Source organism: Colletes latitarsis, unplaced genomic scaffold (assembly GCF_051014445.1).
Source record: "Colletes latitarsis isolate SP2378_abdomen unplaced genomic scaffold, iyColLati1 scaffold0028, whole genome shotgun sequence".
In the NCBI taxonomy this organism is placed as follows: domain Eukaryota; kingdom Metazoa; phylum Arthropoda; class Insecta; order Hymenoptera; family Colletidae; genus Colletes; species Colletes latitarsis.
Window position 1 is genome coordinate 1,397,508 of NW_027488378.1, and position 72,089 is coordinate 1,469,596.

Here is a 72,089-nt window from a genome sequence, read left to right on the forward strand (position 1 = left end):
GACAGTCGCGACTCGCAACTCCGCGATCGCGTCCGACCACCAGTACACCGCCCGGCGAGGAGAAGCCCGCCCGACCCGAGGCATCGCCGCGTCGCAAATACCCGCGACCAATGCTCCGAGCCGGGCGACCTCCTCCTCTATGCTCGGCAACTTGGCCGCAGGGAGCGGCCAAGTTGCAGCGAGGGCAGCTGCCATCAGGGCGTCCTTGTCCAGGCGCCGAAGCGCCCAGCGGCGTGGTGGGGTGCCACGCAGGCGGCCGTGTCGGGATGCACTCGCGGCGGCAGAGACCTCCATCCGGATGTACCGGTGATCGGAGAGTGTCTCTGCCCCCGCGACCACGTGCCAACCCGACACCATGCGCACGGCGTTGGGGGTCGCGAATCCAACATCCACGATGGACCCCCCATATCGCCGCACGCATGTGTGCCCCGACCCCCGGTTCAATACCCGGAGGTCGAGCCCCGCCGCCCAATCGCCCAGGATCCCGCCGCGAACGGAGGTCCTGGGGGATCCCCAAGCCACCGACTTGGCATTAAAATCCCCCAGGACCAGCACCGGCCGGGCCGCGTAGCGCTGCACGCATGCCGCGACCTCGGCCAAGTACAGCTCGAACGCAGCGTGACCGCTACTGGGCGAAATGTAGCACCCCACCACAGCGACTCCCCCCCAGTCCACGGCGACGAATCCCCGACCGCGCTCCAACAAGGAGAACGGTGGGGACCCGTCGCCCCCTCCCCATACCGTCGCCACCAAGCCGTCCGCGTCGCCCACCCAATGAGGGTGATCAGGGACGCGGTACGGCTCGGCGGCGACCGCCAGGCCAACCCCCCACTCCGCGAGGACTTGGGACATCAAGTCCTGTGCCGCGCGGCAGTGGTTGAGGTTGGCCTGGAGGAGGAGGCGGGGCGGCATTAATTAATGGCCGCGCCAGCCTCCTCCCGGCCGTCCGTCCCCGTAGCACCGTTCACCTCCATGGAGGACGATGCCACCGCCCTCGGCACCGGAGCCGGTGCAGCCCGCCTCTTCCTCTCCTTCCGGGAGGGGGGGGAGCACTTCTTGCTCCCCACCCTGTGATCGGCTGGCCTCCCCATGTCCGCACACAGCGGGCAGTGGAGGGCCGCCGAGCACTGGCTCGCACGGTGCTCTTTGGCACCGCAGCGGTCCACCGGCGAGGTGCACCACTGCCTCACGTGCCCCAATTCGAGGCAGCGGTGATACTGGAGCGGGCGCGGCGCGAGGATTTCCACTCGCGCCGAAACCCACTCCACCAACACCCTCCCGGATTCCGCCACCTTACGGGCGGCGGAGAGGGGGCACCGGGCCCACACCGACCCGAGGCCGGAGGGCGACCTGCGGATCTCTCCGATCCGCAGGTCCTCCACAGGACAGTCCCCCGCCCTCGCAAGGGCACGGGACACATCCTGTGCGCTGACCGAGTCGTCCAGCCCACAAACGCGCATCTCCGTGCGCTTCGTGGGGCGGGCGACCCGGACACCTCGCTCGCCCAGCTGCTCCCGGAGCCTCTGGGCGAGACGATCCGCCTTCGCGCCGCCTTCTGCACCGGGGATCTCCAGCAAGAGACCCCCGGTCACGGCCCTCTTCGCCCTCACGGAGGCGATGCCCAGCTCTTCCAGGGAGATATTCTCCCTGGCGAGCCGCATCGCCTCCGCGAGGGTCAGGTCGCCCCCCTGCGCAACGGTCAGCGTCACCGCTGCCGTTTTTGGGGGATGACCTGGTCGTGCCTTCCCGACCTTCGCGGCCTTTACCTTGGCCGCCGGCGGCGGAGGCGGAGGCTGCGGTTGCGAGGCCTTCCTCGCCGCCCGCTTCGCCTTCCGCCCCACCACCTCACTCCACGCCACCCCCCCTTGGGAGGGTGCTGTGGAGGACGCGACCACCGCGACCACGGGTACACCACCCCCCTTGGGGGTCGCGACCCGGGGCCCTGGTGCCGCAACGCTGGGCGGAGCCTTCACTCCGCCCTTCTTTGCCTTCCCCGACTGTACCGGAACAGGTCGGGGAGGCACCGCCTTCCTGCTGACCGCTCTTCCGGCGAGGAGCTCCTCCCGGAAGGCGGCCAGCTTGCCATCAATCATGTCCCCAATCCTCCTCAGAAGATCGTCTTCTGAGGAGGACGGGGACTTCTTCACGGGCGGAGTGCGGGTGGAGGGGCCCGCGGTGCCCCGCACCACTGCCGCCGCACTCCGCTTATTTACCTCCGCCGAGGGACGCGGCGGTGGAGGAGGAGGGAGGATGGGAGGGAGGGCCGCGCTGTTCCACAGCGCCTCTGCCCTCCTCCTCCCCTGTCGCTCCTCCTCCAACAGGAGCTGCAGACGGGCGTTCCGCCCTCTGAGCTCCCGCGCCGCCTCCCTCATTTCCTCCGCCGCGGCCTTCAGGGCCTCCGCGCCACCGCTTTTCTGCCCCTTAAAGGCGCAGGCAGCGGCGACTTTCTCCACCTGCCTCAGGCACGAGGAGATCCTCTCCGATATCTCCTCGGTCACCTCGTCCCTGAGGCAACTCAGCCTCACCGACGGGCTCATCGCCCCGCCCACCTCGACGACGGCCTGCCCCGTCCTCAGCCTCTTAGAGCCTATGAGGCTCCTGGTGGAGGAGAAGGACGAGACTGACGCAGTCTCGTCGTCCTCCTCCACCTTCCACGAAGCCGGGCCAGGCGCTGGAGGCGGCGCGAGCGCCGTCACTCCAGTCCCAACACCGCCTTCGTCCTCCCCCTCTGACTTACCCCGTCCCATCCCCGTTTTAATATTGAACTCCATAATATTCCCACGAGCAGGTCGGAAAAAAGGTCCGCCCGGGCAGAGCCGCCTTACCCGGGTAAGCCTATATACTCCGGGGGTTCGGCAGGTTCCCCGGAGGTGGTCGCTTGGGATTGGGCCTTCTCCCCCAACCATGCATCCCATCGCCGCGCACCATAGCTTAGGATTGGAGGGCGATTTTATAGAGTCGCCATACTCGTGGCCCAGGCGGTTAAGCCAAGGCCCCCATTCCTCCTGCCGTTACGTACCATTCACAAAACCAATAGGGAATTGTGAATGGGTCGTTGTGACGACCAACAGGAGGCTTACGGTGTGTGTATGACTCGGGTACCCCGGGTTCGTTAAGCCCGTACTGCAGCTGAAAGGCTGGCAGCCCCTGAGGGGGCTAGCTTGTTACTTGCTTACATGCTAATTGCTTTCATTCCAGCTTACTGCTTGCTTTCTAGCTAACTGTTTCCTTCTTAACTTTCTGGTTTCTTACTAGCTAACAGTTATCTTACTAGCGTGCTGCTTGCATACTACCTTACTGCCTGCTCAATAGCTAACTGCTTTCTTTGTAGCCTGCTTGTTGCTTTCTAGCTTACTGCTTGCTTACTTGCTTACTGCTTGCTTACTAGCTTCCTGCTCGTTTACTAGCTCACTGCTTGCTTACTAACTTACTGCTTGCTTACTAGCTTACTATTTCCTTACTAGCTACGTGCTTTCTTACCAGCTTTCTGCATTGTTACTAGCTAATTGCTTTTTTACTAGCCTGCTCCTTGCTTACTAGCTTGCTTGTATCTTACTAGCATACTGCTCCTTTACTAGCCTTTTTTTTCGTAGTGAAAATGTTCGTAAGGCTCCCTCCCATCTCTTTGGGGGGGGCGGCAGGTGTGTGTGTGGGATTCCCCCCGTCCGTGGAATGACGGGCGCGTGACCTACCCACTAAAAACCCCACGGTGAGCCTTCCGCACGATTTGGGAGGATACCGGGAATCGCCTGATGCATACTTCCGGTATCCTCCCCGTACCTGTGCTGTGCACCCATCCACGGTGAGACAAATGGTTCCCCCCGGCAGTCACACTATCGCATGGCGGCAGGACGAGACCACTCCGTCCCGCCGCCATCCATCTCGGGGCCGCGGTCAGTGGCGGCAGCGAGCCCCAACTCGGAACCGCACGCAACTCCATTTGTACCCCTCGGCGGCTTGAGGCTCGTGGCCGCACCATGCCACCGAGGGTGCCTCCTGATGAGGTGGTCCGGAATTGGGGTGACAATTCCACCCCCATTCGGTCCGGCTCTGCGCCTCGTGCCTGGAGGAGGCTCCCTTCTGGAACCGCCTCCCAGCCAGGTTTATCCGCCACGCGGCGGGGGCCGCCCACGATTCCCGGCGCTTGGACGACGCCCTCCCGGCACCACACGTGCGCGAGCCTCAGCACGCCGCTGAAGCTCGCGTTCCCTGCTGGCAGCCTCCTTCTGCAACATTACGCTCTCGCAGAAGGAGGCCACGGCCCTCCACTTCCCCTCGCTGCCGAGCATGGCGCGCACCATGCCCGGCAGCGAGACATCCCGCCCGATGACGCTGACCAGGACACGGCGCTCCCCCTCCCACGCAGGGCACACCTCGAGGTTATGTTCAGCCGTGTCCTGCTCAGCGTCACAATGGCAGCAGCGCGCCGTCGGCTCCTGTCACGCGCGCAGCACGAACTACCGGGCCTGGCGCTTCAAATCGCCCCAAGCAGATTCATGCACTCCCGGGACTGCCCCCACCCCCGCGCGACGGTCGACGCGGTGACGATACAGCACCGCGTGCGACCGCGCGAGCAGGTCCATGGGCGCATCCCCGCAAGAACCGTCGCCGCCTCATGCGACACGGTGCGGTACCCACGGACGTCCTCCAGCGCCATCCATCTCTGCACCCGACGCAGCATCGTCATGCTGCGCCATGAGGCCGCCAGGTCGTCCGCCCAGACGGGGGCCCCGTAAAGGTCTACCGACTGCACCATTGCGACATACAGCCGGCGAACTCGGCCCGCCGGGCCCCCCAGATTGGGTAGGATTTGGCCTAAAGCCGCGACCATCCTCTCCAACCGGGGGGCCAGGCAGCGAAAATGCTCCTCGAAGCGCTAGTGGCTATCGAGGATTAACCACAGATACCTCATGTGGGGCTTCACCTCGATATCAGCCTCACCCACCTGCATAAGGGAGGGGGGAGGTGGCAGATCCTGCCGAGGTAAACGGAACGCTATCAGCTCGGTCTTATCAGCTCCGCGAGGCGCTTCGCCCTCCCCCAGTGCGCCCCGACGGCCAGCACCAGTGTGTCATCTGCATAACACACGGCGCTGAGGCCTTCTGGGAGTTCGGCCCGCAACACCTTATCGTACGCGACGTGCCACAGGAGTGGTCCGAGGACCGACCCCTGGGGAACACCGCAGTACACCTCCCTCCGCATATCTCCATCCCGGCCCGGATACTCGATTCACCTCCAGTGGTGATAATCCCCGGCGACTGCCTGAGATAAGGTGGGACCCGATGATCTTCGAGACCCATCCTTATCTCTTCCCAGGGAAGGGTGTTAAAGGCGTTGGCAATATCCAAGGATACTGCCAAAGCCACCCCTCCCCGGGAGACGGCCGACTCCGAGAGGGCCCTGACGCGACCTATCGCGTCGATCGTCGATCGACCCTCCCGGAAACCGTACTTGTAGTCGGCCAGGCCGGGAGCACCCCGCGTCAGGTGCTCGACGAGGCGGGCAGCAATCACGCGCTCGAAGAGCTTGCCCTTCTTGTCGAAGAGATAGATGGGCCGGTATGCGGAGGGAGACTCTGCGGGCCAACCCGCCTTCCGGAGGAGGAACATCCTCGCCACTTACCAACTAGGGGGGAATCGCCCGTCCCTTAGGCATCGGTCAAACAACCGCCAGAGGTCGGCCCCAAGGACGCACAGGGTCAAAAGCCAAACCCGGCCGGGCACACCATCCGGCCCCGGGGCCGTCTTACGCGCCCCGTGCCGTTTGATGGCCGTGGCCAGCTCCCACTGCGTGACCCCCAGCTCGGCTACCCACTCAATTTGGACGCCGACGCCGCGGGAGGACGTGATCCTCCCTCCCCAATTGGAAAGAGAATATTGACCACGTCCTCCAGCAGCCGGGGATCAAGACCCTCGGTGACGGGCGGCACCCACGGGCGGAGCTTATTTAGCACCACCTTATACGGGCGCCCCCAAGGATCGTCATCGAGGATCTGGAGGGGCTCCTTCCATGCCCGACGTGCAGAGCAACACGACCCGTACGGTATGACTCATACAGGTCATCTGCCCTCGCTCGCGCCACGCCATCGTCTCTTCGTAGACGACGGCGTGCGCGTGTGTACTGGCGTCGGGCGCGCACACACGCGAAGCGCAATTCTGCGATCGCGGCCGACCACCAGTACACCGCCCGGCGAGGAGAAGCCCGCACGGTGGCCTCCTTCTGCGAGAACGTAATGTTGCAGAAGGAGGCCGCGGGGAGGGAGCGCGAGCTTCAGCGGCGCGCTGAAGCTCGCGCTCGTGCGGTGGCCCAAGGTCGTCGCCCGGTCGCGGGGCGTCGCGGGCGGCCGCCTCGGCGTGGCGGATGACCTAGGCTGGGAGGGGGGTCCTGAGGGGACCCTCCTCCCGCCAGGCGGCGCCGGGTCGGACCGGTTGGGGGTAGGAGTGCCTCCCCCTACCGGTCCGACGCAAGGGGAGGCACCCTCGGCTGTCTGGTGCGGCCATGAACGCCCGGCCGCCGAGGGGTGGAAACGGGGTCGCGGGCGGTTGCGAGTTGGGGCTCGCAGCCGCCACTAAACGCGGCCCCGGGACGGATAGCGGCGGGATGGAGTGGCCCCGTCCCGCCGCTATGAGGCAGTGTGTCTACTGGGGGGACCGACTGTCCCCCCGGGGGATGGGCGCGAAAGCGCGGGCACGGGGAGGATACCGGAAGAATGCTTCGAGCGATTCCCGGTATCCTCCCAAAGCGTGCCGAAGGGTCACCGTGGGGTTTTTAGTGGGTAGGTCCCGCGCCTGTCGTTGTACGGGCGCGGGGAATCCCTCACACCCCTCCCACCTCTCCCCAAGGAGGTGGGAGGGAGTCTTTCGAAGATTTTCCCCACGACAAAAAAAAAAAAAAAAAAAAAAAGAAAGCCCGCACGGCTCGGAGCATCGTTGCGTCGCAAATATTTGCGACTAATCCCCCTGCGGCCAAGTTGCAGCAAGAGCAGCTGCCATCATAGCGTCCTTGCTCAGACGCCGAAGCGCCCAGCGGCGCGGTGGGGCGCCAACCAGCCGGTGGTGTCGGGATGTACATCCGGGGGCAGAGACATCCATCCGAATATACCGGTGGTCCGAGAGTGTCTCTACCCCCCCCCCCCCCCAACCATCTGTCATCCCGACACCATGAGCATGGCGTTGGGGGTCCCGAATCCAACAACCACGATGGACCCCACATATCGCCGCACGGACGTGTGCTCCGACTCCCGGTTCAGTAACCGAAGGTCGAGCCCGGCCGCCCAGTCGCCCAGGATCCCGCCGCGATCAGAGGCTCTGGGGAATCCCCACGCCACCGACTTGGCGTTAAAATCCCCCAGGACCATCACCGGCCGGGCCGCGCAGCGCTGTGCGTATGCCGCGACCTCGGCCAGGTACTACTCGAACGCGGCGTGACCGCTGCGGGGCGAGATGTAGCACCCCACCACGGCGACTCCCCCTCAGTCCACGGCGACGAATCCCCGACCGTGCTCCAGGATGGAGTGTGGCGGGGTCCCGTCGCCTCCTACCCATACCGCGGCCACCAAGCCATCCGCGTCCCCCACCCAATGAGGGTGCTCAAAGACGCGGTGCAGCTCGGCGGCGACCGCCAGGCCAACTCCCCACTTCGCGTGGACTTGGGACATCATGTCCTATGCCGCGCGGCAGTGGTTGAGGTTGGCCTGGAGGAGGAGGCGGGGCAACATTACTTAGCGGCCGCCACAGCCTCCTCCGGGCTGTCCGTCCTCGTGGCAACGTCCACCTCCATTGAGGGCGATGCCACCGACCGCGGTGCCTGAACCGGAGAGGGCCGATTCCCCCTCTTCTTCCGGGAGGGGGGAGAGCACTTTTTTCTCCCCACCCTGTGATCGTCCGGCCTCCCCAAGTCCGCACATAGCGGGCATTGGGGGGCCGCCGAGCACTGGCTGGTCCGGTGGTCTTTCGCCCCGCAGCGGGTAACATTGACAGCTGCGGCCCACTGGCGAGATGCACCACTACCTCATGTGCCCCAGCTCGAGGCAGCGGTGACACTGGAGTGGGCGCGGCCAGAGTATCTCCACTCGCGCCGAAACCCAGCCCACCAACACCCTCCCGGATTCCGCCACCTAGCGGGCAGCGAAGAGAGGGCGCCGGGCCCACATAGACCCCAGGTTGGAAGGAGACCTGTGGATCTGCACGACCCGCATGTCTCCTTCGGGGCAGTCCCCCGCCCTCGCTAGGGCACGAGACACATCCTGCGCTGTGACCGAATCGTCCAGCCCACAAACGTGCATCTCCGTGCGCTTTGTGGGCCTGGCGACCCGGACAACCCGCTCGCACAGCTGCTTTCGGAGGCTGAGGGCGAGTCGGTCCGCCTTCTCCCCGCCCTCCGGCCCGGACATCTCCAGCAGGAGGAACCCGGTCGCGGCCCTCTTCTTCCTTACTGGCCTGCTGCTTGCTTTCTAGCCCACTGCTAGCTAACTCGTTTCCTGCTTTCTTACTAGCTCACTACTTGCCTACTAGCTTACTGCTTGCTTACTAGCTCCCTGCTCGCATACTAGCTCACTGCTTGCTTACCAGCTTACTGCTTGCTTACTAGCTTCCTCCTCACTTACTAGCTCACTGCTAGCATCCTAGATTACTGCTTGCTTGCAAGCTAATTGCTTTCTTGCCAGCTTACTGCTTGCTTGCTAGCATACTGCTCTCTTACAAGCCCACTGCTTGATTACTAGCTTACTGCTTGCCTACTAGCAGTATGCTTTCTTACTAGCACACTGCTTGCTTACTATGTTACTACATGGTTACTGGCATACTGCTTGCTTACTAGCATGCTGCTTGCATTCCAGCTTACTGCATGCTTACTAGCATACTGCTTTCTTGCTAGATCACTGCTTGCCTACAAGCTTACTGCTAGCTTACTAGCTTAGTACTTGCTTGCTTGCCTGCTCCATGCTTTCTAGCCTACTGCGTGCTTTCTAGCATATTGCTTCCATACTAGCTTCCTGCTTGCTTACTAGCTTACTGATTCCTTAGTTGCTTACTGCTAGCTTACTAGCATTCTGCTCTCTTACTATGACCATGCACGCTTACTAGCCTGCGGCTTGCTTACTGGCATAATGCTTCCTTTCATCCTCGCTGCTCGCCCACCAGCTCACTGCTTGATCACCAGCTTACTGCTTGCATGCATGCTTATTGCCCGCTTACCAGCTTTCAACTTGCTTACAAGCTTACTGGTTGTTTGCTAGCTTACTGCTTGCATACTAGCACACTGCTTCCTTACGAGCTTCCTCCACGTTTACTAGCACACTGCTTTCATACTAGTTAATTGCTTTCTTGTTAGCTGGCAGCTTGCTTACTGGCTTACTGGTTAGCTAATAGCTTACTACTTGCTTACTTGCTGCCTGCTTTCTTACTGGCTAATCGCTTTCTTACTAGCCAGCTGCTGGCTCACTTCCCGACTGGTAGCTTACTATCTTCCTGCTTGCTTACCAGCCTGCAGCTTGCTTTCTACTTTAGTGCTTCCTTACTAGCATCCTGTTTCCATACTAGCTCACAGCTTGGTTACTATCATACTGCATGCTTACTAGCTTAGTGCCAGCTCACTCTCTTACTGCTTGCCCTAGCCTGCTGCTTGCTTCCTAGCTTAGTGCTTCTTTACTACCTTACTGCTTGCTTACAAGCTTACTGCTTGCTTACTATCTTGCTGATTGCTTACTAGCATACTGCTGCCCTACTATCTCCCTGCTCACTTACCAGCTCATTGCTTGCTAATCAGCTTGCTGCTTGCATACAAGCTTACTGTTTGCCTAATAGCATCCTGTTTGCTTACTAGCACACTGCTTGCTCACTAGCTTGCTGCTTGCTTACTAGCTTACTGGTTCAAAACTAGCTCCTTGCTCGCTTACTAGCATACTGCTTGCTTACTAGCTCATTGCTTCCTTACTAGCCTGCTGCTCGCTTAGCAGCTTACTTGTTTCTTGCTAGCTTGCTGCTTTCATACAAGTTAACTGCTTTCTGGCTAATCCGCTGCTTGGTTACCAGCACACTGCATGCTTACTAGCTTACCACATGCTTACTAGCTAACAACTTTCTTAACACCATACTGCTTGCTTACTATCTCACTGCTCGCTTACAAGCTTACTGCTTGCTTACCAGCTTACTGCTTGCTTACTAGCTTACTGCTTGCTTACTGGTACACTGCAATCCTCCTAGCTTTCTGCCGGCTTACCAGCTCACTGGTTGCTTACTAGCTCACTGGTTGCTTACTAGCTCACTGGTTGCTTACTAGTTCACAGCTCGCATACTAGCTTACTGCTTGCTTACAAGCTTACTACTTCCTTACTAGCTTCCACCTCACTTACTAGCTCACTGCCCGCATACTAGCTTACTGCTTGCTTATGGGCTTACCACTTCCTTACTAGCTTCCTCCTAGCCTACCAGCTCACTGCTTGCTTACTAGCTTACTAATTGCATACTAGCTATCAGCCTTGTTACCAGCTTACTGCCTGCTTACTCGCTTACTTGTTGCATACCTAGCTTGCCGCTTGCTTACTACCATACTGCTTCTTTACTAGCTCCCACCTCGCTTTCTCGCTGACTGCTTGCTTACAAGATTACTGCACGCTTATTCGCTTACTGCATGCTTACTAGCCTGCTGCTTGCTTTCTAGCTTACTGCTTGCTTACTAGCTTCCTGCTTGCTTTCTAGCTTACTGCTTGCATACTAGCATACTACTCTCTTACTAGTTAACTGCTTTCTTACTAGCCTGCTGCTTGCTTACTAGCTCTCTGCTCGCTTTCTAGCACTCTGCTTTCTACTACCTAATTGCTTTCTTTCTAGCCTGCTGCTAGCCTACTGGCTTTCTTTATGCTTACTAGCTTACTGCATGCTTACTAGCATACTTCTCCTTGCTAGCGCCCTGCTCGATTACTAGCCCACTGCGTGCTTAATAGCTAACTGCTTTCTTACCGGCTTACAGCTTTCATACAAGTTTACTGCTTTTTCAATAGTACACTGCTCTCTGACTAGCTGATTGCTTTCATACCAGTCTGCTGCTTGCTTACTAGCTTACTTGTTGCCTACTAGCTCTCAGCGTGCTTACTAGCTTACTGCTTGCTTACTAGCATACTACTTTCTTACTAGTTAACTGCTTTCTGACTAGGCCGCTGCTTGCTTACAAGCTTGCTGCTTGCTTACTTGCTTACTGCATGTTTACTAGCTCACTGCTTCCTTACCAGTTTACAGCTTGCTTTCCAGCTTACTGCCTGCTAACTAGCGTACTGCTTCCTTACTAGCTTCGCCCTCGCTTACTAGCTCACTGCTTGCTTACTAGCTTACTGGTAGCTTACTGGCTTACTGCTTGCTTACTAGCATACAGCTTTTTTACTAGTTAACTGTTTCTGGATAGCCAGCTGCTTTCTCACAAGCCGACTGCTTGCTTACTAGCTTACTGCTTACTTACTTGCTTACTGATTACTTAGTGCCTAACAGTTTCCTTACTACATTCTTGCTTTCTTCGTAAGTTACTGCTTTCCTACTGCCTTACTGCTCTTTTACTATCCGAATTCTACCCTACTCGTTTCCTGCTTGCTTACTATGTAACTGCTTTGTTAGTAACTTACTGCTTTGTTACTAGCTTACTGCTTGCTTTCTAGCTCACCGCTTGCTTACTAACTTACTACTTCCTTACTTGCTTCTTCCGCGCTTACTGACTCACTGCTTTCTTACTAGCTTACTGCATGCTTACTAGCATACAGCTTCCATACTAGCTTCCCCCTCGCTTACTAGCTCACTGCTTGTTTACCTGCTTACTGCATGTTTTCTAGCTCACTGCTTGCTTAATTGCTAACTGCTTTCTTACTAGCCTGCTGCTTGCTTTCTAGCTTATTGCTCGCTTACTAGCTTGCTGCTTGCTTTCTATCTTACTGGTTGCTTTCTAGCTGTTGAGAATAGATATATTTTGTATTTCCGAATCTTCGCGATTTTGCTCTGTTCCACGTCGGCCCAAGTCATGTCATAAAACCAATAGGTCTGCCGATCATTTGGCGACGCATATATAGCCGGGATTTTTCTTTGTTTGAAGTTAGTTGTGCGATAACCCTGACCGTGGGGAAAAGTCTTCCATGTATTTTGTTGCCTCCGCGTCTTACACCTTGTACCGTTTCAACAAAATATTTTTTCTTCTTTCTGCTATGTGCGATTGGGGAAATCTATTTCAAAGATAGATCCTTACTAATTTATGGGCCCAGCACGCTTCCACTGCGCCTGCTAGAAAGAATTTGTTTGTTGATAAGCCACGCTGGCTGGGTGAATAAAGGTTTTTTTTACTGGGTACCAATTGTGTAAGTGATTTCGTCGCAATGTCTGACATAGAATTTGGAATGGATATCGTGAAACTGGATGGCACTAACTACTCCATGTGGAAATCTGGAGTAGTGATTGCGCTAGAAGCTAAAGGTTTGCTTGGTTTCGTAGATGGTACAATAGTAAAACCTGCTGAACACAAGGCAACGGTGCTCAAAGTGCACGGTCAAAAATCAGCGCAGGTAAAAATGATTATACTGAGAACAATCGCTCCAAATCTTCGCCGCAATTTGTACAACTGCTCTACTGCAAAAGAAATTTGGAACCAGCTGAGGGACCTGTACGGAGATGCAAGTGAAGACGCTGCGCAAACTGCCTGGGAGCAGTTTTATAATTTTCGCGTTAATGAAGAGGAGCCCATTGCAGATCATTTGGAGATCCTGGAGAGCATCTGCAGACGCCTGCAGGATGCGGGTGAGGAACCGTCGGACAAAGCTTTCATGGCAAACCTGCTGCGCAGTTTACCTGCAAAGTTCTCCATTTTTCGTCACACGTGGGAATGCACTCCTGCTACGGAAAAAACGAAAACGATCTTGATCAGCAGACTGATCATGAAAGACAGGCGTTTTGCAGAGGATGAAGTGTCGACGCTCGCACTTCGTGTTCAGAAGACGTCCCTGAACTACGCAAAGAAAAAGAAACACTCCAAGAAGGATATCGAGGAGCTGAAAAAACGAACGCGGTGTGGAGTCTGCAAAGAAAAAGGCCCCTGGGCGCGTAAATGTCCAAAAAATCAAGCTGGAAAATCATCGGACAGTTCAGCGAGAAATGCGCTAGCGTTGGTGTGTGACATTGTTGCAACATATAAATGCACCAGTGAAAGTGACAGTACCATGTGGATTGCGGATTCGGGTGGCGGAATGCATATGACTTTCCGCAAAGACTATTCTTCGGCATTGCAGCCGAATTCAAATTGGTCATGCGGTTAAAGTAGCGGATGATTGCATCATCTTAGCGGCTGGCATCGGAACAATTAAAATCCAAGAAGTGCTTGAGGGTGTGCTATACAAACGCGAATTACAAGATGTGCTCTATGTACCTGAACTAAAGTGTAGTTTGTTTTCTATAGGCTCAGTGAACAAAAAACGGTACTCTTTTCATTCGTTTGAAAACAAATGTGAAGTTCGCGATAGTAAAGGAAAAGTCGCCGCACGTGGAATACCGCACGGAAAACTGTTTAAAATGTGTTTCAAAGAGAAAGTGCCCATTGACTGTAAAGCGCTGAAATTAGCGGATGGCCAGGAAAAATTAAAACTTTTGCATGAGCGAATGGGACACGTAAATGAGCGCACAAAAAAACACACGTGTGAACAACTCGGCATCCATGGAATTGAAAAGGACAATTTGACAAAGTTTCTTTGTGAAGGATGCATTATGGGCAAGCAGTCCCGAAGGCCGCATCCAAGCATCGGGGTTGAAGACAATTACGGGCCAGGGGAGAAAATTCATATCGATGTCTGTGGCCCTGTAGGCATAAACTCACCGAGCAACACGCGGTTTTTTTTACTGTTTAAGGACGAGAGTACCAGCTATAGGAAGGTATACTTCATGTGCCATAAATCAAAAGTATTCAGCAAATTTAAGGAGTTCGCGGCATTCGCATCGACGCAGACAGGAACGAAAATCAAAGTCCTACGTTCGGACAATGGGACAGAGTATACCTGCAGCCATCTCCAGACCTTTTTGGAGGAAAAAGGTATAATCCACGAATGCTCGTCACCATACATTCATGAGCAGAATGGTCGCGCTGAACGCGAAATTCGTATGCTCATTGAAAGTGCACGTTCTATGATTCACGCAAAGAACATGGATCAAAAATTATGGACAGAAGCAGTAAACACCACGTGCTACCTGCTGAATCGGACCATCCTAGAGCCAGGGGAGACGATTACTCCGTTCGAGAAGTGGTTTAAACGCAAACTTGATATAAAACATTTAAAGGTGTTTGGATCCGTAGCTTACCTGAACGTGCCGAAGGAAAGACGGCAAAAATTCGACCCAAAAAGCAGACAGGTCATATTCGTCGGTTACGATGGGGAGTCTACTAATTATAGACTCTGGGATAATAAATTGAAGAAAATTTCAATAAGCAGAGACGTAACCTTCAACGAAAATGCCCTGCCGAGTGCCGAAACGCGTGCCGAAACCGATACAATAATCAAGTTCGGAATTGAAGACGAAAGAGAGACGATTCCTACTCCAGAAGGTGCAACCGAACACCAAGCTCCAGTTGTGGAAGATGTCGCCGAAACACGAGAACTGGAAAACAATGGAAATGAAGAAAACGCAGCTTTGCCAGAGATAGAGCAGGTAGCCGCCAATGAAAATGCTCGGGAAGGAAGACATCTGCGCAATAGAAGAACCTTACAAGCACCTGACCGATACGGCGTACCTATTGCTTTTTTGGCTGATACGGTGCCTATGACCTACACTGAGGCAATATCCAGTGACGACACCAGAAAATGGAAGAAAGCCATGGACGAAGAGATGCTGGCGCTTGAAAAAAATCGCACATGGACCATATGTGCACTGCCGCAAGGAAAACGTGCAATCGGTTGCAAATGAGTTTTCTCAATCAAAAATGATGCAGCTGGAAATCAGAAGAGATACAAGGCGAGACTCGAAAGGATTCCGACAACCAGAAGGAATCGATTATTTTGACACATTCGCACCTGTCGTTCGCTACGGGTCCATTAGAACTCTTCTTGCAATAGCTGCGAAAGGTGATTATGAAATAATGAAGTTCGACGTTAAAACCGCTTTTCTATATGGCGATCTTCAAGAAGCAATTTATTTGGAGCAGCCTCCAGAATACACAATTTAGAGCCAACCGGATGCAGTCTTTCCGCTACATCGCAGCCTGTATGGATTGAAGCAGTCACCCAAATGCTGGAACGAGAAGTGCACGAGGTTTCTGAACGGATTTAATCTCGTGAACATCGCAAGTGATAAGTGCGTGCTTGTCGGTGTAGTGGAAATTTCAAAAGTGTATTTAGCCCTGTATGTGGATGATGGTTTGATTATGAGCAAAAGCGAGAATGCAATTAAGAGTGTCTTAGATTATTTAGGAGGTAATTTTAAAATCTCGGTAGATCGGGCCGATAATTTCTCGGTTTCGAGATTAAACGCGATCGCGAACGACGACTCTTAATAATTTCTCAACCGGGCTATATTAAGAAAATATTAAAGACCTTCAATATGCTTGAAGCAAATCTATCAAGTGTATCTGCGGAGCCAGGTATGCCCATGCAAAAACAAACACCTGCGACTGACAGTAAAATGCCGTTTCGTGAGGGAATAGGCTCTTTATTATTCGCTGCACGAGTTTGTCGCCCGGATATCGAAGTTGCGGTCAATTACGCAAGTCAATTTTTGAGTTCTTACGACGACACTCATTGGCAATCGTTAAAGAAAATAATGCGTTATTTAAATGGAACACGTGATCACGGAATAGTTTACGGAAATAGTGGGAGTTCGCTTGATATTTCGGGATTCACGGATGCTCATTATGCCGGATGCTCAGAGACTCGAAGATCTAGGAGTGGATTTGTCAATATTTTGAATAGCGGACCAATTTCGTGGTCCAGTCAATTGCAAAAGGTCGTTGCCCTTTCGACCGCTGAGTCGGAATATATCGCGTTAGCCCACGGCGTGAAAGAAGCGGTTTGGTTACGTCGTATGTTGAATGAATTGGATGTTGTGTGCAATATCGTCCCTGCTTTTGTTGATAACCAAGCGGCCATAAAAATTGCTAATAGTTCCGAAAACCATAAGCGCTCGTAACACATCGGTATAAAGCACCATTTTACTCGTGATGTCGTTAATCGCGGAGAAGTAGAAATTAGATATGTTCAATCGAAAGAACAATTAGCTGATATCTCTGCTAAGCCTTTGCAAAAGCAGCCGTTTTGCTATCGGAGAGAAAAATTAAATATTAGCGGACATTCAAAATAAGTGGGAGTGTTGAGAATAGATATATTTTGTATTTCCGAATCTTCGCGATTTTTCTCTGTTCCACGTCGGCCCAGGTCATGTCATAAAACCAATAGGTCTACCGACCATTCGACGACGCATATATAGCCGGAATTTTAACCAATTTGAAGTAAGTCGTGCGACAACCCAGACCGCGGAGAAAAGTCTTCCACATATTTTGTCGCCTCCGTGTCTTACACATTATACCGCTTCAACAAATTACTCCTTCTTCTTTCTGCGGTAAGCGATTGGGGAAATCTATCACAAAGATCCTCAATACTAGCATACTGCTTTCTTAGTAGCTAAGAGCTTTCTTACTAACCTGTTGCTTCCTGACAAGCTTACTGGTTGCTTACTGTCTTACTGCTAGCGTACTCGCTTACAGCTTGCTTACTGACCAGCAGCTTGCTTTCTAGATTAGTGCTTCCTTACTAGCATGCAGCTTGGTTACTAGATAACTGCTTTCTTACAATCCTGCTCCTTGCTTTCTAGCTCACTGCATGCTTACTAGCTTACTGCATGCTTACTAGTTTGCTGCTTGCACAATTGCCTACTGCTTTCATACTAGCTAACTGCTTCCTTAATAGCCTACTGCTTGCTTACTTGCATACTGCTACCATACTAGCTTCCTGCTCGCTTACTAGCTTTCTGGTTGCTTACCACCTTATTGCTTCCTTACTAGCCAGCTGCTTGCTTACTTGCTTACTTGTTGCTTACGAGCTTACCGCATGCTTACTGGCTCACTGCATGCTTACTAGCTTACTGCTTGCTTACAAGCTGATTTCATGCTTACTAGCTTACTGGTAGCTTACAAGCTTACTGATTTCTTACTAGCTTACTGCTAGCTTGCTCGCTTACTGCATGCTCACAAGCCTGCTGCTTGCTTTCTAGCCTTCAACTTGCATACTAGCTTGCTGCTTGCTTCCTAGCTTACAGCTTGCTTACTAGCATACGGCTTTCTTACTAGATAGTAGCTTTCTTACTAGCCTGCTGCTTGCTTACTAGCTTACTGCTTGCTGACTAATTAACTGCAATATTAATACACTGCTGCATTCTCCATAACTTACTGCTTTTTTACTAGCTTACAGAGTGCTTACTACCATACTGCTTCCTTAGTAGCTTCCTGCTCGCTTACTAGCTTACTGCTTGCTTACTAGCCCGCTGCTTGCTTTCTAGCATACTGCTTCCTTATTAGCTTCTTGCTTGCTTGCTAGCTTACTGGTTGCTTGCTAGCCTACTGCTTGCTTGCTAGCATTCTGCCCCATTACTAGATCTCTGCTCGCTTACTAGCTTACTGCTGGCTTACTAGCTTGCTGATTGCATTCTAGCTTACTGCTTGCTTACTGGAATACTGCTTTCTTACTAGCTCACTGCTAGCATACCCACTTACTGCATGCTTACTAGCCTGCTGCATCCTTTCTAGCTTAGTGCTTTCTTACTAGCATTCAGCTTGCTTACTAGTTTACTGGTTACTTACTAGCTCACGGCAAGCTTACTATCTTACTGCTTGCTCACTATCATGCTGCTTTCTTGCTAGCATCCTCCTCGCTTACCAGCTCACTGCTTACTTACTAGCTTACTGCTAGCATGCTCGCTCACTGCATGCTTGCTATCCTGACGCTTGCCTTCTAGCTTACTGCTTGCTTACTATCTTGCTGCTTGCTTTCTAGCTTACTGCTTGCTTACTAGAATACTGCTTTCTTTCTAGCTCACTGCTAGCATACTCGCTTACTGCAAGCTTACTTGCCTGCTGCATCCTTTCTACCTTTGTGCTTCCTTACTAGCATACCGCTTGCTTACTAGTTTACAGGTTGCTTACTAGCTTACGGCATGTTTACTATCTTACTGCTTGCTCACAATCATGCTGCTTTCTTACTAGCTTCCTCCTCGCAAACTAGATCACTGCTTGCTTACTTGTTTACTGCTAGTATGCTGGCTCACTACATGCTAACTATCCTGCTGCTTGCTTTCTAACTTACTGCTTGCTCACTAGCTTGCTGCTTGCTTACTAGCTAACTACTTTCTTACCAGTATACCGCTTGCTTACTAGATTACTGCTTCGATACTAGCCTTTTTTTTTTTTTTTTTTTTTTGTCGTGGGGAAAATCTTCGAAAGACTCCCTCCCACCTCCTTGGGGAGAGGTGGGAGGGGTGTGTGGGATTCCCCGCGCCCGTACAACGACAGGCGCGGGACCTACCCACTAAAAACCCCACGGTGACCCTTCGGCACGCTTTGGGGGGATACCGGGAATCGCTCGAAGCATTCTTCCGGTATCCTCCCCGTGCCCGCGCTTTCGCGCCCATCCCCCGGGGGGACAATCGGTCCCCCCAGTAGACACACTGCCTCACAGCGGCGGGACGGGGCCACTCCATCCCGCCGCTATCCGTCCCGGGGCCGCGTTTAGTGGCGGCTGCGAGCCCCAACTCGCAACCGCCCGCGACCCCGTTTCCACCCCTCGGCGGCCGGGCGTTCATGGCCGCACCAGACCGCCGAGGGTGCCTCCCCTTGCGTCGGACCGGTAGGGGGAGGCACTTCTACCCCCAACCGGTCCGACCCGGCGCCGCCTGGCGGGAGGAGGGTCCCCTCAGGACCCCCCTCCCAGCCTAGGTCATCCGCCACGCCGAGGCGGCCGCCCGCGACGCCTCGCGACCGGGCCACGACCTCGGGCCACCGCACGAGCGCGAGCTTCAGCGCGCCGCTGAAGCTCGCGCTCCCTCCCCGCGGCCTCCTTCTGCAACATTACGTTCTCGCAGAAGGAGGCCACGGCCCTCCACTTCTCCTCGCTGCCGAGCATGGCGCGCACCACGCCCGTCAGCGAGACATCCCGCCCGACTACGCCGACCAGGACACGGCGCTCCCCCTCCCACGCGGGGCATACCTCCAGGGTATGATCCGCCGTGTCCTGCTCAGCGTCGCAGTGGCAGCAACGCGCCGTCGGCTCCTTCCCTATCAGGCACAGGTATCTTCCGAAGCTGCCATGCCCGGAAAATACCTGTGCCAGCCGGTAGGTGAGGCTGCCATGGCCTCTGTCCAGCCACTCCTTCAGGAGTGGCCGAACAGCCCCGCGGTTGGCAGAGCCAGCCGCTCCTGCCACGCGAGCAACACGGACTGCCGGGCCTGGCGCGTCAAATCGCCCCAAGCAGGTTCCTGCCCGCCCGGGACCGCCCCCACCCCCGCGCGACGGTCGACGCGGTGCCGGTACATCAGCGCGTGCGACCGCGCGAGCAGGTCCATGGGCGGCATCCCCGCTAGAACTGTCGCCGCCTCATGTGACATGGTCCGATACCCGCGGACGACCCTGAGCGCCATGCGCCTCTGCACCCGACGCAGCATAGTCATGCTGCGCCGGGAGGCAGCCAGGTCGTCCGCCCAGACGGGGGCCCCGTATAGGGCCACCGACTGGACCATTGCCACATAGAGGCGACGAACTCGGCCCGCCGGGCCCCCCAGGTTGGGCAGGATCCGGCCCAGAGCCGCAACCATCCTTTCCAACCGGGGGACCAGGCAGCGGAAATGCTCCTCGAAACGCCAGTGGCTATCGAGGATCAGCCCTAGATACCTGATCTGGAGCTTCACCTCGATGTCAGCCCCACCCACCCGGATCAGAGGGGGTGGCGGATCCTGCCGAGGTGAATGAAACGCAATCACCTCGGTCTTATGGACCGCCACCGTCATCCCCATCCCCCTGATCCGGTCGACGACGCGTTGCGACCCCTCCTCCGCGCGACGCATGGCCCTCCCCCAGTGCGCCCCGACGGCCAGCACCAGTGTGTCATCCGCATAACACACCGTGCTGACGCCGTCGGGGAGGCCGGCCCGCAACACCGAGTCGTACGCGATGTTCCACAGGAGTGGCCCGAGGACCGACCCCTGCGGAACACCGCAGTACACCTCCCTCCGCATATCACCATCCCGGCCCGGATACTCGATCCACCTGCCGCGGAGATAATCCCCGACGACCGCCCTGAGACAAGGGGGGACTCGATGATATTCGAGCCCCCTCCTTATCTCTTCCCAGGGGAGGGTGTTAAAGGCATTGGCAATATCCAAGGATATTGCCAATGCCACCCCTCTCCGGGAGACGGCCGCCTCCGAGAGGGCCCTCACACGACCTATCGCGTCGATAGTCGATCGGCCCCCCCGGAAACCGAACTGGCAGTCGGCCAGACCGGGATCACCCCGCGACAGGTGCTCGACGAGGCGGGCAGCAATCACACGCTCGAAGAGCTTGCCCACCTCGTCGAGGAGACAAATGGGCCGGTATGCGGAGGGAGACTCCGCGGGCCGACCCTCCTTCCGGAGGAGGACCATCCTCGCCACCTTCCAACTGGGGGGGAATCGCCCGTCCCTCAGGCAGCGGTCGAACAACCGCCTGAGGTCGGCCCCAAGGACGCCCTGGGTCAAGACCCAAACCCGGCCGGGCACACCATCCGGACCCGGAGCCGTGTTACGAACCCCGAGCCGTCTGATGGCCGCTGCCAGCTCCTCCTGCGTGACCCCCAGCTCGGCCGTCCACTCCACAGGGACAGCCGCCGCCGCCGGAGGACGCGGTCCCCTCTCCCCAATTGGGAAGAGTGTATTGACCACGTCCTCCAGCAGCCGGGGGTCAAGACCCTCGGTGACGGGGGGCGCCCACGGGCGGAGCTTATTCAGCACCACCTTATATGGGCGCCCCCATGGATCGTCATCAAGGGTCTGGAGGAGCTCCTTCCATGCCTGGGTCTTGGCCCGTTTGATGGCGACCTGCAGAGCAACCCGCGCCACGCGGTATGCTCCATACAGGTCATCAGCTGCCCTCGCTCGCGCCACGCCGTCGCCTGTACGTTGGCGACGGCGCGCGCGGGTGTACTGGCGTCGGGCGCGGACAGTCGCGACTCGCAACTCCGCGATCGCGTCCGACCACCAGTACACCGCCCGGCGAGGAGAAGCCCGCCCGACCCGAGGCATCCCCGCGTCGCAAATACCCGCGACCAATGCTCCGAGCCGGGCGACCTCCTCCTCTATGCTCGGCAACTCGGCCGCTCCCTGCGGCCAAGTTGCAGCGAGGGCAGCTGCCATCAGGGCGTCCTTATCCAGGCGCCGAAGCGCCCAGCGGCGTGGTGGGGTGCCACGCAGGCGGCCGTGTCGGGATGCACTCGCGGCGGCAGAGACCTCCATCCGGATGTACCGGTGATCGGAGAGTGTCTCTGCCCCCGCGACCACGTGCCAACCCGACACCATGCGCACGGCGTTGGGGGTCGCGAATCCAACATCCACGATGGACCCCCCATATCGCCGCACGCATGTGTGCTCCGACCCCCGGTTCAATACCCGGAGGTCGAGCCCCGCCGCCCAATCGCCCAGGATCCCGCCGCGAACGGAGGTCCTGGGGGATCCCCAAGCCACCGACTTGGCATTAAAATCCCCCAGGACCAGCACCGGCCGGGCCGCGTAGCGCTGCACGCATGCCGCGACCTCGGACAAGTACAGCTCGAACGCAGCGTGACCGCTACGGGGCGAAATGTAGCAACCCACCACAGCGACTCCCCCCCAGTCCACGGCGACGAATCCCCGACCGCGCTCCAACAAGGAGAACGGTGGGGACCCGTCGCCCCCTCCCCATACCGTCGCCACCAAGCCGTCCGCGTCGCCCACCCAATGAGGGTGATCAGGGACGCGGTACGGCTCGGCGGCGACCGCCAGGCCAACCCCCCACTCCGCGAGGACTTGGGACATCAAGTCCTGTGCCGCTTCGATACTAGCCTGCTGCTTGCTCAGCAGCGTACTTGTTTCTTACTAGATTACTGCTTGCTTAGTAGCTTACTGCTTCCTTACTAGCCCGTTGCTTGGTTACGAGCTTGCTTCTTGCTAACTAGATTTCTGCTTGCATACTAGCATACTGCTTGCTTACTAGCTTGCTGCTCGCTTACTCGCTTACTGCTTGTTACTAGCCACCTGCTTGCTTTCTAGCTTAGTGCTTCCTTACTAGCTTACTGCTTGCTCACTAGCTTCCTGCTTGCTTACTAGATCACTGCTTGCTTACTAGCATACCGCTTCCTTACTGGCTAACTCCCCGCTTGCTAGCTAACAGCTTGCACACTAAGTTCCTGCTTGCTAACTAGCTGATTGCTTTCTTACTAGCTCACTGCTCGTTTACTATATAATTGCTATCATACTAGCTCATTGCTTGTTTGCTTGCTTACTGCTCACTTACTAGGTTGCTGTTACATTACTCGCCTACAGCTTGCTTACTAGCCCGCTGCATGCTTTTTAGCATAGTGCTTCCTTACAAAGCTTACTGCTTGCATACTAGATAACTGCTTTCTTACAGGCCTGCTCCTTATATTCTAGCTTACTGCATGCTTACTAACTAACTGCATACTTTCCAGTGACCTTCTTGCTTTCTCGCTGACTGCTTGCTTTCTAGCTTAGTGCTCGCTTAATAACTTACTGGCTGTTTTCTAGCATACAGCTTGCCCACTATCACACAGATTTCTTACTAGCTATCTGCTATCTGACTAGCTAGCTGCTTGCTTACAATCTTGCTGCATGCATAGTAGCTTATTGCTTGCATTCTAGCTTAGTGCCTGCTTACTAGCTTACTGGTTCTTTACCTGCTTACTGCTAGCTTACTCGCTTACTCGCTGCTTACTAGCTCACTCTTTGCTTACTAGATTACTGGTTGCTTACTAGCTTACTGCTGGCTTACTTGCTTCCCGCATGCTTGCTAGCTTGCTGCTTGCTTTCGAGCTTACCGCTGGCTTACTATCATACTGCTTTCATACTAGCTAATAGCTTTGTTACTATCCAGCTGCTTCCTTAGTAGCTTACTGCTAGGTTACTCACTTCCTGCTAGCTCACTAGCCTGCTGCTTGCTTTCTAGCATAGTGCTTCCTTACTTGCTTTCCCCTTGCTTACTAGTAAACTGCTTTCTTACTAGCCTGCTCCTTGCTTTCTAGCTTACTGCATGCTTACACTCTTACTGGTTGCTTACTACCTTACTGAATGCTTGCTAGCATACTACTTCCTTACTAGCTTCCTCCTTGCGTACTAGCACGAAGCTTTCTTACCAGCTAACTGCTTTCTTACTAGCCAGCTGCTAGCGTACACTCTTACTGGTTGCTTTCTACCTTACTGCTACCTTACTCGCTTACTGCTACCTGACTAGCCTGCAGCTTGCTTTCTAGCTTACTTGTAGCTTACTAGCTCACTGCTTGCATCCTAGCTTAATGCTTGCGTACAAGCTAATTGCTTTCTTGCCAGCTTACTGCTTGCTCACTAGCTTACTTGTTGCTTACTTGATTATTGCTTGCTTACTGGCATACTGCTCTCATACTAGGACCATGCTTGCATACTAGCTTGCTGCATGCTTACTAGCAAAATGCTTCCTTACTAGCTCCCTGCTTGCTTACTAGCTTACTGGATCCTTAATAGCTTACTGCTAGCTTACTAGTATTCTGCCCACACACTATTACCATGCTCGCTTACTAGCTTGCTGCTTGCTTACTAGCATAATGATTCCTTACTAGCTCCCAGCTCGCTTACTTGCGCATTGCTTGCCTACTAGCTTACAGCTTGCTCTCTAGCTTACTGCATGCTTACTAGCATACTGCTCTCTTACTAGCTCCCTGCTTGCTTACTAGCTTACTGGATCCTTAATAGCTTACTGCTAGCTTACTAGCATTCTGCTCTCACACTATTAACATGCTCGCTTACTAGCTTGCTGCTTGCTTACCTTCATAATGCTTCCTTACTAGGTTCCTGCTCGCTTACGTTTTTTTTTTTTTTTTTTTTTTTGTCGTGGGGAAAATCTTCGAAAGACTCCCTCCCACCTCCTTGGGGAGAGGAGGTGGGAGGGACGCTTTGGGAGGATACCGGGAATCGCTCGAAGCATTCTTCCGGTATCCTCCCCGTGCCCGCGCTTTCGCGCCCATCCCCCGGGGGGACAATCGGTCCCTCCAGTAGACACACTGCCTCATAGCGGCGGGACGGGGCCACTCCATCCCGCCGCTATCCGTCCCGGGGCCGCGTTTAGTGGCGGCTGCGAGTCCGAACTCGCAACCGGTCCGACCCAGCGCCGCCTGGCGGGAGGAGGGTCCCCTCAGGACCCCCCTCCCAGCCTAGGTCATCCGCCACGCCGAGGCGGCCGCCCGCGACGCCTCGCGACCGGGCGACGACCTCGGGCCACCGCATGCTCCCTCCCCGCGGCCTCCTTCTGCAACATTACGTTCTCGCAGAAGGAGGCCACGGCCCTTCACTTCTCCTCGCTGCCGAGCATGGCGCGCATCACGCCCGGCAGCGAGACATCCCGCCCGACGACGCCGACCAGGACACGGCGCTCCCCCTCCCACGCGGGGCATACCTCCAGGGTATGATCCGCCGTGTCCTGCTCAGCGTCGCAGTGGCAGCAACGCGCCGTCGGCTCCTTCCCTATCCGGCACAGGTATCTTCCGAAGCTGCCATGCCCGGAAAATACCTGTGCCAGCCGGTAGGTGAGGCTGCCATGGCCTCTGTCCAGCCACACCTTCAGGAGTGGCCGAACAGCCCCGACAGTCCGGTGCCCCGCGGTTGGCAGAGCCAGCCGCTCCTGCCACGCGAGCAACACGGACTGCCGGGCCTGGCGCTTCAAATCGCCCCAAGCAGGTTCCTGCCCGCCCGGGACCGCCCCCACCCCCGCGCGACGGTCGACGCGGTGCCGGTACATCACCGCGTGCGACCGCGCGAGCAGGTCCATGGGCGGCATCCCCGCTAGAACTGTCGCCGCCTCATGTGACATGGTCCGATACCCGCGAACGACCCTGAGCGCCATGCGCCTCTGCACCCGACGCAGCATAGTCATGCTGCGCCGGGAGGCAGCCAGGTCGTCCGCCCAGACGGGGGCCCCGTATAGGGCCACCGACTGGACCATTGCCACATAGAGGCGACGAACTCGGCCCGCCGGGCCCCCCAGGTTGGGCAGGATCCGGCCCAGAGCCGCAACCATCCTTTCCAACCGGGGGACCAGGCAGCGGAAATGCTTCTCGAAACGCCAGTGGCTATCGAGGATCAGCCCCAGATACCTGATTTGGGGCTTCACCTCGATGTCAGCCCCACCCACCCGAATCAGAGGGGGTGGCGGATCCTGCCGAGGTGAATGAAACGCAATCACCTCGGTCTTATGGACCGCCACCGTCATCCCCATCCCCCTGATCCGGTCGACGACGCGTTGCGACCCCTCCTCCGCGCGACGCATGGCCCTCCCCCAGTGCGCCCCGACGGCCAGCACCAGTGTGTCATCCGCATAACACACCGTGCTGACGCCGTCGGGGAGGCCGGCCCGCAACACCGAGTCGTACGCGATGTTCCACAGGAGTGGCCCGAGGACCGACCCCTGCGGAACACCGCAGTACACCTCCCTCCGCATATCACCATCCCGGCCCGGATACTCGATCCACCTGCCGCGGAGATAATCCCCGACGACCGCCCTGAGACAAGGGGGGACTCGATGATATTCGAGCCCCCTCCTTATCTCTTCCCAGGGGAGGGTGTTAAAGGCATTGGCAATATCCAAGGATATTGCCAATGCCACCCCTCTCCGGGAGACGGCCGCCTCCGAGAGGGCCCTCACACGACCTATCGCGTCGATAGTCGATCGGCCCCCCCGGAAACCGAACTGGCAGTCGGCCAGACCGGGATCACCCCGCGACAGGTGCTCGACGAGGCGGGCAGCAATCACACGCTCGAAGAGCTTGCCCACCTCGTCGAGGAGACAAATGGGCCGGTATGCGGAGGGAGACTCCGCGGGCCGACCCTCCTTCCGGAGGAGGACCATCCTCGCCACCTTCCAACTGGGGGGGAATCGCCCGTCCCTCAGGCAGCGGTCGAACAACCGCCTGAGGTCGGCCCCAAGGACGCCCTGGGTCAAGACCCAAACCCGGCCGGGCACACCATCCGGACCCGGAGCCGTGTTACGAACCCCGAGCCGTCTGATGGCCGCTGCCAGCTCCTCCTGCGTGACCCCCAGCTCGGCCGTCCACTCCACAGGGACAGCCGCCGCCGCCGGAGGACGCGGTCCCCTCTCCCCAATTGGGAAGAGTGTATTGACCACGTCCTCCAGCAGCCGGGGGTCAAGACCCTCGGTGACGGGGGGCGCCCACGGGCGGAGCTTATTCAGCACCACCTTATATGGGCGCCCCCATGGATCGTCATCAAGGGTCTGGAGGAGCTCCTTCCATGCCTGGGTCTTGGCCCGTTTGATGGCGACCTGCAGAGCAACCCGCGCCACGCGGTATGCTCCATACAGGTCATCAGCTGCCCTCGCTCGCGCCACGCCGTCGCCTGTACGTTGGCGACGGCGCGCGCGGGTGTACTGGCGTCGGGCGCGGACAGTCGCGACTCGCAACTCCGCGATCGCGTCCGACCACCAGTACACCGCCCGGCGAGGAGAAGCCCGCCCGACCCGAGGCATCCCCGCGTCGCAAATACCCGCGACCAATGCTCCGAGCCGGGCGACCTCCTCCTCTATGCTCGGCAACTCGGCCGCTCCCTGCGGCCAAGTTGCAGCGAGGGCAGCTGCCATCAGGGCGTCCTTATCCAGGCGCCGAAGCGCCCAGCGGCGTGGTGGGGTGCCACGCAGGCGGCCGTGTCGGGATGCACTCGCGGCGGCAGAGACCTCCATCCGGATGTACCGGTGATCGGAGAGTGTCTCTGCCCCCGCGACCACGTGCCAACCCGACACCATGCGCACGGCGTTGGGGGTCGCGAATCCAACATCCACGATGGACCCCCCATATCGCCGCACGCATGTGTGCTCCGACCCCCGGTTCAATACCCGGAGGTCGAGCCCCGCCGCCCAATCGCCCAGGATCCCGCCGCGAACGGAGGTCCTGGGGGATCCCCAAGCCACCGACTTGGCATTAAAATCCCCCAGGACCAGCACCGGCCGGGCCGCGTAGCGCTGCACGCATGCCGCGACCTCGGACAAGTACAGCTCGAACGCAGCGTGACCGCTACGGGGCGAAATGTAGCAACCCACCACAGCGACTCCCCCCCAGTCCACGGCGACGAATCCCCGACCGCGCTCCAACAAGGAGAACGGTGGGGACCCGTCGCCCCCTCCCCATACCGTCGCCACCAAGCCGTCCGCGTCGCCCACCCAATGAGGGTGATCAGGGACGCGGTACGGCTCGGCGGCGACCGCCAGGCCAACCCCCCACTCCGCGAGGACTTGGGACATCAAGTCCTGTGCCGCTTCGATACTAGCCTGCTGCTTGCTCAGCAGCGTACTTGTTTCTTACTAGATTACTGCTTGCTTAGTAGCTTACTGCTTCCTTACTAGCCCGTTGCTTGGTTACGAGCTTGCTTCTTGCTAACTAGATTTCTGCTTGCATACTAGCATACTGCTTGCTTACTAGCTTGCTGCTCGCTTACTCGCTTACTGCTTGTTACTAGCCACCTGCTTGCTTTCTAGCTTAGTGCTTCCTTACTAGCTTACTGCTTGCTCACTAGCTTCCTGCTTGCTTACTAGATCACTGCTTGCTTACTAGCATACCGCTTCCTTACTGGCTAACTCCCCGCTTGCTAGCTAACAGCTTGCACACTAAGTTCCTGCTTGCTAACTAGCTGATTGCTTTCTTACTAGCTCACTGCTCGTTTACTATATAATTGCTATCATACTAGCTCATTGCTTGTTTGCTTGCTTACTGCTCACTTACTAGGTTGCTGTTACATTACTCGCCTACAGCTTGCTTACTAGCCCGCTGCATGCTTTTTAGCATAGTGCTTCCTTACAAAGCTTACTGCTTGCATACTAGATAACTGCTTTCTTACAGGCCTGCTCCTTATATTCTAGCTTACTGCATGCTTACTAACTAACTGCATACTTTCCAGTGACCTTCTTGCTTTCTCGCTGACTGCTTGCTTTCTAGCTTAGTGCTCGCTTAATAACTTACTGGCTGTTTTCTAGCATACAGCTTGCCCACTATCACACAGATTTCTTACTAGCTATCTGCTATCTGACTAGCTAGCTGCTTGCTTACAATCTTGCTGCATGCATAGTAGCTTATTGCTTGCATTCTAGCTTAGTGCCTGCTTACTAGCTTACTGGTTCTTTACCTGCTTACTGCTAGCTTACTCGCTTACTCGCTGCTTACTAGCTCACTCTTTGCTTACTAGATTACTGGTTGCTTACTAGCTTACTGCTGGCTTACTTGCTTCCCGCATGCTTGCTAGCTTGCTGCTTGCTTTCGAGCTTACCGCTGGCTTACTATCATACTGCTTTCATACTAGCTAATAGCTTTGTTACTATCCAGCTGCTTCCTTAGTAGCTTACTGCTAGGTTACTCACTTCCTGCTAGCTCACTAGCCTGCTGCTTGCTTTCTAGCATAGTGCTTCCTTACTTGCTTTCCCCTTGCTTACTAGTAAACTGCTTTCTTACTAGCCTGCTCCTTGCTTTCTAGCTTACTGCATGCTTACACTCTTACTGGTTGCTTACTACCTTACTGAATGCTTGCTAGCATACTACTTCCTTACTAGCTTCCTCCTTGCGTACTAGCACGAAGCTTTCTTACCAGCTAACTGCTTTCTTACTAGCCAGCTGCTAGCGTACACTCTTACTGGTTGCTTTCTACCTTACTGCTACCTTACTCGCTTACTGCTACCTGACTAGCCTGCAGCTTGCTTTCTAGCTTACTTGTAGCTTACTAGCTCACTGCTTGCATCCTAGCTTAATGCTTGCGTACAAGCTAATTGCTTTCTTGCCAGCTTACTGCTTGCTCACTAGCTTACTTGTTGCTTACTTGATTATTGCTTGCTTACTGGCATACTGCTCTCATACTAGGACCATGCTTGCATACTAGCTTGCTGCATGCTTACTAGCAAAATGCTTCCTTACTAGCTCCCTGCTTGCTTACTAGCTTACTGGATCCTTAATAGCTTACTGCTAGCTTACTAGTATTCTGCCCACACACTATTACCATGCTCGCTTACTAGCTTGCTGCTTGCTTACTAGCATAATGATTCCTTACTAGCTCCCAGCTCGCTTACTTGCGCATTGCTTGCCTACTAGCTTACAGCTTGCTCTCTAGCTTACTGCATGCTTACTAGCATACTGCTCTCTTACTAGCTCCCTGCTTGCTTACTAGCTTACTGGATCCTTAATAGCTTACTGCTAGCTTACTAGCATTCTGCTCTCACACTATTAACATGCTCGCTTACTAGCTTGCTGCTTGCTTACCTTCATAATGCTTCCTTACTAGGTTCCTGCTCGCTTACGTTTTTTTTTTTTTTTTTTTTTTTGTCGTGGGGAAAATCTTCGAAAGACTCCCTCCCACCTCCTTGGGGAGAGGAGGTGGGAGGGACGCTTTGGGAGGATACCGGGAATCGCTCGAAGCATTCTTCCGGTATCCTCCCCGTGCCCGCGCTTTCGCGCCCATCCCCCGGGGGGACAATCGGTCCCTCCAGTAGACACACTGCCTCATAGCGGCGGGACGGGGCCACTCCATCCCGCCGCTATCCGTCCCGGGGCCGCGTTTAGTGGCGGCTGCGAGTCCGAACTCGCAACCGGTCCGACCCAGCGCCGCCTGGCGGGAGGAGGGTCCCCTCAGGACCCCCCTCCCAGCCTAGGTCATCCGCCACGCCGAGGCGGCCGCCCGCGACGCCTCGCGACCGGGCGACGACCTCGGGCCACCGCATGCTCCCTCCCCGCGGCCTCCTTCTGCAACATTACGTTCTCGCAGAAGGAGGCCACGGCCCTTCACTTCTCCTCGCTGCCGAGCATGGCGCGCATCACGCCCGGCAGCGAGACATCCCGCCCGACGACGCCGACCAGGACACGGCGCTCCCCCTCCCACGCGGGGCATACCTCCAGGGTATGATCCGCCGTGTCCTGCTCAGCGTCGCAGTGGCAGCAACGCGCCGTCGGCTCCTTCCCTATCCGGCACAGGTATCTTCCGAAGCTGCCATGCCCGGAAAATACCTGTGCCAGCCGGTAGGTGAGGCTGCCATGGCCTCTGTCCAGCCACACCTTCAGGAGTGGCCGAACAGCCCCGACAGTCCGGTGCCCCGCGGTTGGCAGAGCCAGCCGCTCCTGCCACGCGAGCAACACGGACTGCCGGGCCTGGCGCTTCAAATCGCCCCAAGCAGGTTCCTGCCCGCCCGGGACCGCCCCCACCCCCGCGCGACGGTCGACGCGGTGCCGGTACATCACCGCGTGCGACCGCGCGAGCAGGTCCATGGGCGGCATCCCCGCTAGAACCGTCGCCGCCTCATGTGACATGGTCCGATACCCGCGAACGACCCTGAGCGCCATGCGCCTCTGCACCCGACGCAGCATAGTCATGCTGCGCCGGGAGGCAGCCAGGTCGTCCGCCCAGACGGGGGCCCCGTATAGGGCCACCGACTGGACCATTGCCACATAGAGGCGACGAACTCGGCCCGCCGGGCCCCCCAGGTTGGGCAGGATCCGGCCCAGAGCCGCAACCATCCTTTCCAACCGGGGGACCAGGCAGCGGAAATGCTCCTCGAAACGCCAGTGGCTATCGAGGATCAGCCCTAGATACCTGATCTGGAGCTTCACCTCGATGTCAGCCCCACCCACCCGGATCAGAGGGGGTGGCGGATCCTGCCGAGGTGAATGAAACGCAATCACCTCGGTCTTATGGACCGCCACCGTCATCCCCATCCCCCTGATCCGGTCGACGACGCGTTGCGACCCCTCCTCCGCGCGACGCATGGCCCTCCCCCAGTGCGCCCCGACGGCCAGCACCAGTGTGTCATCCGCATAACACACCGTGCTGACGCCGTTGGGGAGGCCGGCCCGCAACACCGAGTCGTACGCGATGTTCCACAGGAGTGGCCCGAAGACCGACCCCTGCGGAACACCGCAGTACACCTCCCTCCGCATATCACCATCCCGGCCCGGATACTCGATCCACCTGCCGCGGAGATAATCCCCGACGACCGCCCTGAGACAAGGGGGGACTCGATGATATTCGAGTCCCCTCCTTATCTCTTCCCAGGGGAGGGTGTTAAAGGAATTGGCACCACCCCTCCCCGGGAGACGGCCGCCTCCGAGAGGGCCCTCACACGACCTATCGCGTCGATAGTCGATCGGCCCCCCCGGAAACCGAACTGGCAGTCGGCCAGACCGGGATCACCCCGCGACAGGTGCCCGACGAGGCAGGCAGCAATCACACGCTCGAAGAGCTTGCCCACCTCGTCGAGGAGACAAATGGGCCGGTATGCGGAGGGAGACTCCGCGGGCCGACCCTCCTTCCGGAGGAGGACCATCCTCGCCACCTTCCAACTGGGGGGGAATCGCCCGCCCTCAGGCAGCGGCCGAACAACCGCCTGTCCCTGCTCGCTTACTTGCTCATTGCTTGCCTACTAGCTTACAGCTTGCTTACGAGCTTGCGGCTAGCTTTCTAGCTTACTGCTTGCTTACTAGCTCACTGCCTGCTTTGTAGCTTACTACTTGCTTACTAGCTATCTGCTTTCTTACCAGCGTACTGCTTCCCTAATTGCTTACTAGTTGCTTACCAGCTTCCTGCTTGCTCACTAGCTTCCTGCTAGCTTACTAGCTTGCTGCTTGCTTTCTAGCTTAGTGCTTGCTTGCTAACTTACTGGTTGCATGCAAGCCTACTGCTTGCTAACTAGCCTACAGGTTGCTTGTTAGCCTGTTGCTGGCTTACTAGCATTCTGCTCCCTTACTAGCTCCCTGCTCGCTTACTGGCTTACTGCTTGCATACTAACTTACTTCAAGCTTACTAGCTTACTACTCCCTTACTAGCTACCTGCTTTCTTACCATCCTACTGCTTGCGTACTAGATTTCTGGTTGCTTAGTAGCTTACTGCTTCCTTACTTGTTTACTGCATGCTCAAAAGCTAACAGCTTCCCTACTAGCTCCCTGCTTGCTTACTAGCTAACCTCTTGCTTACTAGCTTACTGCTAGCTTACTCGCTTACTGTTTGCTTACTAGCCTGCTGCTTGCTTTCTAGCTTAGTGCTTCCTTACTAACTTTCCCTTTGCTTACTAGATAACTGCTTCCTTACTAGCTCAATGCGTGCTTACTAGCATGCCGCTAGCTTATTCGCTTACAGCTTTCTTACTAGCCTGCTGCTCGCTTTCTAGCTTATTGCTCGCTTAATTGCTATCAGCTTTCTTGATAGCCTCCTCCTTGCTATCTCGCTTCCTGCTTGCTTACTTGCACACAGCATTCCTACTAGCTAACTGCTTTCTGACTAGCCTGCTGCTTTTTTACTAACCTGCTGCTTCCTTACTAGCTTACAGCTAGCTTACTCGCTTGCTGCTTGCATTCTAGCATACTGCTTGCCTACCAGCTTCCTCCTCGCTCACTAGCTCACTGCATGATTACTAGCTTACTGCTAGCTTACTCGTTTCCTGCTTGAATACTAGCTTGCTGGCTGCGTCCTATCTTACTGCTTGCTTACTAGCATTTTGCTTTCATACTAGCTGATTGGTTCCTTAGGTGCCTGCAGCATTCCTACAAGCTTACTGCTTGCTTATTACCATACTGCTTGCCAACCAGCCACCTGCTTCCTTGCTACCCCGCTGCTTCATTTCCGACTTACTGCTTGTTTACTAGCTTCCTGCTTGCTTACTATCTTACAGCAAGCTTACTCGCCTGCAGCTTGATTACTAGCCTGCAGCTTGCTTTCTATCTTAGGGCTTCCTTACTAGCTTCCTGCTAGCTTACTAGCTCACTGCTTGCTTACTAGCTTACTGATAGCCTACTAGATAACTGCTTTCTTACTACCCTGCTGCTTGCTCTCCATCTTGCTGCTTCTTTACTAGCTTACTGCTTGTTTACTAGCGCACTGTTTGCTTACTAGCCTGCTCCTTGCATTCTATTTTACTGCTTGATTACTAGCTTGCTGCTAGCTTACTAGCTTACTGATTGTTTACTACCTTACAGCTTGTTTACAAGCTACCAGCTTTCCTACTAACCTGCTCCTTGCATTCTAGCTTACTGCTTGATTACTAGCTTGCTGCTTCATTACTAGCTTACTGCTGGCTCAGAAGCTTACTGGTTGCTTACTAGCGTACACGTTCTCTTACTAGCTAACTGCCTTCTTGCTACCTTACACCTTGCTTATTAGTATACTGCTTGGTTACTAGCTAATTGCTTTCTTACTACCTCACTGCTTGTTAACTATGCTACTGCTAGACTACAACCTTACTGCCTGCTTAATAGCTCACTACTTGCTTACTAGCTTCCAACTTGCTTACTAGCTAACTGCGTTCTTACTATCTGACTGTTTGCTTTCTAGCTTACTGCTTGCTTACTAGCTTGCAGCCAGCTTACTCGCCTGCAGCTTTCTTACTACCCTGCTGCTTACTTTCCATCCTAAAGCTTGTTTAGTAGCTTACTGCTAGCTTACTTGCTTACTGGTTGCTTACAAGCTTATTGCTTGCTTACCAGCTTACCGCTAACCTACGCGCCTGCTGCTTGGTTACTAGCCTGCTCCTTGCCTTGTAGCTTACTGCTTGCTTACTCGCTTACTGTTTGCTTACAAGCCTGCTGCTTGCTTTCTAGCTTACTGATTGCTTCCCAGCTTGCTGCTTGCTTTCTAGCTTACTGCTTGCTTACTAGCTTAATGCTTGCTTTCTAGATTACAGCATGCTTACTAGCATACTGCTTTCTTACTAGATAATTGCTTTCTTGCTAGTCAGCTCCTTGCTTTCTAGCTTATTGCTTGCTTACTATATTGCTGCTTGCTTACTAGCCCACTGCTGGCATTCTAGCATACTGCTTCCTTGCTAGATTCCTGCTTGCTTACTAGCTTGCTGCTTCGTTACTAGCTTCCACTTCGCTTACGAGCTCACTCCTTGCTTACTAGCTTACTGGTTGCTTACTAGCTTACTGCTTGTTTACTAGCATACTGCTTCGTTACTAGCTACCTGCTCGCTTACTAGCTTACTTCATGCTTACTAGCTTTCTGCTAGCTTTCTCGCTTAGTCTGTGCTTGCTAGCCTGCTGCTTGCATGCTAGCTTCCTGCTAGCTTACTCGCTTCCCGCTTGCTTGCTAGCTTGCGTGCTTGCTTTCGATCTTAATGCTGGCTTTCTGGCATACTGCTTCCTTACTAGCTAATTGCTATCTTACTAGACAGCTACTTGCTTACTAGCATACATGTTGCTTGCTAGCTTGCTGCATGTTTACTAGCATACGGCTTTCTTACTAGCTAGTTGTATTCGTTATAGCTTAATGCTTGCGTACTAGGATAGTGCTCCCTTACTAGGTTCCTGTTCGCGTACTAGCTAACTGCTCGCCTTGTATCTTACTGCTTGCTTACTAGCATACTTGTTTAACTATCGCGTTCGTCCGAGGGGAAAAAACTCGGTCGCAATTCCTAATGCTAGTTCTGCGTACGCATTGTCTAGATGGTCGGGCTGACGCCGAATTCCTTCGGTCTGCAGACAATTAAAATCGCGGCTGTTTACGGGTTTTTGCTTGCTATCTTCGTTCACACATTACATTCGAACACCTGTTTCCAAAGGTATTGTGTCGTTAGCACCGAGAGAGAGAGAAACGACCTATTAATTGAAGAAAGAGGTCTGTAGCCGAAATCGTAGCCGCACCGCGCCTGCGCTGGCGATCCTCGCTGATTTTCACACGGCTTTATCGATCCTCTTCGCCACAAGTACGCGCTCCAAAGAACTTGTATTACGCACGTTCTATGAAAGATTTTAGGACAATTTGAAATTAGGAAATCTTGTCTCACGACAACAGATACTTCCGAGAAAATCTGCCTGACGTTGTAGCAGTTCGCATCTCACGCCGCGCGTGAAGCGACTGCGGACGCAGGAAGGTGATTTAACGTTGCAGACGTTGCCGCGACCGCTACGTTAGGGACTCTTTACTGAGTACATTGAGTCCCTTAAAGCTAAAGGTTGAAGTCACTGGGGAGTAGATACCGATATACCGGTATCGCCTAGTGGTGACCTCACCGAGCTAAACGGGATCAGAGAACCCACTCCGAAACCCGTCGGTTGTACCAGTGTAGTGTGCACCGATCGGTGGAGTTAAGGTTTCGACGACCCACCCTTTGCTATACGGCGACGGAGCAACCGGAAGGTAGATACCGATATACTGGTATCGCCTCGTGGTGCTCGCCGTGCAACGGGCTCCACAGAACCCCCTCCAGAGACCCGACGCTTGTGCCAGTGTAGAGTACAGCGTACGGTGGAGTAAAGGGTTCGAAGGGCCTCCCTTCCACCTCTCCACCCACTACCCGTAACTGTGTAGTGTCCGAAGGGTGGTTGGAATTGCTTGAAACGCCCCCCTCCCCTATTCCGGCAGGCCGCAGGCTGCTCCTGTGGAGCCGCCGTCGAGGTAGCCGCACTAGGCAGGGAGTTTTCTTGCGTCAGCGTCCCACGCCACCCGCACGGTGAGCGTGCTCGCGGGAAATAGTCCTCTTGGAGCCTTACAACCTCCATTTGGGGCCCGTCCGTTGCAACGCTTAGCTAACTCGACAGAAACGAGGAAAACTTCGTCTGTCCGGTTGCACGCGTCGGTGATATCATTTAATTCAAATATCACCGACCAAAAAACAAATTAATACTGTCCATTAATTACTACGCGAATCAGCAGTTAGCTTCTCCATCCAAGCACAACATATTGTCGCTTGGAACGCGAGGTAAGCAGCTGATAAGCGTCTCAACGTGACAACGTGTCCGAATTTAACATATTTACACATTCCGTAAACTTTTGTTACAGACAGCCACAACAGTAACACCAAAGGGGACGTGAAAGGGCTGAAACGAGCCGACGTCAAAACTGCATTTAATTTCCTTATTTCGTTTTCCATAAAATTGTATTTTATAGTTTTGATACGTTTTTGTTTGTAATAAAAATAAGAAAACCTAATTGATACCTGTAACTATATCTCTACCAGTCTATTCCTTCGTCCGGACCCACGTTAGAACCCTTAGTATTCTAACAATACTACTTTCTTAATAGCTAACTGAATCCCTACTAGCTTACTGCTTGCTTACTATCATACTGCTTCGTTACTAGCTAATTGCTCACTTACTAGCCACCTGCATGCTTACTAGCCAACTGCTTGCTTACTAGCTTACCTGTTGCTTGCTAGCTTGCTGCTTGCTTACTAGCTCCCTGCACGCTTACTCGCTCACTGCTTGCTTACTAGCTTAATGCCTGCGTACTAGCTAACTGCTTCCTTACCAGCTTACTTGTTGCTTACTAGCTTGCAGCTTGCTCACTATCTTATTGCTTCCTCACTAGCTTCCTGCTCGCTTACTAGCTCACTTCTAGCTTACTGGCTTACTGCATGCTCACTAGCTTACTGCTTGCTTACTAGTTTACTTGTTGCTTACTAGCTTACTTCTTGCTTACTACCACACTGCTTCCTTATTAGCTTGCTCCTCGCTTACTGGCTCACTGTCTGCTTACTAGCTTCCTGCCCGCTTACTAGCTCACTGCATGCGTACTAACTTACTGCATGCTTACTCGCTTACTGCATACTTACTATCCTGCTGCTTGCTTGCTAGCTTACTGCTTCCTTAATATCTAACTGCTTTCATTCAAGCCTGCTGCTTGGTTTCTAGTTTGCAGCTTGCATACTAGCAAACCGTTTTCTTACTAGCTAAATGCTTGCTTACTAGCATACTGCTTCCTAACTAGACTCCTGCTCGCTTACTAGCTCGCTGCTCGCTTACTAGCTCGCTGCTCGCGAACTAGCTTACGGCTAGCTTACACGCTTACAGCTTGCATACTAGCCTACTGCTTCCTTGCTAGCTTCCTGCTTGCTTACTAGCTTACCGCTAGCTTACTAGCTTGTTGCTTGCATTCTAGCTTACTGCTTGCTTGCCTGCTTATTGCTTGCTTACAAGCTTGTTGCTTTGGCATTACCTTAATGCTTTCGTACCAGCTCACTGCCTGCTTACTACCTCACTGCTTCCTTACAAGCTCACAGCTTGCTCCCTAGCTTACTGATGGCTTACTAGCTTGCTCAATACTCCTTCTTCCTAGCTTGTTGCTTGCCCTCTAGCTTACTCCTTGATTACTAACATACAGCTCCCTTACTAGCTTTCTCCTCGCTTACTAGCTCACTGCTTGCCTGCTAGCTTACTGCTTGATTACTAGCATACTGCTTCGTTACTAGCTCCCAGCTCGCTTACACTGTCACTTCTTGCTTACTAGCTCACAGCTTCCTTACCAACATACTTCGAGCTTAAAAGCTTCCTGGTTGCTTTCTAGCTCACTGCTTGCTTACTAGCTCACTGATTGCTTACTAGCTTACTGCTTGCTTTCTAGCATACTGCTTCCTTACTAGCCTCTTGCTTGCTTACTAGCTTGCTGGTTCCATAATAGCTTACTGCAAGTTTACTACCATTCTGCTCTCTTACTAGGTCCATGCTCGCTTACTAGCTTACTACTTGCCTACTAACTTGCTGCTTGCTTTCTAGCTTACTACTCGCTTACCAGCTCACTGCTTGATTACCAGCTTACTGCATGCATACATGCTTACTACATGCTTACTTGCTATCTGCTTTCATAACAGCTTACTGCTTGCTGACTGGCTTAATGCATCCTTAATAGCTCCCTGAATGCTTACTAGCTCCCTGCTTCCTTACTATCTTACTGCATGCTTACAAGCGTACTGCCTGCTTACTAGCTTTCTACTTGCTTGCAAGCTTACTGGTTGTTTGCTAGCTTACTGATTGCATACTAGCACACTGCTTCCTTACTAGCTCCCAGCTCGCTTACTCTGCCACTGCTTGCTTACTAGCTCACAGCTTCCTTACCAGCATACTTCGAGCTTAAAAGCTTCCTGGTTGTTTTCTAGCTCACGGCTTGCTTACTAGCTCACTGATTGCTTACTAGCTCCCAGCTCGCTTATTTGCTCAATGCTTGCTTACTGGCTTACTACTTGATTACATGCTTGTTGCCTGCTTTCTAGCTCACTACTTGCTTACAAGCTTACTGGTTGCATACTAGTTTATTGCTTGCTTACTAGCTTACTCGTTCCTTAATAGCTTACTTCTTGCTTACTAGCTAACTGCTTTCCTACAAGCCTACAGCTTGCTTACTAGCTTACAGCTGGCATACAAGCTTCCTTCTTGCTTACTAGCTACCTGCTTTCTTGCTACCCTGCTGGTTGCTTACAAGCATACCGGCTGCTTACCAGCTTACTGCGTGCTGACTAGCTTACAGTTTCCTTACTTGCTCCCAGAACGCTTATTAGCTCACTGCGTCCGTACTAGCTTACTGCTTGCTTACTAGCTCGCAGCTTGCTTGCAAGCTTACTGCTTGCCTGCTACCTTGCTGCTAGCTTACTCGCTTACTTCTTGCTTACTAGCAATCTGCTTGCTCACTAGCTAACTGGTTTCATAGTAGCCTGCCCCTTGCTTTCTACCTTACTGCTTGCATACTTGTTTACTGCATGCTCAATAGCTACCTGCTTTCTTACCAGCTTCCTGCTTGCTTACCAGCACACTGCTTGCTTACTATCTTACTGCTACCTTACTTGCTTACTGCTTGCTTACTGGCTAGCTGCTTTCCTACCAGGTTACTGCTTGCCAGCTAGCTTGCAGCTTGCTTAGAATCATGCTGCTTCCATACTTGATTCTTCTTCGCTTACTAGCTCACTGCTTGTTTACTAGCTTACTACTATCATTCTCGCTTACTGCAAGTTTACAAGCCTGCTGCATGCGTTCTAGCTTACTGCTTGCTTGCTAGCTTACTACTTGCTTACTAACTTACTGCATGCATACTCGCTTACTGCATGCTTACTAGCCTGCTGCTTGCTTTCTAGCTTACTGCTTGCTTGCTAGCTTGCTGCTTGCCTTCTAGCTTACCGCTTGGTAATTAGCCTGCTGCTTCCTTAATAGATTACTGCATTGCTTACAACCTTATTGCTAGCTTACTCGCTAACTGTATGCTTTCCATCCCACTGCTTGCTTACTAGCTAACTGCTTCCTTACCGGCTTACTGCTTGCTTACTAGCTTACTTGTTGCTCACTGGCCTATTACATGCTTGCTATCATAATGCTTCCTTTCTAGCTACGTCCTCGCTCACTAGCTCTCTGCTTGTTTACTAGCTTACTGTTTGCTTACTAGCAAACTGCTTCCTTACTAGCTTCCTGCGAGCTTACTGGCTCACAGCATACTGACTAGCTTACTGGTAGCTTACTAGCTTACTGCTTGCTTACTAGCATGCTGCTTCCTTACTAGCTTCGTGCTGTCTTACTGGCAAACTTCATGCTTACTAGCTTACTGCTCGCTTACTAGCTCGCTGCTTGCTTTCTAGCTTTCTGCTCGCCTTCTAGCACGCTGCCTTCTTACTAGGTAATTGCTCTCTTACTGTCCTGCTGCTTGTTTACTAGCTCTCTGCTTGCTTACTAGCTTACTGCTTCCTTACTAGCTTCCCGCTCGCTTAATAGCTCACTGATTTATTACCAGCTTACTGCTTGCTAACTAGCTTACTGCTTGCTAACTAGCTTACTGCATGCTCAATAGCGAACTGCTTTCTTGCTTGCCTGCTGCTTGCATTCCAGCTTCCTGCCTGCTTTCTAGCTTACCGCTTGCTTACTAGCATACTGCTGCCTTGCTAGCTTTCTGCACGCTTGCTAGCTCACAGCTTGCTTACTAGCCTACTGTTTCTTACTAGCTAATTGCTTCCTTACTAGCCTGCTTTTTGCCTTCCAGCTTACTTATTGCTTACTATCTTACTGCTTGATTGCATGCATGCTGCTTCCTTACTAGCTAACTGCATGCTTACTAGCTCCTTCTCGCATACTATCTCACAGCATGCTTACTAGCTATCTACTTGCCTACTATCTTGATGCTTGATTTCTACTTCCCAACTTGCTTCCTAAATTGCTGCTTCCTTACTAGCCGAATGATTCCTCACTAGCTTTCTGCTTGGTTACTAGCTTACAGCTTGCTAACTGGCTAATTGCTTTCTTCCTAGCCTGGTGCTTGCTTACTAGCTTGCTGGTTGCTTACTAGCTTCCTGCTTGCTTACTAGCTAACTGCTTGCGTACTGGCATACCGTATTGTTTCTAGCTTACCGTTTGCATACTAGTTTACTGCATGCTTGCTTGCTTACTACTAGCTTACTAACTAACTTCTTTCTCACCAGCATACTGCATGCTTACTAGCTTACTGGGTGCCTACTAGCTTACTTGTTGCTTACTACTGCTGCGACGGTATGAGGATGCTGCGCAATACCGCGAAATTGCATCGTCGCAATGGTGTGAAGAGGCTTCGCTATGTTGTGAAGCTGCCACACAAAACGAGCGGATGCGAGATCCCGTGCCTTCCGGTTGCTGAGAAAGCGGAAACGATTTGAAGAAGAGAACTACGATAGATCTCGTGACGAACGGACGTATTAAAAGCATCCTTGTCAATAGAGTTCTTAGTTTGCGTTACAGTTGTGTTATGTTGTGCTATTTTTGTTGTGTTAGTTTTTGCGTATTATAATATGCGGCGTTCGACGAGTAATACTCCCCGGCGCAGCAGTGGTGTCAAGTGTGGGATGTCGACCCGATCTACCGCCGGGGAGGGAGAGGCCGTTCCTTCCTTGGATCTGTTGTTCGAGGACTTGCAGAGGAGCCTCGCGGCGCAGTTCCGGGAACAGCAGAGAACTTTCGAGTCCAGGTGGGAAGAGGATCGGAAGCGGACCGAAGAGAGGCAGGCCGCGAAGGAGGCTGCCGCTTCGGCGAAGGAGGCTGCTGTGGAAGGGAGGATAAGGGCCATTGAAGACCGTTATCAGGTGCTGTCGGAGAATTGTAAGAGTGTGATCGATAACCTGTCGGCCGCGGCGTTCCGTAGCGAGGATCGCGAGTCCAGCCGTGTTAATAATGTTGTTAGGGATAATCCTGTTGTTGCTGGACTCGCGATGCCTTCCACTTCGCAGTCGACTCCTCCGTTGGAAGCGACTGGTGGATTTCTGGGGTACGTCCTGAAACCACCAGCGTTTGATGGGAGAGCTTGTTGGGAGGAGTACCGGGTGCAATTCGAGGCGATTGCGAAGGCGAATGAATGGGATGCACCAAGGAAGGCTTTGGCCTTGGTCGCATGTCTGGAGGGGCCCGCTCGGGGTGTTTGACTACCCTTTCCGAGGAGTCGCGTTGTGATTTTGGTGTCTTAGTTTCCGCTTTGGAGTTCCGTTTCGGAACCAAGAACTTTGCTAATCTAAATTACGTGAAGTTCCAAAATTGTACTCAACGGAAGGGGGAGTCGATTTCTGATTTGGCTTCGGAGATTGAGAGGTTGGCGCAGGCTTCCTTTTGTGATTGCCCGATGGAAGTCAGGGATAAGCTGGCCGCCTCTCAGTTCGTCTCCGCCCTGACCAATGACGAAATGAGGAGGACGCTGAGGCTGGCGGTTTCACTACTCTTAGGGCGGCTGTGATCAGAGCTCTGGAAATTGAGGCCGTCGAGTCTGTGGCCCCTGGTCCTTGCCGTGTTAAGGACTGTATTCAGGGTGTCACTTGTTTTCCCGAGGGAAAGTTGGAGAAGAGGACTGCTGAGAAGCCGGTCTTGGAGTGCTGGAACTGCGGGCAGAAGGGACATTTGCAGCGGAACTGCGCCAAAAAAACCAGAAGAAGGCGGCATAGAAGGAGAATTGTTCAGCGTTGAAGGAATCGCCAAGATGATCTGGAAAATGAATCGTCGTCATGGTTGGCTGTCTGCGATGGAAGGACATTTTAAGAAGGGAAGAGGAGCACCCTTTGGAGGGATAGGGCTCGCCAGAGCACCTTCTGGAGGGATAGCGCTCGTCGGGGCATCTTTCGGAAGGATAGGGCTTATGGGAGCACCTTCTGAAGGGAAAGCGCTATATGTTATGGGTTCCCTGCCAAGGTCTGTGCTGAAGGTGACGACAAGAAGGCGATGTGAAGAATCGGCTGGATGAGTTGGGTTTCCGTATAGTCCGCTTCCAGAAGTCCAAACCAAGAGTTGTGCATGTGAATCGACTGGCTCGGTACGATTCACGAGAGGCCGCCTGCGAAGATATTGCGAGATGAGGATCGGGGAAGATGGCCGACATCTTCGCCCAAGAAGAGGACGTTTCAACGCAGAAGGCGAGGATCGAGTTTTCTTACCGGCCGCGAAGGACTCTCCGTTTCCACAGGTCAGAACGGCCGGGGAAGTGCGATTCTCCCCGCGGAGGGTCGCCCCCCAGTCATGCTCGACTCTAATAGCGGAGTGGGGCACAGACGGTCGTACGGCGGAATTGTGGTATGTTCCACAACCGATCTTCGAGGAAATTCTCCTTGGAGATTGGGGAACATCCCATGGGAAGTCCTCTCGTGAGGCTGGGGGGAATCCGCATCCGGGAAGCCCTCAAGAAAGAAGCGCGCAAGCCGCAAGAGTCAAGGGGAAGGGCGAGGAGCAGTCGGGATTTCCTCATCCTCGAAGAAGTCTGAGTTCAGACGAAGTATTCCGAAGGTTACACCGGCGCCTTGCTCCAGGTTTTTGAGTGGTTTTCCTTGGGACGAAGGACGAATGTCAAGGCGCTGACTGTCTGATAAAGGCCACTCAGGTAAATGTTCGACCTATAAGTTTATCTATTTTACAGACAGAGGTGTACAGGTTCGACGCGGCTTCGCGACAACACGGAAGTTAGGAGACTACGGATGAAGTTGGTTGTTCGAACGAAATTTGCAGCGGTCGGAACGACCGCTCTGAAGGAAGACGGCAGTGTTGCGACGGCATGAAGATGCCGCGCAATACCGCGAAATTACATCGTCGCAATGGTGTGAAGAGGCTTCGCGATGAGGTGAAGCTGCCACACAAAACGAGCGGATGCGAGATCCCGTGCCTTCTGGTTGCCGAGAAACCAGAAACGATTTGAAGAAGAGAACTACGATACATCTCCTGACGAACGGACGTATTAAAAGCATCCTTGTCAATAAAGCTCTTAGTTTGCGTTACAGTTGTGTTACGTTGTGCTATTTCTGTTGTGTTAATTTTCACGTATTATAATAAGCGGCGTTCGACGAGTAATACTCCCCGGCGTAACACTACCTTACTGCTTTCTTACTACTCTGCAGCTTGCTTACAAGCTTACTGCTTGCTTACTAGTTTACAGCTGTCTTACTCGCTTATTGCTCGCTTACTAAGTTGCTGCTTGTGTTCTAGCTTACTGCTTGCATACTAGTTGACTAGCTCCATACAAGCTTACAGCTAGCTTACAATCAAACAGCTTCCTTACTACCTTCCACCTCGCTTACTAGCTCACTGCATACTTACTAGCTAACAGGTATCTTACCAGCTTACTGCTTGCTTACTACCATACTGCTTTCTTACTAGCCCGCTGTCTGCTCACTATCTTACTGCTTAGTTACTAGCACACGGCATACTTACTGGCTAATTTCTTCCTCACTAGCCTGCTGCTTGATTTGTAGCTTGCTTGTTGCTTACTAGCATACTGGCTGCTTACTAGCATACCGCTTCCTTACTACCTTCTTTCTCGCTCCCTAGCTCACGGCCTGCTTACTCGTTTACTGCTTGCTGACTAGCTTCCAGCTTGCATTCTTACTTACTGCTAGCTTACTCGCTTACTGCTTGCTGACCAGCTTCCTGCTTGCTTACTACCTTCCTGCTTGCTTACTAGATCACTGCCCTCTTACTGGCTTACTGCTGGCATACTCGGGTACTGCTTGCTGACTAGCTTCCTGCTTGCTTACTAGCTTCCTGCAGGCTTACTACGTCACTGCCTGCTTACTAGCTCTCTGCTTGCTTACTAGCTTGCGGCATTCATGCTAGCTAGCTGCATGCTTACTAGAATATTTGTTGCTTCCAGGCTTACTGCTTGCATACTAGCATACTGCTTGCTTGCTTGCTTACTGCTAGCTCACTCGCTTACTGCTTGCTAACTATCTTCCTGCTTGCCTCCAAGCTTACTGCTTCCTTACTCGCTTACTGCTTCCATACTAGCTTCCTGCTTTCTTCCTAACTTATTGCTTTCTTGCAAACCTACTGCTCTCTTACTAGACGAATGCTTACCTACTAGCTTCCTGCTTGCTTACTAGCATACTTTTTTTTTTTTTTTTTTTTGTCGTGGGGAAAATCTTCGAAAGACTCCCTCCCACCTCCTTGGGGAGAGGTGGGAGGGGTGTGTGGGATTCCCCGCGCCCGTACAACGACAGGCGCGGGACCTACCCACTAAAAACCCCACGGTGACCCTTCGGCACGCTTTGGGAGGATACCGGGAATCGCTCGAAGCATTCTTCCGGTATCCTCCCCGTGCCCGCGCTTTCGCGCCCATCCCCCGGGGGGGGCAATCGGTCCCCCCAGTAGACACACTGCCTCATAGCGGCGGGACGGGGCCACTCCATCCCGCCGCTATCCGTCCCGGGGCCGCGTTTAGTGGCGGCTGCGAGCCCCAACTCGCAACCGCCCGCGACCCCGTTTCCACCCCTCGGCGGCCGGGCGTTCATGGCCGCACCAGACCGCCGAGGGTGCCTCCCCTTGCGTCGGACCGGTAGGGGGAGGCACTCCTACCCCCAACCGGTCCGACCCGGCTCCGCCTAGGTCATCCGCCACGCCGAGGCGGCCGCCCGCGACGCCTCGCGACCGGGCGACGACCTCGGGCCACCGCACGAGCGCGAGCTTCAGCGCGCCGCTGAAGCTCACGCACCCTCCCCGCGGCCTCCTTCTGCAACATTACGTTCTCGCAGAAGGAGGCCACGGCCCTCCACTTCTCCTCGCTGCCGAGCATGGCGCGCACCACGCCCGGCAGCGAGACATCCCGCCCGACGACGCCGACCAGGACGCGGCGCTCCCCCTCCCACGCGGGGCATACCTCCAGGGTATGATCCGCCGTGTCCTGCTCAGCGTCGCAGTGGCAGCAACGCGCCGTCGGCTCCTTCCCTATCCGGCACAGGTATCTTCCGAAGCTGCCATGCCCGGAAAATACCTGTGCCAGCCGGTAGGTGAGGCTGCCATGGCCTCTGTCCAGCCACTCCTTCAGGAGTGGCCGAACAGCCCCGACAGTCCGGTGCCCCGCGGTTGGCAGAGCCAGCCGCTCCTGCCACGCGAGCAACACGGACTGCCGGGCCTGGCGCTTCAAATCGCCCCAAGCAGGTTCCTGCCCGCCCGGGACCGCCCCCACCCCCGCGCGACGGTCGACGCGGTGCCGGTACATCACCGCGTGCGACCGCGCGAGCAGGTCCATGGGCGGCATCCCCGCTAGAACCGTCGCCGCCTCATGTGACATGGTCCGATACCCGCGGATGACCCTGAGCGCCATGCGCCTCTGCACCCGACGCAGCATAGTCATGCTGCGCCGGGAGGCAGCCAGGTCGTCCGCTTACTAGCATACTGCTTTGTCAGTAACTTGCAGCTTTGTTACTAACTCACTGCTTGCTAACTAGCTTACTGCTTGCTTAATAGCTAACTGCTTGCCCACTATCTTACTGCTTGCTGACTAGCTTCCTGCTTGCTTACTAGCTTCCTGCTGGCTTACTACGTCACTGCCTGCTTACTAGCTCTCTGCTTGCTTACTAGCTTGCGGCATTCATGCTAGCTAGCTGCATGCTTACTAGAATATTTGTTGCTTCCAGGCTTACTGCTTGCTGACTAGCTTCCTGCTTGCATTCTTACTTACTGCTAGCTTACTCGCTTACTGCTTGCTGACCAGCTTCCTGCTTGCTTACTAGCTTCCTGCTTGCTTACTAGATCACTGCCCTCTTACTGGCTTACTGCTGGCATACTCGCTTACTGCTTGCTGACCAGCTTCCTGCCTGCTTACTAGCTTCCTGCTTGCTTACTAGATCACTGCCCTCTTACTGGCTTACTGCTGGCATACTCGGGTACTGCTTGCTGACTAGCTTCCTGCTTGCTTACTAGCTTGCTGCCTGCTTTCTAGCTCCCTGCACGCTTTCTAATACACTGCCCTCTTTCTAGCTAGTTGACTTCTTACTGGCCTGCCGCTTGCTTACTAGCTTTCTTGTTGCTAACTAGCTTACAGCTAGCTTACTACCTAACTGCTTTTTTACCAGCTTTCTGCTTGCTTACTTGCCCACTGCTTGCTTACTAGCTAACTGCTTTCTTCCTAGCCTGCTGCATGCTTTCTAGCTCACTGCTTGCATATTAGCTTGTTGCTTGTTTTCCAGCTTTCTGGTCGCTTACGAGCACTCTGCGTGCTTACTAGATTACTCCTTGCTTACAAGCTTTCTGCTTGCGTACTAGATAACCGCCCTCTTAAAATCTCACAGCTTGCTTACTAGCATACTGCTTTGTTAGTACCTTGCTGCTTTGATACTAACTCACTGCTTGCTAACTAGCTTACTGCCTGCTTTCTAGCTTACAGCTTGCCCTCTAGCTAACTGCTTCCTTACCAACATACAGCTAGCTTACTAGCTTACTGGTAGCTTACAAGCAGACTGCTTCCTTACTAGCGCCCTGCTCGCTTGCTAGATCACTGCTTGCTTACTAGCTTACTGCTTGCTTAATAGCTAACTGCTTGCCCACTATCTTACTGCTTGCTTACTAGCCTGCTGCTTGCTTTCTAGCTTGGTGTGTGCTTACTTGCTTGCTGCTTGCTTTCTAGCTAACTGATTGCTTACTAGCTTACTGGTTCCTTAGTAGCTTACTGCTAGCTTTCTAGCATTTTGCTCTCTTACTACCTCCATGCTCGTTTACTAGCTTACTGCTTGGTTACAAGCATAATGCTACCATACCAGCACCTTGCTCGCATAGCAGCTCACGGCTTGCTTAGCAGCTTACTGCTTGCTTAGTAGCTTACTGCTTGCTTACTACCTTGCTGCTTTCTTACCAGCTTACTGCTTCCTATCTAGCATACTGCTTCCTTACTACCTTCCTGCTCCCTTACTAGCTCACAGCTACGCTTGCTAGCTTACTGCTAGCTTACACGCTTACTGCTTGCTTACTAGCTTAATGCTAACTTACTCGCTTACTGCTAGCTTACCAGCATACTGATTCCTTACTATCTCACAGCTTGCTTACTATCTCACAGCTTGCTTACTAGCTTACTGCTAGCATACTCGCTTACTGTTTCCTCACTAGCTTGCTGCTTGCGTCCAAGCATACTACTTGCTTACTAGCTTACTGCTTGCTTATTAGCTTTCTGCTTGCTTACGGGCATACTGCATTCTTACTAGCCAGCTGCTTGCTTACTGGCTTTGCTGCTTGCGTCCTAGCTTTCTGCTTTCTTACTAGCATAGAGCTTGCTTACTAGCTTGCCTCTTGCGTTCTAGCTTGCTGCATTCTTACTAGCATACTGCTTCCTTACCAGCTTCCTGCTTGCCTAGTAGCTCACTGATTGCTTACTAGATTACTGCTTGCTTACTACCTTACTGCTAGCTTACTAGCACACTGCTTCCTTACTAACTTCCTGCTCGCCTACTAGCTTCCTGCTCGCTTACTGGCACACTGCTAGCTTACTAGCTTGCGGCTTGCTTTCTAGCTTACTGGTTGCTTACTAGCCAGCTGCTTGCTTACTAGCTTACTGCTTTCTTACCAGATTACTGTTTGCCGACAAGCTTACTGCTTGCTTTCTAGCTTACTGCTACATTACTAGCATTCACCATCCTTTCTAGCTTCCTCCTCGCCTACTATATCACTGCTTGCTTAGTAGCTTACTTGTTGCTAACTGGCTTATTCTTTGCTTACTAGCACACTGCGTTCTTACTAGCTAACTGCTCTCTGACTAGCCTGCTGTTTGCTTACTAGCTTACTGGTTGCATACTATCATACTGCTAGCCTTCTAGCTTACTGCTTCCTTACTAGCATACCGCTTCCTTAGAAGCTTCCTGCTCGCTTACTAGCTCACTGCGTGCTTACTAGATTGCAGCTAGCTTACTAGCCTACTACTTGCTTACTAGCTAACTGCTTCCTTAGCAAATAACGGCTTGCTTACTAGCTTGGTAGTTGCCTACTAGCTTACATCATGCTCACTACCTTACTGCTAGATAACTCGCTTGCTGCTTGGATAGTGGCGCACTGGATGCTTACAACCTTACTGCTTGCACACTAGCATACCGCTTTCCTACTAGCTTCCTGCTCGCTTACTAGCCCACTACTTGCTTACTACCTTCCTGCTTTCTTCCTAACTTACAGCTTTCTTACTAGCTACCAACTTCCTTACCAGCCTGCCGTTTTCTACCAGCCTGCAGTTTGCTTACTAGCGTACTCCATGCGTACTAGCATACTTCTTCCTTACTAGCTCCCTGCTCGCTTACTAGCTTACCACTTCCTTACTAGCTAACTGCTTCCTTACCAGCATTCTGTTTGCTTACTAGCTCACTGCTTGCTTACTTGCTTACTACTGGCTTACTAGCTTACTCCTCGCTTACTGGCTCCCTACCCGCTTATTGCTTGCTTACTAGCTTCCTACTCGCTTACTGCTTGATTACAAGCTTACCGCTTGCTTACTAGCCTCCTGCAAGTTTCCTCGCTTACTACTTGCTTACTAGCATAGTTCCTGCATACTAGCACCCTGCTTTCTTTCTAGCACACTACTTGCCTACTAGCTTGAAGCTCGCTTACTAGCTGACAGCATGCATACAATCTTACTGCCTGCTTACTAGCCTGCTGCTTGCTTTCAAGTTTACTGCATGCATACTAGCTTGCTGCTTGCTTTCTAGCTTCCAGCTTGCATACTAGCATACTGCTTTCATACTAGCTAGCAGCTTTCTGACTAGCCTGCTGCTTGTTTACAAGCTTGCTGTTTGCTTAGTCGCTTACTGCTTGCTTACTAGCTTACTGCTTGCTTACTAGCTAATTGCTTTCTTACTATCCTCCAGCTTGCTTTGTAGCATACTGCACGCTTACTAGCTTACTGCTTGCTTACCAGCTTACTACTTGCTCGCTAGCATACTGCTTGCTGACTGGCATGCCTCTATCTTTCTAGCTAACTGGTTTCTTACTAGCTTGCTACTTGCTTAGTAGAATACTGCTTCCTTACTGGCTTCCTGCTTGCTTACTAGCTTACTGCGTGCATACTTGCTTACTGCTTGCTTACTAGCTAATTGCTTGCTTACTATCCTCCAGCTTGCTTTCTAGCATACTGCATACTTACTAGCTTACTGCTTGCTTATCAGCTTACTACTTGCTTGCTAGCATACGGCTTGCTTAGTCGATTCCTAGTTGCTTGCTAGCTCACTGCATCTACACCAGGTCACTGCTTGCTTACTAGCACAATGCTTGCTTACTATCTTACTGCTAGCTTACTCGCTTACTGCTTGCTTACTAGCTAACTGCTTTCCTATCATCTAACTGCTTGCTTACTAGCTTACTGCTTGCTTATGTACTTACAGCTTGCTTACTATCATGCTGCTTCCTTACTAGATTCTTCCTCGCTGACTGGCTCACTGCTTGCTTCCTAGCTTACTGCAAGAATACTCGCCTACTGCATGCTTACAAGCCAGCTTCTTGCTTACCAGCTTACAGCATTGCTACAAACTTACTGCTTCCCTACTAACTAACTGCATTCTTACTAGCACGCTGCTTGCTTACTAGCACACTGCTTGCTTACTATCTTACTGCTAGCTTATTCGCTTGCTGCTTGCTTACTAGCTCACTGCTAGCTTACTAGAATACTGCTTCCTTACCAGCTTCGTCCTCGCTTACTAGCTTACTGCTAGCATACTCGTCTACTGCTTGCTTTCTAGCCTACGGCTTGCTTTTTGGCTTACTGCTTGCTCTCTAGCTTACTGCTTTCTACTAGCTAATTGCTTTCTTTCTAGCCTGCTGCTTGCCTACTGGCTTTCTTTGTGCTTACTCGCTTACTGCTTCCTTACTAACTTCCCTCTCGCTTACTAGCTCACTGCTTGCTTACTAGCTCACTGCTTGCTTACTAGCATACTGGTAGCCTACTAGCTTACAGCTTGCATTCTAGCATACTGCTTCCTTACTAGCCTGCTGCTTGCTCACTAGCATACATGTTGCTTACTAGCATACTGCTTGCTTACTAGCTTATAGCATGCTTATTAGCATACTGCTTCCTTACTAGCGCCCTGCTCGCATACTAGCTCACTGCTTGCTTACTAGCTTATTGCTTGCTTACAACCTAACTGCTTCGTTACCACCTTACAGCTTGCTTGCTAGCTTACTGCTTGCTTACTAGCATACTGCTTCCTTACTAGCGCCTTGCTCGCTTACTAGCTCACTGCTTGCTTACTAGCTTACTGCTAGCTTACTAGCTTACTGCTTGCTTACTAGCATGCTGCCTGCAGTCTAGCATACAGCTTGCTTACAAGCATACTTTTTTTTTTTTTTTTTTTTTTTTCTTTTTTGTCGTGGGGAAAATCTTCGAAAGACTCCCTCCCACCTCCTGGGGGAGAGGTGGGAGGGGTGTGTGGGATTCCCCGCGCCCGTACAACGACAGGCGCGGGACCTACCCACTAAAAACCCCACGGTGACCCTTCGGCACGCTTTGGGAGGATACCGGGAATCGCTCGAAGCATTCTTCCGGTATCCTCCCCGTGCCCGCGCTTTCGCGCCCATCCCCCGGGGGGACAATCGGTCCCCCCAGTAGACACACTGCCTCATAGCGGCGGGACGGGGCCACTCCATCCCGCCGCTATCCGTCCCGGGGCCGCGTTTAGTGGCGGCTGCGAGCCCCAACTCGCAACCGCCCGCGACCCCGTTTCCACCCCTCGGCGGCCGGGCGTTCATGGCCGCACCAGACCGCCGAGGGTGCCACCCCTTGCGTCGGACCGGTAGGGGGAGGCACTCCTACCCCCAACCGGTCCGACCCGGCTCCGCCTGGCGGGAGGAGGGTCCCCTCAGGACCCCCCTCCCAGCCTAGGTCATCCGCCACGCCGAGGCGGCCGCCCGCGACGCCTCGCGACCGGGCGACGACCTCGGGCCACCGCACGAGCGCGAGCTTCAGCGCGCCGCTGACGCTCGCGCACCCTCCCCGCGGCCTCCTTCTGCAACATTACGTTCTCGCAGAAGGAGGCCACGGCCCTCCACTTCTCCTCGCTGCCGAGCATGGCGCGCACCACGCCCGGCAGCGCGACATCCCGCCCGACGACGCCGACCAGGACACGGCGCTCCCCCTCCCACGCGGGGCATACCTCCAGGGTATGATCCGCCGTGTCCTGCTCAGCGTCGCAGTGGCAGCAACGCGCCGTCGGCTCCTTCCCTATCCGGCACAGGTATCTTCCGAAGCTGCCATGCCCGGAAAATACCTGTGGCAGCCGGTAGGTGAGGCTGCCATGGCCTCTGTCCAGCCACTCCTTCAGGAGTGGCCGAACAGCCCCGACAGTCCGGTGCCCCGCGGTTGGCAGAGCCAGCCGCTCCTGCCACGCGAGCAACACGGACTGCCGGGCCTGGCGCTTCAAATCGCCCCAAGCAGGTTCCTGCCCGCCCGGGACCGCCCCCACCCCCGCGCGACGGTCGACGCGGTGCCGGTACATCACCGCGTGCGACCGCGCGAGCAGGTCCATGGGCGGCATCCCCGCTAGAACCGTCGCCGCCTCATGTGACATGGTCCGATACCCGCGAACGACCCTGAGCGCCACGCGCCTCTGCACCCGACGCAGCATAGTCATGCTGCGCCGGGAGGCAGCCAGGTCGTCCGCCCAGACGGGGGCCCCGTATAGGGCCACCGACTGGACCATTGCCACATAGAGGCGACGATCTAGGCCCGCCGGGCCCCCCAGGTTGGGCAGGATCCGGCCCAGAGCCGCAACCATCCTTTTCAACCGGGGGACCAGGCAGCGGAAATGCTCCTCGAAACGCCAGTGGCTATCGAGGATCAGCCCTAGATACCTGATCTGGGGCTTCACCTCGATGTCAGCCCCACCCACCCGGATCAGAGGGGGTGGCGGATCCTGCCGAGGTGAATGAAACGCAATCACCTCGGTCTTATGGACCGCCACCGTCATCCCCATCCCCCTGATCCGGTCGACGACGCGTTGCGACCCCTCCTCCGCGCGACGCATGGCCCTCCCCCAGTGCGCCCCGACGGCCAGCACCAGTGTGTCATCCGCATAACACACCGTGCTGACGCCGTCGGGGAGGCCGGCCCGCAACACCGAGTCGTACGCGATGTTCCACAGGAGTGGCCCGAGGACCGACCCCTGCGGAACACCGCAGTACACCTCCCTCCGCATATCACCATCCCGGCCCGGATACTCGATCCACCTGCCGCGGAGATAATCCCCGACGACCGCCCTGAGACAAGGGGGGACTCGATGATATTCGAGCCCCCTCCTTATCTCTTCCCAGGGGAGGATGTTAAAGGCATTGGCAATATCCAAGGATATTGCCAATGCCACCCCTCCCCGGGAGACGGCCGCCTCCGAGAGGGCCCTCACACGACCTATCGCGTCGATAGTCGATCGGCCCCCCCCGGAAACCGAACTGGCAGTCGGCCAGACCGGGATCACCCCGCGACAGGTGCTCGACGAGGCGGGCAGCAATCACACGCTCGAAGAGCTTGCCCACCTTGTCGAGGAGACAAATGGGCCGGTATGCGGAGGGAGACTCCGCGGGCCGACCCTCCTTCCGGAGGAGGACCATCCTCGCCACCTTCCAACTGGGGGGGAATCGCCCGTCCCTCAGGCAGCGGTCGAACAACCGCCTGAGGTCGGCCCCAAGGACGCCCTGGGTCAAGACCCAAACCCGGCCGGGCACACCATCCGGACCCGGGGCCGTGTTACGAACCCCGAGCCGTCTGATGGCCGCTGCCAGCTCCTCCTGCGTGACCCCCAGCTCGGCCGTCCACTCCACTGGGACAGCCGCCGCCGCCGGAGGACGCGGTCCCCTCTCCCCAATTGGGAAGAGTGTATTGACCACGTCCTCCAGCAGCCGGGGGTCAAGACCCTCGGTGACGGGGGGCGCCCACGGGCGGAGCTTATTCAGCACCACCTTATATGGGCGCCCCCATGGATCGTCATCAAGGGTCTGGAGGAGCTCCTTCCATGCCCGGGTCTTGGCCCGTTTGATGGCGACCTGCAGAGCAACCCGCGCCACGCGGTATGCTCCATACAGGTCATCAGCTGCCCTCGCTCGCGCCACGCCGTCGCCTGTACGTTGACGACGGCGCGCGCGGGTGTACTGGCGTCGGGCGCGGACAGTCGCGACTCGCAACTCCGCGATCGCGTCCGACCACCAGTACACCGCCCGGCGAGGAGAAGCCCGCCCGACCCGAGGCATCGCCGCGTCGCAAATACCCGCGACCAATGCTCCGAGCCGTGCGACCTCCTCCTCTATGCTCGGCAACTCGGCCGCTCCCTGCGGCCAAGTTGCAGCGAGGGCAGCTGCCATCAGGGCGTCCTTGTCCAGGCGCCGAAGCGCCCAGCGGCGTGGTGGGGTGCCACGCAGGCGGCCGTGTCGGGATGCACTCGCGGCGGCAGAGACCTCCATCCGGATGTACCGGTGATCGGAGAGTGTCTCTGCCCCCGCGACCACGTGCCAACCCGACACCATGCGCACGGCGTTGGGGGTCGCGAATCCAACATCCACGATGGACCCCCCATATCGCCGCACGCATGTGTGCCCCGACCCCCGGTTCAATACCCGGAGGTCGAGCCCCGCCGCCCAATCGCCCAGGATCCCGCCGCGAACGGAGGTCCTGGGGGATACCCAAGCCACCGACTTGGCATTAAAATCCCCCAGGACCAGCACCGGCCGGGCCGCGTAGCGCTGCACGCATGCCGCGACCTCGGCCAAGTACAGCTCGAACGCAGCGTGACCGCTACGGGGCGAAATGTAGCACCCCACCACAGCGACTCCCCCCCAGTCCACGGCGACGAATCCCCGACCGCGCTCCAACAAGGAGAACGGTGGGGACCCATCGCCCCCTCCCCATACAGTCGCCACCAAGCCGTCCGCGTCGCCCACCCAATGAGGGTGATCAGGGACGCGGTACGGCTCGGCGGCGACCGCCAGGCCAACCCCCCACTCCGCGAGGACTTGGGACATCAAGTCCTGTGCCGCGCGGCAGTGGTTGAGGTTGGCCTGAAGGAAGAGGCGGGGCGGCATTAATTAATGGCCGCGCCAGCCTCCTCCCGGCCGTCCGTCCCCGTAGCACCGTTCACCTCCATGGAGGACGATGCCACCGCCCTCGGCACCGGAGCCGGTGCAGCCCGCCTCTTCCTCTCCTTCCGGGAGGGGGGGGGAGCACTTCTTGCTCCCCACCCTGTGATCGGCTGGCCTCCCCATGTCCGCACACAGCGGGCAGTGGGGGGCCGCCGAGCACTGGCTCGCACGGTGCTCTTTGGCACCGCAGCGGTAACACTGACCGCTGCGGTCCACCGGGGAGGTGCACCACTGCCTCACGTGCCCCAATTCGAGGCAGCGGTGATACTGGAGCGGGCGCGGCGCGAGGATTTCCACTCGCGCCGAAACCCACCCCACCAACGCCCTCCCGGATTCCGCCACCTTACGGGTGGCGGAGAGGGGGCACCGGGCCCACACCGACCCGAGGCCGGAGGGCGACCTGCGGATCTCTCCGATCCGCAGGTCCTCCACAGGACAGTCCCCCGCCCTCGCAAGGGCACGGGACACATCCTGTGCGCTGACCGAGTCGTCCAGCCCACAAACGCGCATCTCCGTGCGCTTCGTGGGGCGGGCGACCCGGACACCTCGCTCGCCCAGCTGCTCCCGGAGCCTCTGGGCGAGACGATCTGCCTTCGCGCCGCCTTCTGCACCGGGGATCTCCAGCAAGAGACCCCCGGTCACGGCCCTCTTCGCCCTCACGGAGGCGATGCCCAGCACTTCCAGGGAGATATTCTCCCTGGCGAGCCGCATCGCCTCCGCGAGGGTCAGGTCGCCCCCCTGCGCAACGGTCAGCGTCACCGCTGCCGTTTTTCGGGGACGACCTGGTCGTGCCTTCCCGACCTTCGCGGCCTTTACCTTGGCCGCCGGCGGCGGAGGCGGAGGCTGCGGTTGCGAGGCCTTCCTCGCCGCCCGCTTCGCCTTCCGCCCCACCACCTCACTCCACGCCACCTCCTCTTGGGAGGGTGCTGTGGAGGACGCGACCACCGCGACCACGGGTACACCACCCCCCTTGGGGGTCGCGACCCGGGGCCCTGGTGCCGCAACGCTGGGCGGAGCCTTCACTCCGCCCTCCATTGCCTTCCCCGACTGTACCGGAACAGGTCGGGGAGGCACCGCCTTCCTGCTGACCGCTCTTCCGGCGAGGAGCTCCTCCCGGAAGGCGGCCAGCTTGCCATCAATCATGTCCCCAATCCTCCTCAGAAGATCGTCTTCTGAGGAGGACGGGGACTTCTTCACGGGCGGAGTGCGGGTGGAGGGGCCCGCGGTGCCCCGCACCACTGCCGCCGCACTCCGCTTATTTACCTCCGCCGAGGGACGCGGCGGTGGTGGAGGAGGGAGGATGGGAGGGAGGGCCGCGCTGTTCCACAGCGCCTCTGCCCTCCTCCTCCCCTGTCGCTCCTCCTCCAACAGGAGCTGCAGACGGGCGTTCCGCCCTCTGAGCTCCCGCGCCGCCTCCCTCATTTCCTCCGCCGCGGCCTTCAGGGCCTCCGCGCCACCGCTTTTCTGCCCCTTAAAGGCGCAGGCAGCGGCGACTTTCTCCACCCGCCTCAGGGACGAGGAGATCCTCTCCGATATCTCCTCGGTCACCTAGTCCCTGAGGCAACTCAGCCTCACCGACGGGCTCATCGCCCCGCCCACCTCGACGACGGCCTGCCCCGTCCTCTTCCTCTTAGAGCCTATGTGGCTCGTGCTGGAGGAGAAGGACGAGACCGACGCCGTCTCGTCGTCCTCCTCCACCCTCCACGAAGCCGGACCTGGCGCTGAGTGGGGCGCGAGCGCCGCCACCCTAACCCCAACCCCGTCTCCGTCCTCCCCAACCGACAAAACCCGCCCCATCCCCATTTTATTTTCTGTGTCCATAACAATCCCACGAGATGGTCGGAAATAAAGGTCCACCCGGGCAGAGCCGCCTTACCCGGGTAAGCCTAATACTCCGGGGGTTCGGCAGGTTCCCCGGAGGTGGTCGCTTGGGATTGGGCCTTCTCCCCCAACCATGCATCCCATCGCCGCGCACCATAGCTTAGGATTGGAGGGCGATTTTATAGAGTCGCCATACTCGTGGCCCAGGCGGTTAAGCCAAGACCCCCGTTCCTCCTGCCGTCACGTACCATTCACAAAACCAATAGGGAATTGTGAATGGGTCGTTGTGACGACCAACAGGAGGCTTACGGTGTGTGTATGACTCGGGTACCCCGGGTTCGTTAAGCCCGTACTGCAGCTGAAAGGCTGGCAGCCCCTGAGGGACTTACTAGCATACTGCTTCCTTACTAGTTAACTGCTCTGTGACCAGGCTGCTGCTTGCTAACTAGCTCACGGCTTGCTTTCCAGCTTACTACTTGCTAACTGGCGTACTGCATCCTTACTAGCACAATGCTCTCTTACTAGCTAATTGCGTTCACACTAGCCTGATGCTTGCTAACTAGCTTACTGGTTGCCTACTAGCGTACTGCTTCCACCCTAGCATATTGCTTCCTTACTAGCTACCTGCTCGCTTACTAGCCTGCTGCTTGCTGTCTAGCTTACAGCTTGCTTACTAGCTTGCTGCTTGCTTTCTATCTTTCTCGTTGCTTACTAGCTGTTGAGAATAGATATATTTTGTATTTCCGTATCTTCGCGATTTTTCTCTGTTCCACGTCGGCCCAGGTCATGACATAAAACCAATAGGTCTGCCCACCATTTGGCGACGCATATATAGCCGGGATTTTTCTTTGTTTGAAGTTAGTTGTGCAATAACCCTGACCGTGGGGAAAAGTCTTCCATGTATTTTGTCGCCTCCGCGTCTTACACCTTATACCGTTTTAACAAAATATTTTTCTTCTTTCTGCTGTAAGCGATTGGGGAAATCTATTTCAAAGATAGATCCTTACTAGTTTATGGGCCCAGTACGCTTCCACTGCGCTTGCTAGAAAGAATTTGTTTGTTGATAAGCCACGCTGGCTAGGTGAATAAAGGTTTTTTTTACTGGGTACCAATTGTGTAAGTGATTTCGTCGCAATGTGTGACATAGAAGTTGGAATGGAAATCGTGAAACTGGACGGCACTAACTACTCCATGTGGAAGTCTGGAGTAGTGACTGCGCTAGAAGCTAAAGATTTGCTTGGTTTCGTAGATGGTTCAATAGTAAAACCTGCTGAAGACAAGGCAACGGAGCTCAAAGTGCACGGTCAAAAGTCCGCGCAGGTAAAAATGATTATACTGAGTACAATCGCCCCAAATCGTCGCCGCAATTTGTACAACTGCTCCACTGCAAAAGAAATTTGGAACAAGCTGTGGGACCTGTACGGAGATGCAAGTGAAGACGCTGCACAAACTGCCTGGGAGCAGTTTTATAATTTTCGCGTTAACGAAGAGGAGCCCATTGCAGATCATTTGGAGATCCTGGAGAGCATCTGCAGACTCCTGCAGGATGCGGGTGAGGAACCGTCGGACAAAGCTGTCATGGCAAATCTGCTGCGCAGTTTACCCGCGAAGTTCTCCATTTTTCGTCACACGTGGGAATGCACTCCTGCTACGGAAAAAACGAAAACGATCTTGATCAGCAGACTGATCATGAAAGACAGGCGTTTTGCAGAGGATGAAGTGTCGACGCTCGCACTTCGTGTTCAAAAGACGTCCCTGAACGACGCAAAGAAAAAGAAACGCTTCAAGAAGGATATCGAGGAGCTGAAAAAACGAACGAGGTGTGGAGTCTGCAAAGAAAAAGGCCACTGGGCACCTGAATGTCCAGAAAATCAAGCTGGAAAATCATCGGACAGTTCAGCGAGAAATGCGCCAGCGTTGGTGTGTGACATTGTTGCAACATATAAATGCACCAGTGAAAGTGACAGTGACGTGTGGATTGCGGATTCGGGTACCGGAATGCATATGACTTTCCGCAAAGACTATTCTTCAGCATTGCAGCCGAATTCAAATGGTCATGCGGTTAAAGTAGCGGATGATCGCATCATCTTAGCGGCTGGCATCGGAACAATTAAAATCCGAGAAGTGCTTGAGGGTGTGCTATACAAACGCGAATTACAAGATGTGCTCTATGTACCTGAACTAAAGTGTAGTTTGTTTTCTATAGGCTCAGTGAACAAAAAACGGTACTCTTTTCATTCGTTTGAAAACAAATGTGAAGTTCGCGATAGTAAAGGAAAAGTCGCCGCACGTAGAATACCGCACGGAAAACTGTTTAAAATGTGTTTCAAAGAGAAAGTGCCCATTGACTGTAAAGCGCTGAAATTAGCGGATGGCCAGGAAAAATTAAAACTTTTGCATGAGCGAATGGGACACGTAAATGAGCGCACAAAAAAACACACGTGTGAACAACTCGGCATCCATGGAATTGAAAAGGACAATTTGACAAAGTTTCTTTGTGAAGGATGCATTATGGGCAAGCAGTCCCGAAGGCCGCATCCAAGCATCGGGGTTGAAGACAATTACGGGCCAGGGGAGAAAATTCATATCGATGTCTGTGGCCCTGTAGACATAAACTCACCGAGCAACACGCGGTTTTTTTTACTGTTTAAGGACGAGAGTACCAGCTATAGGAAGGTATACTTCATGTGCCATAAATCAAAAGTATTCAGCAAATTTAAGGAGTTCGAGGCATTCCTATCGACGCAGACAGGAACGAAAATCAAAGTCCTGCGCTCGGACAATGGACAGAGTACACCTGCAGCCAGCTCCAGACCTTTTTAGAGGAAAAAAGTATAATCCACGAATGCTCGTCACCATACATTCATGAGCAGAATGGTCGCGCTGAACGCGAAATTCGTATGTTCATTGAAAGTGCACGTTCTATGATTCACGCAAAGAACATGGATCAAAAATTATGGGCAAAAGCAGTAAACACTGCGTGCTACCTGCTGAATTGGACCATCCTAGAGCCAGGGGAGACGATTACTCCGTTCGTGAAGTGGTTTAAACGCAAACGTGATTTAAAACATTTAAAGGTGTTTGGATCCGTAGCTTACCTGAACGTGCCGAAGGAAAGACGGCAAAAATTCGACCCAAAAAGCAGACAGGTCATATTCGTCGGTTACGATGGGGAGTCTACTAATTATAGACTCTGGGATAATAAATTGAAGAAAATTTCAATAAGCAGAGACGTAACCTTCAACGAAAATGCCCTGCCGAGTGCCGAAACGCGTGCCGAAACCGATACAATAATCAAGTTCGGAATTGAAGACGAAAGAGAGACGATTCCTACTCCTGAAGGTGCAGCGGAACACCAAGTTCCAGTTGTGGAAGATGTCGCCGAAACACGAGAACTGGAAAACAATGGAAATGAAGAAAACGCAACTTTGCCAGAGATAGAGCAGGTAGCCGCCAATGAAAATGCTCGGGAAGGAAGACAACTGCGCAATAGAAGAACATTACAAGCACCTGACCGATACGGCGTACCTATTGCTTTTTTGGCTGATACGGTGCCTATGACCTACACTGAGGCAATATCCAGTGACGACTCCAGAAAATGGAAGAAAGCCATGGACGAAGAGATGCTGGCGCTTGAAAAAAATCGCACATGGACCATATGTGCACTGCCGCAAGGAAAACGTGCAATCGGTTGCAAATGGGTTTTCTCAATCAAAAATGATGCAGCTGGGAATCAGAAGAGATACAAGGCGAGACTCGTAGCGAAAGGATTCCGACAACCAGAAGGAATCGATTATTTTGACACATTCGCACCTGTCGTTCGCTACGAGTCCATTGGAACTCTTCTTGCAATAGCTGCGAAAGAAGATTGTGAAATAATGAAGTTCGACGTTAAAACCGCTTTTCTATATGGCGATCTTCAAGAAGAAATTTATTTGGAGCAGCCTCCAGAATACACAATTTAGAGCCAACCGGATGCAGTCTTTCCGCTACATCTCAGCCTGTATGGATTGAGGCAGTCACCCAAATGCTGGAACGAGAAGTTTACGAGGTTTCTGAAAGAATTTAATCTCGTGAACATCGCAAGTGATAAGTGCGTGCTTGTCGGTGTAATGGAAAGTTCAAAAGAGTATTTAGCCCTGTATGTGGATGATGATTTGATTATGAGCAAAAGCGAGAATGCAATTAAGAGTGTTTTAGATTATTTAGATGGTAATCTTAAAATCTCGGTAGATCGGGCCGATGAATTTCTCGGTTTCGAGCTTAAACGCGATCGCGAACGACGACTTTTAAAAATTTCTCAACCGGGCTATATTAAGAAAATATTAAAGACCTTTAATATGCTTGAAGCAAATCCGTCAAGTGTACCTGCGGAGCTAGGTATGCCCATGCAAAAACAAACACCTGCGACTGACAGTAAAATACCGTTTCGTGAGGCAATAGGCTCTTTATTATTCTTTATAGGCTCTTTATTATTATAGTTTACGGAAATAGTGAAGAGACTCGAAGATCTAGGAGTGGATTTGTCAATATTTTAAATAGCAGACCAATTTCGTGGTCCAGTCAATTGCAAAAGGTCGTTGCCCTTTCGACCGCTGAGTCGGAATATATCGCGCTAGCCCACGGCGTGAATGATGCGGTTTGGTTACGTCGTATGTTGAATGAATTGGATGTTGTGTGCAATATCGTCCCTGCTTTTGTTGATAACCAAGCGGGCATAAAAATTGCTAATAGTTCCGAGAACCATAAGCGCTCGTAACACATCGGTATAAAGTACCATTTTACTCGTGATGTCGTTAATCGCGGAGAAGTAGAAATTAGATATGTTCAATCGAAAGAACAATTGGCTGATATCTCTGCTAAGCCTTTGCAAAAGCAGCCGTTTTGCTATCGGAGAGAAAAATTAAATATTAGCGGACATTCAAAATAAGTGGGAGTGTTGAGATTAGATATATTTTGTATTTCCGAATCTTCGCGATTTTTCTCTGTTCCACGTCGGCCCAGGTCATGTCATAAAACCAATAGGTCTACCGACCATTCGACGACGCATATATAGCCGGAATTTTAACCAATTTGAAGTAAGTCGTGCGACAACCCAGACCGCGGAGAAAAGTCTTCCACATATTTTGTCGCCTCCGTGTCTCACACATTATACCGTTTCAACAAATTATTCCTTCTTCTTTCTGCGGTAAGCGATTGGGGAAATCTATCACAAAGATCCTCAATACTAGCATACTGCTTTCTTACTAGCTAAGTGCTTTCTTACTAACCTGTTGCTTCCTTACAAGCTTGCTGGTTGCTTACTAGCTTACTGCTAGCTTACTAGCATACTGCTTCCCTACTAGCTACCCACACGCTTACTAGCTCTCTGCATGCGTACTAACTTAATGCATGTTTCCTAGCTTACAGCTAGCTTACTCGCTAACTGCTTGCTTACTAGCTTCCTCCTCGCTAATTAGCTCACCGTTTGCATATTACCCTACAGCTTCCTTACTAGCTAATTGATACCTACCAGCTCCCTGCTCGCTTACTAGCTCACTGCTTGCTTACTAGACTACTGCTTGCTTACAATATTACTGCTTGCTTACTAGCTTACAGCTTGCTTACTAGCTTACTGCTTGCTTACTATCTAATTGCTTCCATACTAGCATGCTGCTTGCTGAGAAGCCTACTTGTCCTTACTAGCTTACAGCTTTCTTACAAGTTAACTGCTTTCTGACTAGCCTGCTGCTTGCTTACTAGCTTCCTCCTCGCTTACTAGCCTACTGTTTGCTTACTAGCATACTGCTTCCTTACTAGCTTCCTGCTCGCTTGCTAGTTTACTGCTTGCTCAATAGCTAACTGCATTCTTACTAGCCTGCTGCTTGCTTTATAGCTCACTGCACGCTTACTAGTTTGCTGCTTGTTTTCAAGCTTACTGCTTGCGTACTAGCATATTGCTTCCTTAATGGCTTCCACCTCGGTTACTAGCTCACTCCATGCCTACTAGCTTACTGCTTGCTTACTAGCATACTGCATCCTTACTTGTTTAAAGATCGAGTTAATTCGATTTATTTAAACCCGTAATTAGCCGTTAATCCGCTTTATTTTCAATATACGCGACAGACCGGAATATTCTAGGTCGACGCGTCCGCGATTCGAAACAGAAGGCAGCAGAAAAACTCTCGCTCCTTGAGTTTTTCTGTAAGTCACGCGAGCATTACAGTAACGTTCGATTTCGAATTTTTCGGTTAAACGCTCGACCATAGAGAAGGTGCGACAATTACATATTAGATAAAGACGGACGAGAGCCACGGCGACAGCGCCGCGCGTCGGAGGATTCCCCCTCTCTCACACGTACTTTTCGGCAGCTGGTGCTCGTCCGTCACTTGAAAACGAGAGCCTGCCAAGCGCGGATCGATAAACCGAATTTATGATATATTCCGAATTGCTTCGAGTTATTCGATCATTCGTTGAGAATCAAAAGGCCCTCGCACTATTCGAATTGCTTCGAGTTATTCGAGCATTCGGAAAGTTTAAGAAAAGTAAAAAAAAAGAAAAATTCTCGGGTTCTAGCGGTTGATTCCCACGCAACGTAGAAAGTTCGCGTTATTCGAACTTTCACAACGCGGGCAACCGACGTATAGCCGCAGCTTTACGGGATCCGATTGCGTAAGCAAACTCTTCCCGGTAACCTGCGTGTAATTCCGGTTGTCGAGTCAATTAGTTAATCGATTCGGTCGTGAGTACGACCCGGTTAAAGACTGCGGGAAACTCGTTGGTATCATCGAGTTCCCGAATTTTCCACGTATTGCTGCAAACAGCGGTCGTGTGAGAGGCATCGAGATTAAGACTCGATCCTCCCTTGATTTATCGAACGGTCTTACACCCACCTATAGGAGCCTTATTGGCGTGTATACCCTGGGTGGACTTGCTGCCTTCTAGTCGGAGCGTGGGACGAGTTACTCTAAGCCCAGCTTCCGGCGAATGCCAGAGCGTTGTTCTTTGATCGCCAGTCTTGTACGGTCACTGCGCGTAGAACGCGACTCACAAGGCGTCGGGGTGCCAGTCTCAATAGTAAGACGTCCTATACGCCATTGAAAGACTGCACCACATCGTGTTCCGTACACACGCATACGAAGACGGTAAGGGGCCGAGGACCGGGTGACGATTGGAGCTTTACAACCTCCCTCTAGGCACTCTCTCCTGCGACAATCAAGTATTGCAGTCTAACAGAAAAAACCGAGACGAATTTCTATAATTGGCAGAAAGCGAGCGATTCCCGGTTTAAAGGCAACACTCACACACACATACAGTCCACTAGCTTAGCTGCGTATCGCGGCGGCAGGGATTCCCGCTCCTAGGTGCGACAAGCACAGACCAGGAGCGTACGGAAATGAGAAAGACAAGCGACGTGACTCTCGTCGAAAGGTATTTATCGCCTAGTCGTGTCTCTTTCGGTTTCAGGGTAACAAAGCGGGCCGCACAACAACATCGTCTGGCAGACGTCGGCCGGCTATTACACAAAGCCTGTAAAAGCTATAAGAAAAGAAACAAAATAAAAGGCTTATCCGTGCATTCGGATAAGCGAAAATAAAAATTATAATTGTACTGCTTATTTTCCGTCTGTTCCTGCCCTCGAGATCCGGACCACCGTTAGGCGAGGCATTTCCAAACCTCCTCCCCCTAACATTACTAGCTTCCTGCTTGCTTACCAGTTTACTGCATGCTCAATAGCTAACTGCATTCTTACTAGCCTGCTGCTTGCTTTCTAGCTTACTGCACGCTTACAACTTGAAGCTCGTTTTCAAGCTCACTGCTTGCTTACAAGCTTACTACTTGCTTACTAGTTTATTACTTGCGTACTAACTAACTGCTTTCATACCAGCTTACTGCTTCCATACTAGCTTACCGCTTGCTTACTAGCGTACTGCTTCCTAACTAGCTTCCTGCTCCCTTACTACCTTCCTGCGTGCTTACTAGCTTCCTGCTTGCTTTCGAGCTTACTGCTGGGTTACTACCATACCGCTTCCTTACTAGCTAACTGCTTGCCTACTAGCTTACTGCTTGTTCACTATCTTACTGCTTCCTACTAGCTTCTGCTCACTTACTAGACTTCCCCATGCATTCTAAATTATTGCATGCTTACTAGATTCCTACTAGCTTTCTAGCTTACTGCTTGCGTACTAGGATACTGCTTCCTTACAAGCTCCCTGCTCGCGTACTATCTCACCGCATGCTTACTAGCTTACTGCTAGTATACTGGATTACTGCTCGCTTACTTGCCTTGCCGCTTGCTTTGTAGCTTACTGCTTGCTTACAAGCATACCGCTTGCTTACTAGCCTGCTGCTCGCTTTCTAGCTTACTGCTTGGTTACTAGCCTGCTGCTTGCTTACTAGCTTATTTGATGCTTACTAGCTTACAGCTTGCTTACTAGCATACTGCTTCCTTACCAGCTTACTGCTTGCATACTAGCATACTGATTGCTTACTATCATACTGCTTCCGTACTAGCTTCCCTCCCCCCCCCGGGTACTAGCTCACTGCATGCTTACTAGCGTACTCCATGTTTACTAGCTTACATCTTTCTTACTAGCCCGATGCTCGCTTACTAGCTTACCGGTTGCTTACTAGCTTGGTGCTTGTTTACTAGCTCACTGCTTGCTTAATTGCTAACTCCATTCTTACGAGCATGCTGCTTGCTTTCTAGCTTACTGCTTGCTTACAAGCTCACTACTCGCTTAGAAGCTAACTGCTTGCATACTAGCTTGCTGCTTGCTTTCTAGCTTACTGCTCTCTTACCTGACGAGTGCTTCCTTACTAGCTTCCAGCTTGCTTACCAGCTTACTGCTTTGCTACAAACTTTCTGCTTTGTCACTAACTTACTGCTTTGTCACTAACTTACTGCTTTGTTACTAGGTTACTGCTTGCTTACTAGCTTACAGCTTGCCTACAAGCTTACTGCTTGCTTACTAGCTTACTGCTTGCTTACTAGCTTACAGCTTGCCTACAAGCTTACTGCTTGCTTACAAGCTCACTACTCGCTTAGTAGCTCACTGCTTGTATACCAGCTTACTGCTAGCTTTCTCGCTTACTGCGTGCTTACTAGCCTGCTGCTTGCTTTCTAGTTTACTGCCAGCATACTAGCATGCTGCTTGCTTTCTAGCTTCCAGCTGGCTTACTAGCATACTGCTTTCTTACTTGCTAGCAGCTTTCTGACGAGCCTGCTGCTTGCGTACATGCTTACTGTTTGCCTAGTAGCTTACTGCTTGCTTAATATCTTACTGCTTGCTTACTAGCTTATTACTTGCTTCCGAGCTTACTGCTCGCTTACTAGCTCCCTGCTTGCATACTAGCTTGCTGCTTGCTTTCTAGAATACTGCTCGCTGACTGGCATTCCGCTTTCTTACTAGCTAATTGAATGCTTAGTAGCTGACTGCTTTCTTACTAGCCTGCTCCTTGCTTCCTAGCTTACTGCTTGCTTACTAGCTTACTGCTTGCTTACTATTTTACTATCTTACTATCTTATGTAAGAGATTTGTATTGAAGATTTGTGCCACGCTGTAGTTTTGTTAAATGTTAATTTATGTGCGAAAGGTTTGGGAGTGTTTTGTTCGAGAAGGAATGTTTAACCAGAGACAGCGAGAAAACGAGGAGTTTGGAAACGGGTGTTTGTGAAAGAGAGATGTGAGTATAAGTTATGTTGCCAATTAATGTGATTTGAATTTGTGTTGTTAATTGTTAATTGCTAATTTGTGTGTTCCTAATTCGTTTATTAAGATTATATTCTTTGTATATTTGTTCCTCAAATATATTCTCTTCGTTAAATCCTGCAAATTGGGGGGCTCGTCCGAGTCAATCAAGAAGAAGAATTTGTGAAGGAACATTTTACATATACATATTTCTTTAAGAATTCTGAAAAGTTAAGTACTTTTAGTATGGAAATTTTTGCTAAAATCGGGAAAATTCAGCACAAAATTAATAACGCATCTGTGTTGAGCATAAAAGCTTTGCACAAATTTATTTTCGAAACTGAAGGTGACCGATGAAATCGAAAACGCATAAGTGATTTTGAAGGCTTTCAATTTCATGCAGATTCAGTAGAGCATAAAGCTAAATTAACATATGCTACTGGTTTATGTTATGGCGATTTGGTATCTTATTCTAACATCCTAGAGCTGGATTATAGAGGATCTCGAGAAGATTTGGTTCAGAAAATTTGTTCTGGTTTAATGGATTTACGTTCTCTGTGTTCCATTGCAAAAGATGATCCTGAAGACGATGAAATCATTGAAGATGTTCAGGGTGAGGATGTTGAAACATCTATTGTACTTGATGATATAAATGATAACAATTCTACACATTTCTCTTCATTAAATAAATGAGATCACTTTAAATTTCCTATGAGCTATCGTGATGTAGAAGATTGTGTTCGCCAGTTTGATGGTTCTGGTGTATATTCTGTAGAAGGATGGATTTCTGATTTTGAAGATGTTGCAATATTGTTTCAATGGTCTGAGTTAGAGAAAGTAATTTTTGCGAAAAAGTCTTTGACAGGTATAGCAAAATTATTTATTCAGAGCGAAGGTGTTGTCACGACGTGGAGAAAACTTAAATCTCTTCTACGTGATGAGTTTTCACATAAAATTAATAGTGCTGAACTACATGAAATGTTAGTTAAACGAAAAATGAGGAGAGACGAAACTGTTGAAGAATATTTTCTCAAAATGAAAGAATTTGCTTCTCAGGGCAATGTGGAAGATGATGCTCTTATTAAGTACGTTATATACGGAATACACGATGATATTTATAATAAACTTGTTTTATTTGGAGCCAAGAAGCTGCAGGATTTTAAGAATTGTCTTAAACTTTACGAAACGATTCGGAACGCAAAAAGATTACAGCAAACAAACGGATATGGACGGCGAAAGAAAAAAACAAAACAAGAATGGAATCTTCGAAGGTGTATACGTCAAAGAATATTGAAGGAGAAGAGCAGAAGATGGAACTTCGGTGTTACAACTGCGGGGGGAAAGGCCATGTATTCAATGATTGTTGTTACAAAGAAATGGGGAGAAAATGTTTTAAATATCAAAAATTTGGGCATGTAGCAAACGATTGTACCGTTGTACGAGAGGGTAACTCATCTGTGCAGTTACGATCAAATGTTAATTGTATTTTACCGCCCTTTAAAAGTAATATATTTAAAGATGTTTAATTTTAATAGATACTGGAAGTCAAGTAACACTAATACGTGGAAATATTTATAACAAATTAAAATCTATTCCTTTATACGATACGCATATACACTTAACTGGTTTTGCAAAATATGAGATTATACCCTTAGGATATTTACAAACAGTGCTTACGATAGACAACAATGATTTTCCAACTACTGTTTATATTGTCCCAAATACTGTAATGAATATGTATGCAGTAATTGGAACTGATATTTTAAATTTGGCTGAAGTCAAAATAGATAATCAGGGTATAAAGATAAGGAAAATTCCTTCGATAACGTTTTTAACGCAAATGTGTTCTACTAAAGAGCAGTTATTAGATGTTAGTCATGTTACTGATGAAAAATTACGCGAAGAATTAAAAAATGTTGTTTTATCGTATGAACCAAAAAAATGTAAGACAACTAACGTACAAATGTGTATAAGATTAAAAGATGACCAACCACTTAGTCAGAAACCACGTAGATTACCTAAACTAGAGGGTGAAACTGTTCATAAGCAAGTAGAGGAGTGGATTAAGGATGGAATAGTAGAGCCTGGCACGTCTGAGTATGCAAGTCCTGTAGTTGTTGTGAAAAAGAAAGATGGAAGTCCACGTCTTTGTATTGATTATCGGCGATTGAATAGAATTACGGAAAAAGATAAATTTCCTCTTCCATTAATCGAAGAATTATTAGATAAATTGCAGAACAGAAGAGTGTTTAGTTCTCTCGATTTAAAAAATGGATTTTTCCACGTGTCAGTAGAGAAAGAGAGTAGGAAATACACTGCATTTGTTACACAAAATGGACAATATGAATGTTCGGGGGAGGAGGTTTGAAAATACCTCCCCTAACGGGGGTCCGAACTCGAGGGAAGGAACAGACGGAAAATAAGCGGTACAAGAAAATATAATTTTCGCTTAGCCGAAAGGATCGGCTAAGCCTTTTATTTTATCCCTTTTTTTTCTTTTATATATTGTGAATGCAGGTCGTACGTTTGCGGCTGCCAGACGTTGTTTTGGTCCGGCTGATGTTGATGCCCTGTAACAGAAAGAGACACGAATAGGCGTTAAATACCTATTGACGTGAGTCACGTTGTGTGTCTTACTCTGTTCCGCACGCTCCTGGTTTGTGCTTGTCGCACTCAGGAGCGGGAATCTTTGCCGCCGCGATGCGCAGCTAAGCTAGTGGACTGTATGTGTGAGCGTTCCCTTTAAATCGGGAGTCGCTCGGTTATTTTTTTCAATTAGTGAATTCAGTCTCGTTATCTTTCGACTGCAACACTTGATTGCCGCAGGAGAGGGTGCCTAGAGGGAGGTTGTAAAGCTCCAACCGTCACCCGGTCCTCGGCCCCTTACCGTCTTCGTATATGTGTGTACGGAACACTGTGTGGTCCAGTCTTTCAACGGCGTATAGGACGACTTACAATTGGGACTGTCACCACGGCGCCTTTTGAGTCGCGTTCAACACGTAGTAACCGTACAATACTGGTGGTCAGTGAACAACGCTCTGGCATTCGCCGGAAGCTGTGCTTGGAATAACTCGTCCCACGCTCCGACTAGAAGGCAGCAAGTCCACCCAGGGTATACACGCCAATAAGGCCCCTATAGGTGGGTGTAAGACCGTTCGATAAATCAAGGGAGGATCGAGTCTTAATCTCGATGCCTCTCGCACGACCGCTGTTTCCAGCAATACGTGGAAAATTCGGGAACTCGATGATACCAACGAGTTTCCCGCAGTCTTTAACCGGGTCGTACTCACGACCGAATCGATTAACTAATTAACTCGACAACCGGAATTACACGCAGATTACCGGGAAGAGTTTGCTTACGCAATCGGATCCCGTAAAGCTGCGGCTATACGTCGGTTGCCCGCGTTATGAAAGTTCGAATAACTCGAACTTTCAAGTCTGCGAATGAATCAACCGATAGATTTGAGATTTTCTTTTAATTTTCCCGAAGACTCGAATGACTCGAAGCAATTCGTATATTAAGAGGTCCTTTTGATTTTTCAACGAATGCTCGAATAACTCGAAGCAATTCGGAATTCTGTAAATTGTGTGAAGCGTGACCGGCTATCGATCCGCGCTTGGCAGGCTCTCGTTTTCAAGTGACGGACGAGCACCAGCTGCCGAAAAGTACGCGTGAGAGAGGGGGAATCCTCCGACGCGCGGCGCTGTCGCCGTGGCTCTCGTCCGTCTTTATCTAATTTGTAATTGTCGTATCTTCTCTATGGTCGAGCGTTTAACCGAAAAGTTCGAAATCGAACGTTACTATGATGCTCGCGTGACTTACAGAAAAACTCAACGAGCGAGAGTTTTTCTGCTGCCTTATGTTTCGAATCGCGGACGCGTCGACATAGAATATTCTGGTCGGTCACGTGTATTGAAAACAAAGCGGATTAACGGATTATTACGGGTTTAAATAAATCGAATTAACTTGATCTTTAAACATACCGCCCCCCTTGCACGGTCCGTGCAATTAACATGGGGAGCCCTATTCGCGGTCACTTCGCGATCGAAACACATAGAGAAGGTTGTAATGATGAATTTTTTGTACTTTTTTTTTTTTTTTTTTTTTTTTTTTGTCGTGGGGAAAATCTTCGAAAGACTCCCTCCCACCTCCTTGGGGAGAGGTGGGAGGGGTGTGTGGGATTCCCCGCGCCCGTACAACGACAGGCGCGGGACCTACCCACTAAAAACCCCACGGTGACCCTTCGGCACGCTTTGGGAGGATACCGGGAATCGCTCGAAGCATTCTTCCGGTATCCTCCCCGTGCCCGCGCTTTCGCGCCCATCCCCCGGGGGGACAATCGGTCCCCCCAGTAGACACACTGCCTCATAGCGGCGGGACGGGGCCACTCCATCCCGCCGCTATCCGTCCCGGGGCCGCGTTTAGTGGCGGCTGCGAGCCCCAACTCGCAACCGCCCGCGACCCCGTTTCCACCCCTCGGCGGCCGGGCGTTCATGGCCGCACCAGACCGCCGAGGGTGCCTCCCCTTGCGTCGGACCGGTAGGGGGAGGCACTCCTACCCCCAACCGGTCCGACCCGGCGCCGCTTGGCGGGAGGAGGGTCCCCTCAGGACCCCCCTCCCAGCCTAGGTCATCCGCCACGCCGAGGCGGCCGCCCGCGACGCCTCGCGACCGGGCGACGACCTCGGGCCACCGCACGAGCGCGAGCTTCAGCGCGTCGCTGAAGCTCGCGCTCCCTCCCCGCGGCCTCCTTCTGCAACATTACGTTCTCGCAGAAGGAGGCCACGGCCCTCCACTTCTCCTTGCTGCCGAGCATGGCGCGCACCACGCCCGGCAGCGAGACATCCCGCCCGACGACCCCGACCAGGACACGGCGCTCCCCCTCCCACGCGGGGCATACCTCCAGGGTATGATCCGCCGTGTCCTGCTCAGCGTCGCAGTGGCAGCAACGCGCCGTCGGCTCCTTCCCTATCCGGCACAGGTATCTTCCGAAGCTGCCATGCCCGGAAAACACCTGTGCCAGCCGGTAGGTGAGGCTGCCATGGCCTCTGTCCAGCCACTCCTTCAGGAGTGGCCGAACAGCCCCAGTACACCGCCCGGCGAGGAGAAGCCCGCCCGACCCGAGGCATCGCCGCGTCGCAAATACCCGCGACCAATGCCCCGAGCCGGGCGACCTCCTCCACTATGCTCGGCAACTCGGCCGCTCCCTGCGGCCAAGTTGCAGCGAGGGCAGCTGCCATCAGGGCGTCCTTGTCCAGGCGCCGAAGCGCCCAGCGGCGTGGTGGGGTGCCACGCAGGCGGCCGTGTCGGGATGCACTCGCGGCGGCAGAGACCTCCATCCGGATGTACCGGTGATCGGAGAGTGTCTCTGCCCCCGCGACCACGTGCCAACCCGACACCATGCGCACGGCGTTGGGGGTCGCGAATCCAACATCCACGATGGACCCCCCATATCGCCGCACGCATGTGTGCTCCGACCCCCGGTTCAATACCCGGAGGTCGAGCCCCGCCGCCCAATCGCCCAGGATCCCGCCGCGAACGGAGGTCCTGGGGGATCCCCAAGCCACCGACTTGGCATTAAAATCCCCCAGGACCAGCACCGGCCGGGCCGCGTAGCGTTGCACGCATGCCGCGACCTCGGCCAAGTACAGCTCGAACGCAGCGTGACAGCTACGGGGCGAAATGTAGCACCCCACCACAGCGACTCCCCCCCAGTCCACGGCGACGAATCCCCGACCGCGCTCCAACACGGAGAACGGTGGGGACCCGTCGCCCCCTCCCCATACCGTCGCCACCAAGCCGTCCGCGTCGCCCACCCAATGAGGGTGATCAGGGACGCGGTACGGCTCGGCGGCGACCGCCAGGCCAACCCCCCACTCCGCGAGGACTTGGGACATCAAGTCCTGTGCCGCGCGGCAGTGGTTGAGGTTGGCCTGGAGGAGGAGGCGGGGCGGCATTAATTAATGGCCGCGCCAGCCTCCTCCCGGCCGTCCGTCCCCGTAGCACCGTCCACCTCCATGGAGGACGATGCCACCGCCCTCGGCACCGGAGCCGGTGCAGCCCGCCTCTTCCTCTCCTTCCGGGAGGGGGGGGAGCACTTCTTGCTCCCCACCCTGTGATCGGCTGGCCTCCCCATGTCCGCACACAGCGGGCTCTCTCCGATCCGCAGGTCCTCCACAGGACAGTCCCCCGCCCTCGCAAGGGCACGGGACACATCCTGTGTGCTGACCGAGTCGTCCAGCCCACAAACGCTCATCTCCGTGCGCTTCGTGGGCCGGGCGACCCGGACACCTCGCTCGCCCA